This window comes from Varroa destructor, unplaced genomic scaffold, assembly GCF_002443255.2.
Source record: "Varroa destructor unplaced genomic scaffold, Vdes_3.0 BEIS01000004.1, whole genome shotgun sequence".
Lineage (NCBI taxonomy): Eukaryota > Metazoa > Arthropoda > Arachnida > Mesostigmata > Varroidae > Varroa > Varroa destructor.
The window spans coordinates 11,535,482-11,598,975 of record NW_019211457.1 but is presented as its reverse complement, the minus strand read 5'-3'; the positions used below and the strand labels follow the sequence as shown (position 1 = coordinate 11,598,975).

Here is a 63,494-nt window from a genome sequence, read left to right as displayed (position 1 = left end):
TATGGGATTTAGGACAGATGTCAACTATGCGAATATTTGCATGTACTTATGCATGCATCCATATGCGTGCGCGCGTGCATAATTCGTAGAAATAGTCAAGAAGACGCGTACATTTACGCAAATAAATGACAGGCGTTCGTTGGAGAAAAGAAAATAAAAACGTATTAAAATTCTATTTCTGTGTTCTTGTGTTCCTCTACTTTCGCGCCTGTTTGTAATCGCATTTTTAGTTAACTGAATCTTTTCAGGCCATTTCAGATTGGCCCTCTGCTCGGTAGTATTCTGCAGAACACGTCCTTTTTTAGAGCAGAACACCATCTCCATCCTCTCGGGAAAACTGCTCGACTTCAGTTCCAGGTTGGACCTCATACTCAACTGTACTGCATTGTAGAATTACGAAGTATCTATGTGAAGTAGAGATACTGCGGTAAAAACATATCAACTTCGCTAGCCCCGTACGATTTTCGAAGTTCAAAATTACCTGAAGTACGAAAGCAGTGGTAGCAACAGCTTTAAATCTATCTACTCGAATGCGGAAAAGATCGAGGACGGGTACGAGACAGATTTTGTTTGCCCTTTGCTTAAAAAAATATAGTTATGATTGTGTACTTTTTTGCTGGCTTATAAAAGTGTTAGAGAATACAGGAAAGTTCCGTAAACTTCCACGTTTTCTAAATATAAAATGTTACCCTCTGAAGGGTGGTGGCACGATCTTTTCGGAAATGCTCTACTATATATAAATATATATTTATTTACAATGGGAGAAGGCACACTATCATCGGAGCGTAAGCTGCGGCATGGAAACCCGAGAACAAATGTTTCTCAATGCTGGAATTCTTGCGAAACCCTCGGGACGGTTTCATTCGAAGTTCGACTCAGGAGCGACCCAAACACTACTGACACCGCCTACAACGAGAATACGAATCAAGGGACGACAAGGAAAAATACGACAGGCATTGGCCTAGTATAAAGGCCTTATTGCAAGCTACTACCTACAAAAAAAGTATTCTACTTCCAACAGTGAAGAAAAAGCAAGCCAGAAACCTCTTGCCATTGCTCCCCCTTCTCCCCAAATGCATACAATATCTGACCTCGTTGTGTAGTCAAAGAAAAGAGTGTATCACCAGCCCATAGGAATACAGGGGCATTAGGTGAGGCGTGTGCCACTTTATAGAGCCATGAACTCGCTGCCCGCCGACGATGCCATGACACGACATAACTTCTATCCTGGCAATCACATATAAAGTACAAACACGGCCAGCCAACAGTCCATACCGCGTAACCGATACAAGATTATCATTCGAAAGACCACCGGTTATTCGATGGTTTTTAGTTGCGTATCATTATACGTATGATTTACTCGTAACAGTTCGACGTAGTACTGGAATACTTACTTTTTGTACATTCGTTGCCGAATTTACTGTTGAATTACTACAAAAGTATCAACAACGGTAATAACAGAATGAACAAAAAGGAAAAGAACGCACGGTTAAGGTAGTAGGGAGCTAGTTTGACAATCGAATACAATTCTGCTCGCTAAAGCTTTAGATAGATAGAAAAGTGTGTGATTTTTCTCAGTGTTCAGCTAACCATTCGCCAGGTACGTTTGCTTTTTCCTTTAGGCGGCATTACACAATGCTGCGAGAAAAACTGGAACTCACTTGAAACTTCTTGACGCTTTGCCCGTTCTAATTTAATCAATAAAATATTTGGATTCGTCTCTTTTGACAGCTAAACGGATTTACTCAAGAACCGCCCCCAAAAAAATGGACGCCATTGTGGTACACGTATAAGCGCGACAGCAACGTAGAAGTCATACCTTGTAGGAGTCTGTTTTCGTCCACACCAGCTAAATGGACCCCGATGTTCCCGATCCGGATTTTTAAAAAACGACCGTGACTACTAACCTATGAAAAATATTTTTCTAAACTTTTCTTGGCTGCAAACGCGCTGTTTGGCATGGCTACTTACGATTTACCATTTTGTTAGCTGAACAAGTGAGAAATGTGAACAGTCTTTCAGAGCTTACCAGCTTCTATAGAGTTTTCGATGAGATGGAAAATACTTCGAGCTGGCGGCAGCGAAACTAAGATCCTCAAGAATTGGCCATCCTTCTTCTTTTTCTTCCCTCAGAGTGAGTTGGGTTTTTGTATTGATATCATTGTCGCCTCATCCGTCAAACTTGCTATAAACCACTCTAATGGGGATGGTGTAGTTCCGGCACTGTCAATTTGATACCATTATAAGCTCGGTCCTTATGAATCCTTTAAGAATATTTAAGGCCGCGTAACCTGTTAATATTATTAGCTGGCTTCCTCTACCTGATTGATTAATAATTTTATTTAATATGTTTCGTTCGTCTGCTACGCTGTATATCATTCCAAACAAAAATCATAGCCATTCCGCTACGCAACGAACTAGCGCGATAAAAAGCTTTGCAAGGCTTATCCATATCGCGCAGAGCAAAGCTAATCCGCAAATGAAAGTGATGATTGAAGAAATATGTCATAAATCGATAAAATAATGAGATAAGAAGAAAACATTCGAATAGAAAAACGATAATTAAAGTAAAAAATCGATTTTTTGGTCATATTAAAAAGACAGCCATTTTTCCGATAAGACTATTCCGAAGTTTGGACGCAGTAGTGAGTACAAACCGTTATCGGTCGCACCGATGAAGTAAAAACTCGTGTATCAACATGACACTTTTTTATTATGGTCCATCTGTCGTCTCGATCCACATACATTAAGTAGATGTCAGTCGATAGCTGGCTTATCTAATCAACCTTCAGAGACGTGTTGATTCCTTCGTAGAGTCATTCTTTGTCGCTGAAGTCGATTTAGCCAAATTAAATTACGGACGTTGCTGAGATTTTGGCTGGAAAAGTCATCGACCCAGATTCGCAGGAGAAGACGAGCGCTACACAAAATATACTCGGTCACTTCGTTATCGCGGAATCCGACCTATATTTTCTTATAGCTTCTACAGATAATTATCAGAGCTGATTTAATTTGAAAGGTTTGAAGTGATACGGGCATGGAAGCTGGTCTACTGAGATGGTTGCTAGAGGAGTGTATAATCAAGGAGCAACTGTCACGTTCCTTCATTCAAAATATAATGTAGTAACTTGCGTTACTTAAAATTCCAAATTACATGCTGGGCAGTAATTGTCCTTGTTTGATTCGTTGTTTTCCTTTGTAAAGTTTGTGACTCACCATGTAATACAAGGTAGCTTAAAAAAAACTCCGTCCATAGCTCTGATAGAGGCTTCACAGCAAAATAACAGCTTTTGCCTAACAAGTCATGACTTTTTAAACCTCAGATTGCGGTCAGAGTGTCGCTAGCTCTGGTGGTTCCTGTGCACCGTGTGTACAGTGACGAATCGCTCTATTCCTTTCGCAACACACACGGCAGGGGCCGAGTGTGAAGAGTTCGAAAAATTCTTCTGTAAACCTGAAGACTTTGAACAGTGCGTGCAAGCAATACACAGGTCATTACTAAGCAAAGTCTAGCAGGAACGAAACCCACTGCGGTCCGTTGGTAGAAGTTCCTCGAAGCCTTTATTCGCAGAATTTACATTCCCTTTCTGATAGTCACCTGGATGTAGGCTAATACCTAGTTCTAAGAAGCCAGCGTTCTGAACTATATTTAGGTGTCAAGGTAGCATGCTATTGAAGTTGAGCAGTTACAAAATGAACAAGTTACAAAGTTATTTATTCAGATTCTATCGAGATTCTTGTTTCTATCGGTGTCTACGACATATTATTATCAGTGAGCAGTCCAGCATTACTGCAAAGCGATATTATGATGTTGTCTGACCGATCTTTTCTGCTTTTTTGTGGTGCATTGGTTAACGTGTCATTACTGCATAGGGTATATTGATTTCACACTAATAACATGCCGAGATTTTTACGTAAATGGCTAGATTTATTTTCATGTCTATTAATTTTTTTTATAGTCACCATTTTCACAACTAATATGCACTTATGTACACTATGTTATTCTATTAAGTGATATCACAGCTGTCAGGATAGACTAATAATTTCGTGATTTGCTGCCCCTCCTCCCCCCCGCGGGGTTTTCAAATGATGCCTTCCTTGTTGTAATAATTAAAACAGTTTTAATTAGTACAAAACGTCAATTGGAATTCATTCTTTTGTCATCCCGATTTTTCTACACAGACGAAGAAAATTAAAGAGGCGATTAGGTCTTCCCAAAATCATTCGAATTTTTGAGAAAGTTATAACCTATTTGTTACTGGTTGGTGTAAACTTACGTTTTTATTTCCACGTGTTACAAACTTATTTGTAAAAGCCACTAATTAATGAGATTCATAAACCTGTGTTTTACCTGAAATTTCATGAACATCATTACTGAGTTCTAGAATTATGATTGAACTTTTGCGCTCTCTATTTTGACACCATTTAAAACCAACCCGGTGTTTCTTAAAGAGAAGCGTTGGCGTCTTCGAGATCTCTAACATTGTTCTGTTTCACTATTGATTTCTTTATGTAGTATAAACACATTTTAGCTTCTAGAAACTGGGTTGCCCTTTTCGCTTGTTAGCAATGTTTTCCTCGTTATAGGATTCCTCAAATATTTCATACGTTATCACGGCCTCCATGGGCTGTCTCCGCTGATCGGATTAATTATATTCTTCTATTCGTCTATACTTTTGTACACATACAAACTTTTCTTATGCTTTCTATTTATTTATATTATAGATATAGAGGTATTTTTGATATACATTTACATTCATATTCAATTACATTTTATATTCGTTTCAGCCCTTTGCGTCATGCAGAAAGAAGCCATCTCCACACCAACGATCACCACGTGCCTCGCCTAAAATGACGAACTACCACTGACTTTTTCTGACGAAAGATGGGACCATTTTGCGTGGGATTTTGAGCGTGTTACACGAAGTTGACATTGGCGTGCTGACCGTTACCACTCAATAGGGCACGTTCCCCATCCAACGCCAAGCTACAACCTGTGATCTGCAATTGAAGTGTACAACCGCCCGTGCGCCCCTCTGACTGAACCTGGAATATTCTTGCTTTCTGAACAACATCACCAATCTGAGAGGCGTTATTGCCTCGTGGGCTTCTTGCGTGTGGTCCTGAGCTTGTGAACAAGCTGTTTGCCTCAACCAAATCAAAATCAGACTCCGACGTGGACATCGGTGAGACAGCTGGCATCGCAGATTTTGTTGATTTGGTCGTTTCTATACTGCTTGTCTTCAATGGCTGTTGGCAAGTTCTGGCTTGACCATGCCTATCGGCCACCATCGAGGATGATTCCGATCCGCTCGACGGCTGCGAAAGGGCAGGAACGAACCAACAGCAAAACATACATTGGAAAAAACCTGACAGAATTAGCTGTTTTCAACAAAATCCTCGTCTAAGGTGTTAGCTGGTGGCTTGCACTGAAGAAAGTTCTCAACGACAGCGCCTGGTCAGTTGACGCCGGAAAAAAACGTCAGCCATTAACGTCGGCAATCCATGTGCTCGACTGCATGTTTTCTCTCTTCTTAAATAGCTTACCTGGCACGCCGAACGACAGAATAGCCTCGGGTTAAGGTGATGTCACGTGGCCCGGGCGACGACCAGCAAGAAGAACAGTTCGAGCGCAAGCAGTGGCAAACTTGTGTGCAAATATGAGAGCGCCCACGATTCTGGCCGGCTTACGCCTGTAACCACCGAATTTCCTGATGACGCTGATGATGTCGAGGAAGATGAAGGGGACTTGCGCGCCAGATGCTCCTCGGCTAAATTGTCAGACAAATTTCACAACGCCACATCAAAAAGCTGTTTGATGCGAAGTTCATCCTTTGCCTACCTAAGGCACAGTTGTGAAGAGTGCATCGTGGATTTCTTGATTTTTGCCAAACGTCTATGATGTCTATTCTAATCTCTAGTAAATATACGACTGGAACAATTGCTCACCGTGTAAGACGTGAACGTGCACAACGGCCGGCGTTGAATCAACTGGAGCACACGTGTATTTACCGGAGTGTTCCGCAGACGCCACCGGGATGAGCAACTTCGAAACCTGTATCCATGGGGACTCAGATCGCGAAGCAGAACCACCAAGTATAGCCCAGGAATTAAACATTGATTGTAGATCGTCGCCTAATCTTGAGCCAGGGCGTTCCATCGTAATATTTACATGTCTCTCATAGTTGACCACCTAAATTTCAATAATGGATAGGTTATAGGTGGAAAATACAAGCGGGTGTTCATAGGCGAACTGTTCGGTAACGCCAATTGACGAGAATCGCTAAGTGGGCAATAGTTTGATCGTATGTGAAACAGACTTGCGTATCTTACCTTATCTTGATGATACCAGAAAATGTGGGTAAGTGGTTGGGGGCAATCGTGAATAACGCAAGTCAACGCGATCGTACTTCCGCTGTTCACGTACAATTCGGGTGCCTCTACAATCGAAGCATGGGGAGCTGAAAATAGAACAGGCTTTTTAGAAATTCGCAGCATAACACGTAAAACCTTGACCCCGTTTGTGTTGCCGTTCGCGCTTTGCTGATTTATAATGTCTGTTTAATATCGTGATCATGCATAGCTTAGTAACTTCGTTGACCACTGCAAGAACTACACAGTGCATTGACAGCTATAGTCAAAGTCTGCCATAGCTTTGACATTTACAGGGGTAGAACTTCTCAAGAAGAAATACGTATTCTAAAAGCCACAACAGACACAGGGGCCGCTAGTTCAGCCTTAAACCAAAATGTAGCTCGAATCTACACATGCGGTGGGCGACCGACTACCAATACTTGCGCCTATGCCCAATGCTAGGCCTTTTCCATCTCCCTGCTGGACCCTCCATCCCCGTTCAAGCCCATCTATTTGAAAACGTCTGAGGATAAAGGGTTTTTGTCCTGCAACAACAATAGTGATAAAGGAAGCAGGCACGACCATAGTGAATTCATAGTTTCCTTGAAGCATGATCATGATTCTTGGGATTAGGTCCCTCCGGCTCGTCCTCGTTCTAGTAGAAGCAGCAGCAATAGATTGAATACGCACAGAGCATGTTGTCTTGGAATCTCGTCCCGACCACCATGATCCCAGCGCAACAAAGTGTTTCGTGCCTTAATCTGTATCTCGCGTCTAGACCTTATCCGCCTACTCCTCTGCGTGTGCGCCGACCTGCCTTGATAATAACGATTTGTTGCTGGGAAAACGGCAACAGATCGTAACGTCGACTCTAGTGTTCCCTTCTCCCTTAGACCTATCAGCAGCTGTGCAATACTTGTGGCGGTTTCTCGCCTGGTTCTCAGGGGCCAATTCACACACACGCCGACAGACACGAAGATATAAGCATAAACATATGTAAAATGAGCTGTGATTGGGCTGTTTACTGCTGGTGTCGGGATCATTGCCCGTTTATAAATATTACTCCAAGTCCTCGTCGCGTCCCGGCAGCTAGTATTGCCGCCATCGATGCGACGACGCTCTTCTATTCCCGAAAAAATAAAAACCGTACAATAAAGCACCGATAGTCTCTTCTGCCACAAAACTAAACTCCTATGTCATGTATATATGTTTTCGGGGTTCAGAAAGTATGAAGCGTGTATATATGGAGTCCGTTCTAGATCTGCTCTTTTTCTTGCTATTTCGACAAGACGACGTTTTATCTGGCCCACGCCCGCTGTGAATGTAGGAACCAACGTCTTCAAGTTTATACAAACCAACTGTACAATTTAGACGAATCTAGTTGTGAGGAGAAATTAGTTGAACAAATAGAAGAGTACTTTGACTCACTTATGTATGCAATGCGACAAAATTGTATCTTGATTCATAACCATCTTCAACAAACTGAACTACTGGCCTCTTCCTCTATCAAGAACTGCTCTACCTTTAGATAACAGTCCTGAAAAGTATTCTAGCACGGCATTCGAAATGTATCGGCATCAATTTTAACTCCTATATACGAGTCTTGGATAACTATCATAATTTGCAACAATATCTCGCATATATTTCCTTTTCTTCGCGTTTTTTTGGCATCCTGCTACCACACTTTGCACTGTAACGCGCCCTTTTTGCTTCATCTAAAGAACTGCCTGCAAAAATTACAGATAATTGACCAAATCGCTGTGCTACAGATAAGAGTCTTTCGCTCGAACTGTTTTCTCTGTTTTGTGCCTCGTCTCGGCCCTCTTCTACCATACGTTATACAGGAGTATGAGTGCTATTAGATATCCTCGAAACGCACCTCCCCATCCTTCGGCTCCTCTTTTTGTACGGGAAAATTCTGAAAAAAAAAACGCAGATCTCAGCTTTTCTCCTTGGCTTACGTCGCCTCTGTTTTCAAATAGAATCTCCAAATTGTCTTCTAGCTAGAACGGATGAAAAGAGAAAGAAGGAAGAACAAGAGCTCTGACATACTAGGGCCTGAACACGCCTTAAGTTTTCAGGATAGACTCGGAACAGGCCTCCGGCTGCTTTGTGAGCACATCTAACTAGCAGACTTGGCCGCACGGGTCGAACAACTCCATCATACACGAAGGAGAAAAACCAGCCGCCTTTTCATTGTTCTTCCCTTGTACACCCTTCCCCCCTCGTCCCGAGCCTGTTCTGCAATAGCTCTACGACCGGTCGGATTCCTATGATGATAACCGGACGGATACGACAAAGGCGCGAACAGTCGAACGAGCGAATATATTGCCACCATTTTAGCTATCAACCGCTAAATGTGCAGGCAGAGGCAGGTCTGTCTGGGCGCCAGTCTTGCTTTTTAGACCTAACTAATGCTTTGCCGTACGCTAGCGCCGAGAAGAAATGAGCGGAGCAGCCGATTATCTTTGCCACGGGCATCCCTACTACCGCCGCCGCTAGTGGAGAACGAAAGAGATTGGCGGGGGCGAAGAAAGAGTACTAGGGTTAGAAGGAAAGAGGCAATGGACTTTACTTTATTACGACTGAATGGGAAATGAACAATAGGGCGCGATCGAAAGAACGAAGAAAGGAGTGAGCGAGAGACGAGCGATCCAGAAGGAGAGAGGAGAGTCGAAAAAGAACAGGCTAGAAAGGAGCGAGTTGTCTGCTAGGTGCGCGTCTGTCCGAGGGCGCGTTTGCGGATACGCACGAATTAAGCAGAAAGCAATGCTAAATTATAGACCGCTCGACCAGAAGAAAACCGCCGACCATCCCTCTCTTCCCCTGCCCGTTTCTCTCTATCTTTATCGCTACTTTTCTCGCGTTTTCTGTCTCAGGGAAAGACAAACTCCGCCGACACCCGGCCCCAAATAGGGTGACGGAAGACGAAGACGGCGTATACGGGATTTTCAGACTTGATTGGAAACGCAGTGGCAACAGAAATCGTAGAAGTGGTAACGGACGTAATTCCTCCAAATATGACGCTGCTGCTACTGCTACTGCTCTTCGTCATCGTTGCCGTCGGCTTTCGGTTTTGAGTATTCGAAAAGTAAATAGTGCATTTGCACTATGAATAATATACCGGTGAGCGTATATACGTGTCCCAGATCAGTACTTTTTTTTTTATTAAAGAAGTATTGAATACAAGTTTTTCGGAGTGAGCATAGAACAAATTGTAACATTGGAGTGATAAAATGCAATAAACGAAAAAATCTCGCTAAATAGAAGCTTTTAGAAAGTTCATATGATACTATCTATATTCAAGTTTATACCGATTCATGTTTCAACTTCTAGAATATAAATATTAAACAAAAGCTGTTATTAACGAATACACTATAAATGGTCTTCGTTTTTCATACATACGCCTTTTTCTTTACCGTTTATAGCCACAAAAATGTTAACTTGAAATAATCTGCGCCACTACCCGTACCTTATTTTCTTTGCACATACATCTAACTTGCGTCTCGCCGCCGGCGAACTAGTATATAACCACATAATTATTTATTTCTAGAGCCCAACAAAAAAGCATCCGAGACGAAGACAAACTTTAACAAATCTAGTTCTTTTTAATCTACTCCTCCTTTGTATATAAATACGTGTGCGTATACGATGTAGATATTGCTTTGGGTTCGTACTGCCAGGTATGTTCTTCTGCTTCTCCCAACTGTTTTCCCGCATCGTTTTCTATTTGGAGACGTCGCGTAGAATTACTTTTGTCGTTTACCCCCATGAGCGTTCGTCTGTTTCTACTTCTTTGAACAACGACACCAATACGATGCACCGCCAACTCCTCTACTTACCAAGGACATTAAGAGTGATGTGAGCGCTAATGAGGGGGAGTTGTGTATTAATCTGGCATTCGTATTCGCCGGCGTCCGCCTTTGCCACCCCGCGTATCTGCAACATCCAGTCTTCCGGGTCGTCCGGCAGGCTCCGCTGTAAGCCGTCAGCGTTCAATGTCGCCGTTGGCATGCCAAGGGTTTCGTAGCCGGGCACCGTTCCGCGCAGGACTCGAGCCGAACTGGCCGAAAAGCGATTATCGGTTGTGTACGTGTGCAGGCCCACCGTGAGTATGTGGTAGTCCGATCGCCTAAGCCATGTGACCTGCAGTAGTATATGTAATTACCCGAATTCAAACAAAGAACAAAGGATTAACAAAAACGACATAGCTGAAGGGCCTGTGTTCGTGTTGACAAAATATCGATATCCGGTGTGATGCATAAATCACACGCACGTTATAACGATAAATTTCCTATGTGTCTCGGAGTGCATACTTATTGATATACAAGGAGCTTTGATTCTACTTGGTAATTCCCGCCTATGTCTAAACTGGGTGCATTTTTTGCTCCAGATTGCAACTGGACAATTTTATTCTATAGAACGCTACGGTTAGATGAATTTTCAAGGTTGTCGAATGCCCCAAGAGAAACAGCAGCAGCGAGAATGATCCATTTAATTATTCGCTCCTGTCACAGCGGCTTAAAAAGTAGGCGCTGTAACAAATCAGGCTCCTGGACAATAGCGCCGCCAATAGTCTTAGATTTCTGACTCATAGACTTCACTGTTGTTTTCGAGCGGCCACCGCGTGTCGCACCGCGTCAAGCACTCATAAAAGGACACAATATGCGTTCGACTTGCATGGAAACTTGCGCTATTTTGCCATACTACGCATGGCTGAAGGCATCGAGTGGCGCAAAAGCCACCCAATATAAAGACGCCACCCCCATAATGCTTACTAATATCGATATAGAAGTATATGGTTATTTTTCGAGAGGAAGGAAAACATATCGTAGACATGTAAGGCTGCGGGGAATCATCTGCCCGGGTTTCTCACTACCTATACATCTACATGTATATATAGTAACATTTCGTACTAACCGTTTTTTGCGCCCGACGATGCACGACGCAGTGAAGATAGACGGTTGCGCCGAGCTGTCCCGTAATATTAACCGGTGTTAGGGTACGATTTATCGACGGCTTCTCTTTGGGGTCGTTTTGGCGAAAACTACTGAAGTCATTGAATAAGTTGATATGGTCAACATCGATCGAGTCCACACTTTCGCCAGACATCAGCATTCGAGCAAGTCGATTACGATGTGTGGCATGTCTGCCTGTTACAAAATAGCCGCATAGTTATTATTATTAGAGTCTATAAGCCAATTTACAGCCCCACTATACGGGCAAGCGTTTAGAAATTTCGCTGACATAAATTCACCCGCTTAACTCTATCTCAAGAGTAAAATAAACAGCGAAAATATTAAATTTTCTTAAATAAGTAATAATAAGCATTTATGACATTTTTGTTTCAACTGGCACGGGAATTTTATCGCCTTAACTTTAAAACAGGATAGTGAACTAAGTTGACTAAATTATATAAACATAAAGAGCTCTAACGTGCCCACTTGCTCCGTGCGACTTCTTCAACTTTCGACGTAGGCAATGAAACGTAGAACGAAAACGCCGTGAAGGCACGGGCAACTTTTCGACACAACAAATAACAAAAATGGTGCGTGTTTTTAGTCATGCCAGCTTTGCCATTAAAGGCGTCCTCGGCATCCGCTTTGCGTCGATCCTCGTAGTCTGTAGCCAAATTCTGTATTCATACGCAGTGGCTCCGTTAGTTATTTCAATTCGGTGTCATTCGCATGTCTTCGCCGACAACAGCGCGCGCTGATGGGCTTTCTAACGATGCGTCCGGCCTGCCAATCTTGGGGACACGTGATGGCCTCGTACTGGGAGCCAGCTGTCTACCGAAATACCGCCCGACGGCGACGATATTGGACGTCGAGCTCGAAACACAGAAGCTTTGTAGCGGTCCGGGCGGCGGCGGCAGCAGCAGCACCCTTCATCCACAATGCTTCATTTCCTCATGTAATATTTGTTTCCATATATACACAGTGTTCAAGGGGTGGAATAATATATGAATGATCCGCAACACCTCGCAGTGATACCGCTCGGTAAATAGCTAACAATGATTACGAAACGGCAGGACAGATTGTCAAGGCGTAATCCGTCAGAACGAAAAGTACCTGTTTCCTTGGTTTAATATTGTCACTTAGAAAAAAGTAACGACTAAAAGGAACAGAAACGAAAACAGCGGTAGAGTCGCAAGGGGCTCCTGCTAAAGCAGACGACGTCCGAGTGAGCGACGACCGAATAGGTAGGTCGGCTAGTTGTGTTCCAGTTTCCTTTCGTCCTCAACTACCTGCGAATTTATGTGGCACTAGATGTTCATAGGCGGCCTACATGACCCTTACATTGTAAGTGTCCCAACTACACTATTGTGAGCTAGTTATCGTTTATTAATATTACATTATGATTATCGTTAGTGTTAATAGAACGCCCCAATTATTGTATGTACCATAAAATAATTACGCCTATGTGTGGTTACTAGGTTAAGTTAACCAATTGGGTCTTCTAAAACGATATGAGCGTATAGCGTCCGGTGGCCGGTAGACCTGTCGGTACATGCTACGTATAAGTATTATTAAACTTATTCTGTCCGACCGGCATAACCCACAAGACCACTAGTTACTATTATACTATAATACATGAACAGTTTTTAGCTCCATAAACCTAATTACCCAGCACGAGCACATTCACGTAAACAAACAAAAGCAAACTTTTCGATAAGATTTTTTTACAAGTTTCGTCGTCATAACTTACATCGAGTACACTTAATAGACCATTACAGCGATATAGCGTGGGAGTTAATGTGCTTAACACCTCTGCGTACACAAGGTTACTTTCGTACACAAGGTTTGGCCTCCTGCCTGCCTGCCTGCCTGCCTGGCCAAGGGTGCGGCGCGCCTGCGGCAACGGATGTTTATCGACCACAGATTACGATGAGAGTTTTTGGACGTGTGCTTTGTTCCGTTAACTGTCGCACCCCTACAGTCTACATAGACGACGTTCGCTGAGAGAGCCCCAGAGAAAAATTTTCGCTCATGTCCATTTTGTTTTGCTTCCGCAGTGGCGTTGTAGTGACCTTATCACCGTAACTGCATGACGCTTCCTGTTTGTCTAGGTCGATATTCGCAACGCGGTCTTCCCCTAAACACCCGATTAATTCTTCATCATAATCTTTGTGTCCGAGTTCTGCGTTTTTACGAAACTGTTTGTCTTAGCCAAATAACTTTAGGAACTAGAAAGGGGCTAAAATGTGTTGTAAATCGATGTTAGTTCGAAGAATTACAATCGGTCAACATACTAGGTCTGCTACTGTGAAGAATGAACGCCATCAGAAAAAGCCGTAAGTTTTCTGATATCTAATAATTAGCTGTGCGTGAATCAGTAACGGCCGAGCGAGTCGTGATTACTTAGCTTACCTCAAAATACCCGTTATACGTTTCATTACGTACACTAAATATTGTATTTCTAACGGTGTTTGAACGTTTGGAGTAGCGGCCAAACCTGGAGGTCAGAAAAGTTTACAGACCAACTTACCAAAAAGTGAGCAATTATAACGTCACATTATACGTTAAGTAGAACACATCGCTTGCTTATCCTATTATATGTATCTTTTTCTTTACAACTACAACTAGTATTTAATTGTTGAGGATGAGTGGCTGCCTTTGTCCGATTTGCGAACGCATCTACTTATGCAGAACCGGCGTTTTATCTAATCATACCTTGATTGCTAGCGTTTCATCTACAATTCCTTACGCTGTCATAGGATTCGGAATAAATTGACTAAACTCAACGCAAAAGAACCCCTGATCTTTTGGACCTAAAGAGCTCCGGGGTGCTAATGAGGCTTACAAGCCGGGGATGACTCGGCTGGGAATAGCTAAACTGAATGAATGTGATTATATGGAAGGAATATATGCATGATATTAAAGGACTGTTTTGAGTGGACTACAGATGCTATTAACCGTACCAATGATTTTTATTATTAAGTTTAAACTTAAAGAAACATCAGAAGTAACGCCCTTACCCCGCATTTATGAACATTCATCAATGCCGCCGCTCAAAAAAGATGTGTCAGTACCAAAATGTGTAATAGTCGCACAGCGTTACGCGCATTGTTATCAAACACAGTCAAAAATATTGAACATGTTAAAAACATTAATTTGGTTAATGGCTTCCATTGAACTTAGACACCTTTCTACTGGGTCGCACTCAGAACCCAGACGTGTTGACCCAGCCGAATATTGCAATCTAGGTTTTAGAAGTTGCTATTATAAACTTCCCAGAACGTTTACTCGATCAAATACGCATTATATTGGATCATTATAACCATCACAGTTAGAGTATAAGTGTACCAATTCTGATCGAGTTTCAAGGGTAGTTCTCTTAAGCACAAGAACGCTATAGCACACAGCATGTTACTTAGCCTCCATCGTAGCTTTCCAATCGGCTTCCCAAAGGCTATATATTACAATTGAAATATCTGTGAGACGCATATTATAGACGTAAACAACCCCTCCGCTCGTTTTTTCCTCCTCCTCCTCCTCCTCCTCTTCTTCATTCCTTCTCCATATCTTAAGTGTTTAGCAAAGCGTAATCTTCTTATGCTATAGTCGTCACCCTTGACAACTTCAGAGGATCGATAAGCTTCAAAGCCTACGGTTCTGAGGCTGGTTACTCCGCATTGTTTTGGCATGGCATCATTATCGCGGGTGATTTGATGTCAACCTTGACCTTTTTCCGGGAAGGCTTTATAGCCTCGCTACACCATTACCGCTTTTGGGCTGTTGCTCTTGCGCGTTTGTTCGTTCGGCCCTTATCGATGCCTCGTCTGTCCCTAACTGTTCGTTTGCCCCTGCACTAGAAAAACTTGCTATTACATATATAAGGATTTTTTTTTAAATTCCATTGTAGCAGAGTTGTTATTTGCAAAGTGACGCGAAGGGGTCTACGAATTAACGTGAAACAAGCCAGTGAAAAGACTAACGAATGAGTTTGGTTGAATATGCAGAGTCGTGAAGCCAAGATAGACGCCGACACGCACCTTCAATGAGGTGGAAGTTGTTAAATGCTATGTATTAATAATGGCAATGAATCATATTATGGAAAATCAAGTGCAAGGGTTTTAGTCGCTTTTATAAGATTACGCTCTTTATTGGTTCGTTATAGTATCTAGTAGTAGGATCTAATATTGATATAGCAAAGGGACACGTACGGCGAGCCTTTCCGAGGACCAACTCCGATAGTCGTCCGTTTTACCCAAGTCGATCTTTAGTGAACGATGGTAATTGACTAGGCCAAGGATTGCCCTAAGCGCTGACTATGTAACATTTATTTTATCGGATTCAAGTCTGGGCTTAGGATAGTCGAAAGGTCTTTCGACGAAGGGTTTAAATTTGTAAGTATCATGTAAAACAATCAAGTTTCTCGAACTAAAGTGATATTCCTAGGATACCGACTATTTTCTTGGCGCACGAAGTTGTTTAACATGGCTGGACCGATAGTACATTTACTATTTAACATGGGCCATTTTTTTGTTGGACACTATTGTTGCGTGCACACACGTAAACGAACGGCAGACGAACACAATATTCCTCATGTGACCTAAATACTTCGATGTACTGCAAATGGAACATCAAAATAGGTAACATATAATAGTAATAATGATGACTGGATCAAAGTACGCCAGGCACGATCGTTTTAAGCCAGAGAACACCAAACACAAGGTAACAGTACAGTTGTGATAGGTACGAAATATACGTTTGTGCTTTAGGCCAACGAATAGCTTTTTCCAAATCTCCAATTGATAGACTCTATCTATTTTTAGATTTGCCGGAACTTTGTTACTATTAGTAGTAATATTATCGTTGTCGTTTTGTTAATAATTATGACCACTGAGCAGTGGCTATGGCAGAGTTTGTAGCTATTGCCTAGTACAGTCCAAATGAAGAACCGAATACTCTAACACTATTCCAAGCTACGCGGTTACTGGTATATATGATCGCCGCCAGCAGGAGTAGGTACTTGTTGATGGTAGAGCAGATGCTTTCGATAATTACCTTCATTTGATTAAAAAAAAAAAATTCAAACTTTGATCGCTTCGAACGTTTGGTGGACCATTTGCGCATTGGCTGAGCGTTCTTAACTTCATTTAATTAATAGTATACGTAGCGCAAGAACCGTTATAATCAAGTGGTTTTAATATATATATATAATGTTTACGTATCCCTTTGGAGGGCAGCGTTATTTTACGCTGACTTACAAGCGAATGTAAGTTGGCAAGGTACTTCGAAATAGCTGCTTTACGGATTTTACGGCAGCGAAATGCAGAACAAAGCATTAATATATTTTTGCCCTTGGATATAGGCGGCTTCCAGTGAACATTTTTATGGGCCTTAGCCGAAATTGTTATTGCTAATGGGGCGTTAAATCAATCAAATAATGCTTTTCCGTAACAGTTTTTATTGGACGCTTCCAACACACACGTTTAAGCCAATGAGGTAGTTATTTGTCTTAACGGTATTATACAAAGATGGCGATAAACGATAATCGTCACAGATTGCCCACTAACATATCATGTGGCACAGGCAGGCACGTCTTCCGCCATTAAGTCGATTATACTAACGAGCGCATTGATACATAGTGATCCCCATCCCTTCTACTTGCGACTATGGAGAGGAAATGAAAAAGAATTCAACTAGGCTAGGAAAAAAACACCGCTTTTACCTTTTAAGTCGGAGCTCTACTCTTCTACGTTAAACTAGCGGCTGATGCGCTAAAAACAGAAGTGGTAAGCTACCGTACTAAACGAGAGCTAGACATCGTTGTTGTTGTTGTTATGATCTGCTGCGCTGAAGCTGCCCGTGCAACCATAGCGAAGGAAAACCTGCGACGAAAGGCCGCAGGGGCCGCAGAATGCCGCAACGGTCGCGAGGACTTAGCTATGCGATGGATTTAACCGACGGGTCGCGTCTCCTGTGCATCGACCAGTGAGTGTTCCCCCCTTAACCAGGTTAAGTGGGATTCATTAGTATGAGGCACTGTTGCGAGCCTTCCCGAGCGAGAAGGAAGGGTGGATGGTCCACTAATTGACAGGCGGTCCCTGTCGACCCATGACTGCACATCAGAACCCACTGCACGGAACCAACAGAATCCGGCACTAGTAATACTTAGAGGCAAAGGAGAAAAATATAGTATCGCAAATGCTCACTTATCTATACACATGCGCCAAAATACCAGCGATATTTCAATGGACCCGTTTGAAACTTAATCACTCGGCGCGTGCCACCACTGAGTCTCATAGTGAGAGACTGACGTGTAGATGTACAATAGTTTAGCTTCAATCGCGGCTCGTAGCGCTCCACGGAGACACCTTATTGCTTATTGTCTAAGCAGAGGCAATGAAAAAATCCGGTCAAACGCACTGTCGTCCGGAGTATAGATGGAATAAATTAAATAGCCAGACGTCCTATGTGATGCAGAGAGGAACCTTGCCAAAGGACCTTTGACTATTTCTCACACAACCTCTTCGCAATTGTTTCTGTTTTCTACCTAACTCCTCCTCAAATACTACATTTTTTTTTTTGTTGAATATATCTCAATAAATAATAGAATGATGTTTTATAATTTGTTCTAGCAGCAAGCAAAAGCATTGCGGTGCCTATCTATACAACTGAGTTTCAATAACGTTTCTAAATAGATAACTAACTCTTTTAGATAAAGATGTTTATCCATTGACTTAGACTTCTAACTTCGGATAGCGCGATGTTAGAACTGGTAATTTACTAACTACCCCAACTTAGTAGCACTCGTTATGAGACTTTCCGAGTATGAAACGTTAAGCTCTCTCATCAAAATGGCGCTATTCTCTAATAGTTCGCGTATACTTTTTCGGTTTGTTCTCAAGGTACACTTGTACTAATAGAAGCAGAAACGGATACGATTACTTAGGCTTCTGGCGAACGAGCTGCAGTAGGAGTACCCTGTACGCAGTGAATTATCTATCCATTACAAGAAATATGTAAAGCGAGAAAGAGTTGACTATTATTAGTTTGCCATTGATTTAGTGTATGTGAACGTACCGTGTCTGTTCACCTTGAAAAAGAGCTATTGATAAAGTTTGCCTTTTTCTGCTCTTTTCGTTTTCGCACCAAATTACCGCTTAATGGAAATGAATCTTCTGCAGTAATCGCAGATGACTACGACGGTGGACGGATCCCGCGAGACAAAGCAAACGTACACTTGAAATGGGTTGTTGATGATAAATTTTGGGACGTCAGTTGTCTGACCAGTCATAGGCGTGTAATGCATTAAATAGTAAAGATCGTTGCAGAGAAAGAGAGAGCTAAGCCACGATAGTGTTCAGCTTCAGATCGTGGGGATCACGGGCGCAATAATGTAGAATTTGCCATTCGAGACCCCATCACCGTTAGTTACCAGGCGTTACGTCCGACTTCTTAATAGGACAGCTGTGATAATCTTTACACGATGTCGAAAGTGCTTTCGGAAATGTAGGGTCTTGTAAGATTTTTACAGCAAATAAATTACCTCTTAAGTAAAATAATGTAATCGATAAAGACTGCATGTACTTCGATTAAAAATAAAAGGATTATAAAATTAGTAGTCCAGGCGATGCAATTAACCTGTAACCCAGCATAAATGCAAGTGAATGGAATGTTGCGGACTTTTATTGGTATGTTACTGTGCCATTATGAAGACTGGCTAACACATTTTTGAGTCACTTGAAATCACTTGAAGATGACCATCATTGGCAATTTTTGTCAAAAAAAAACGCTATCTAAATAGAAATGTATGCGTACTTCTACTATGTCTACGATGCTACCCTTTGTGAATTCGTTGCTGAAATTGCTCAAATAGAGTAAGTGGGCTTATATATTGACCAGGTTTAGTGGGAGGAGTTTGTAGGACGTTTGCCACTTTTTTGATATTGAACAGGTAACACCAACATGATGGGAAAGTCCTAGCGGAAATGCATGCAGCATCGGTTTCCTGTCAGTAACAATGGGACATTATCAAGCATTGCCCTTGTCTTGTATTACATAAAAATGTACAGATCTCCGCAATAACTTGGGTAATTGTCTTCATAGCCTTAAAGAGTAATAACCTACTAAAACAGGATATTATTGAATCAAGTCGCCTCTGTGCATGTACCAACTGCTATTGAAATCAACGATGTTAGGGGATATAATTTGCGAGATACTTTGCCAGAGCAAAAGCTTTATAACTGTTTGTTCTACAAACCGGAACTACAAACGTAGTTTCTTTCCATCGATTTCAACATCTCATCATTCATTCAAAATGGATTGAAGACCGAGCTAAAGCTGCTCCATAAAGCGGACGTATCGACACGACTATTCTATATATTTGCTGTCTGCTGATAAATCAGCGAAGGTCAATCTGTAACACTAGCAGAATATTGCACTATACCCTTCTGCGGAGCTACTCAGTCAATCAATGAATCCAACTTCTCGGTCAGCATCAATGCTTCAAATTTATCGGCCTTCGTTACGCACCTGCACTTTGTTCAAGGACCACATGGCTCATTAAAGCAGTTTTCTTCGCCATCGCGAGCATTTACGCGACACTGTATACTAGTTCACTCGAGATGGCTCTCCCTGCATTCCGTATGGTAGAATATAATCCTCGATATGTCTATGTAGCTGTTACATAGATGCCTACATTTTTGACTCAGTGGGGTGCAATGACACGAGTAACGATCACAACGATTACGTGTGAAACGAAAGAGAGGAACCGACCCCCCTCATCAAGGCCCAATGGCAATCCGTGTATCAAGCTCCGTATTGAGAAGCCATGGGCAAACGCTTTGTCAATATTGAGTTAGCTAGAACCGTGACTCTTGAAACAGCCAAGGCTATATAGTTGCGTCGTGATAAAAAGAGAGACACCGTAAGGTCGTCAGCGCACAACAATGTTCTGACAAGTAGCAACAGATACGCGAGGGAGTTATGGATAGGCTAAAGCGTTCGGGCAATCAGAGTTCCACGTCCTACTTCATGTACTGTCAAATCTACCAGCGGAAACAAGCCAATTCAAAAACGGTGACAGACAGCCATCAATTTTGCAGGTTCAGCTCAATGAAGGCTGAACAAAAAAAGTACTTTTCAAATAAAAATCGAATTATTTTTACAGTACGCAAATTAAACAAATAGGGCAACACAGCTGCAGCATGGTTAGTAGCTCAGTCACATGGCTTCCCAACATAAGAGGTAATATATAATATTCTTGCTTTTTGACGATGTGGTTAAAAAGAGGATAAGGAATTGAAATACAACGGAACAACTGATCGCTCGTTTTTCTTCTGATAAGCGGCGATATGTGTTAGCCAGGCACGCACAACATACGACGATGTGGCCATCCTGCAAAGGGCGCACATAGACGCGCAGCATAAGAGAACGTAAGAAAAAGCATTCGAAAAAACGATATTGGGGATTCTACAAAAAAAGAACAGCGGCCTTTTCTCACGTGGAAGGTAGAAGGCGAAAAGACCGGCCGATAACAAGAGAAACTCATCCGGACGTCTTTCTAAGAACCACACACGGAAGCTTTACATGGAAAAAGAAAAGGAGGCGGAAGTTGGACGAAAAAAGGCGGCGTGGGGGGTGTACCGGGGGTGAAGACACGGCGAATCAAAGGCTACTACGAAAAGCTCCTTACGATTCAATTCACCTTTCGTTGGTGGCTTTTATCTATGCCAGAAAAAGTCGTCGATGGTTTTGTATTTGTTGCGTTGTGATTGTGTAACTCGAATACAGCTTTTGCGGTTCGTATCACAGTGACCGTGTTCTTGTCATCAGTGTTCAATCGCCTTTGTCATAACCTTGGAGAGAGCAAAACGGCGAGCCATAAATGGGAGGGTCGGTCTGAACAAAGATTTATTAAAGATTAAGTGTTTAATTAAACTATTAGATTAGAACGAGTCTGTAAGTAAGACTGAAAGCCTTTTGTAACTTTCTACGTTATGACATGTGAAACAAATTATTGTATCCTATGCTGATTCCTTTTTGCTTGAAATAAGAAGTTCGGCATAAAGTAAAGTACAAAATTTTTAGCAAAAATGAATCTGTATATTCGACAAAAGGTATAAGTGGTAGTGATTTTTACGAATATGGTAGATATTTCGATCAAGAATCACGCTCTTATTGTTTGTCGGTTATGCCATAATCGTTTATGACACATTAATTTTGGTAGATGAGCCTAGCATTCGACGTTTACCTGTTTAGGTTTGCATGGGATGAAGCCGAAGCACAAGCAAAGTGTATCCTATGAGAGACATCAATAAGACAGAGCATAGATAGTGATCGATACGCACCCTTTACATAAAATTCAGAATAACGGCGCCCATGGGCAGGCTTGATCACTGTTTGTACCCAGCGCAACAGTTTGCGTTGCATAAACATCGGGAATACTTGCATTCCAAAACAGATTGTACTCATATCCTGTATTTCCTAATTCAGCTGCATTCGTATTACCTCCATCTGCAATGTTTCTTAAAAAAAAAAAACGCAGAAGAGGCGGCAGACATAATTCTCGTTCTATCCCAAGTGGTCTGTTAATGATGCACCAGCCACGTTTGCTTGTACATATGGAATCTACTCAGTTGCCATCCGTGTGATTCATAAGCAGTGTTGCCAAAAAACGTACGACTAACGGGGAACAAGGTCAGGGTAAAGCTAAAACAAAAGAGATCTCGTTAGTATAATAAAGAATGATGTTTGGTATCGTATGATAAGACCGAATGAGGTGATAAGGATAAGACTCCGTCTAGCGGTACATCCAAATAGTCACTGCTAGTAAGAGTATAGAAATACATATGGTTCTCGTTGAAGCTCACTGGGCCGAAAGGCCCACAAACGTTGGGCTTCATACTCAAACGGTCCAAGAGCTGTTCCGCGGGTCCCTTCACAGTGCCCAGCCAACACATCACCTCAGAATCGGTCATACACCCAGCCGGCCTAAAAACCACCATCGTTTAGAATCGTCTTAGAAATAGAGCTTTTTGCTAAAGACTTCTGATAGAAAAAATGATGAAACTGAGGGAAAAAAGCAACCATATAGACAGAGATTTGTAAAATTCGTTCTTAGTGTTCTCTTCCGTGACTCACTGATGAGGATTAGTTGACAATAGCTTGACTACGAAAGTCAAAAAAGACGAAGGTTGGAATTAGCAGCGACCGCACTGAAGAAACAGCATAGATAGGGCATGCTGTATAGGACTTGTAAGTCTGCCCCCTATTCTATGCACGACAGTTTTGACTGGGCACGCTGACTTTTCTACTGGCTGTCACTCGAGCGTCACCTTACCGACAAGTTTTTGTGACAGATCTCATTCCGCCCACGCGCAATGTACTAACCAGTTAGGTGGAATTAAAGCGGGTCTAAGCAATGATACCTGTGGAGATATGCGCATTTTCATTGTTGTTGTTTGTTTTGAATACAGACAATAAATGTGCTAGAGACGTGATTTAACGAATGAACGAGAAGCAGTCACAAAGGAAAAATCGGATGTATAAAAACGAAGGGCCTATAGCATTCTATGAACAATGGCTAATCAAACAAAGAACCTCAAGTGGAATATCAGATTTGCTGACTGATCGCTGCTGGGTATCGCCCGCATCACAGACCTACTTGTCATTCAATAGCTTACGGCAACAGCCGTAGGAAATATATATATATATGCTTAGTTGGTACCGAAGCCCTTAGATGCATTTAGATACGTTTAAAGACAGTTCCTTCGAGACGGTCAAAGCCAATCATTTTCGAAACAGATGCCGATGGGAATGTCCCTCATGTAACCTTGTACTTTCTTTGTTCGAGTAAGGTACGATTTTAATTTAAATCATTCATGGTACTCACGAATACACGTGTTTTGAAGGTCCATGCCAATGAAATATATAGATTACCCATTGTGTCTTCCCGCAAAAATATGGACCACTGTCAATAGTTACTCTTCGATATCAGATTTGACGCTCGTTCTGCTATTGCTGTCGCTGATCCCTCTGATCGGAGAATCGTGCGGATGGCGGAGAGGTATAAAGAGGCCATCAGTCGTGCATGATCACGTCGTGCATATATAAACTTCACGAGTGAATAGTTTGACTGTATTCGGAATTAAAAGCAGCACAATAGGATAATTTCGAAATTAATAGTTTAGCATTTAATAACCAATACTTAAGTGTATTTAAGTTAAAATCAACAATATTAGGTAACTCACATTTACTAGCCACTACGAGCACTACCAGTGCTTCTATAAACAGGAAATGTTAAATTGACAATTTTCATTATTTTATAAGTGCTGCCTTGAGCGTAGAATCCGAATCTGCTCTTAATATTGAAATAGGTGTAATTATTTGGAAATGCGCCTTTATTAATGGGTAAATATACGCTGAAGCAATGCCATCCCAGAAAACTCTAGCTGGCTATTCTAGGTCGGTTCATGGACGCGCCTGTTAGAATGCCACAGTAAGGTTATAGGTATATAGAGTCGACCAACAGTTCGCCTTGTACGCAACCGATTCATCCTGGACTAATTTATTCGAAGCACGTGAAGCTGATCAAACCATTAAAAAACTTACATCTAATTTACATTTTAAAAGCTTGCTCGAAACAAACAACGCAGGAAAAATAAACCTGCCCATCAAGAACCCAAGGTAGCCTTAATTTTGCACAGGGGGTGTCCTCGAGCATCAATGCCTAACAAGAACTCTAAACTCCACATGAAGAAAATACAGAGTATAGTCCAATCCTAAAAAGGGCTAGAATTTACGAGACTTCGGTGTCAACTGATTTGGCAACTGTGCTACGGGATCTTATATATGTATATTTAGTACAAGATGTCTGCGAGCATATAATTTTACTAATTTTTACTTGGATTTGCGAACTATTCGTTGATTCACCTGCTGCCTGACAAATATATCTCCCCATTCGGGCGAGCATGTTTTAAATATATTATGATACGAGGGGGCTCGAAATTGGCCGTGAATGTTCTGTCTAGAGAAGAAACCAGAGCGAGTTCAGGCCGAATGTATGTTACCCACTCATCTAGACCATATGTAGTGTCTAATCCGATTGTCTTCCGATCCTACTTCGATAATAGCGAAATTTTCTTTCCTAGCAAAATAGAGTCGAGTCACTGTACATCTTGTCAGGCGACTGCGAAGGAGCTGAATCATACGAGCGAACCACGAGATGGTCTGAAGCTAAGGCTAATTCGGAACACGTGTCCATAACCACGTGATTACCATGAATGAAAAGTCAAAGCCACTGAGACGTGTCAAGCGCCAGATATCGACCGTCAGACGGACGGACTCTTCTGACACGGTTGATAGCTTAGCTGCAAAAGGGGAGCGGATGAGCAACGAGATTAACTTCCATATATCTTCCGCGCCAGAGATGGAAGCGGTCGCAGCACTTGCTTACTGCTTATGCTATTGGCACATCACATGAGCCATACTGGCGCTCCCTAACGCAAAGCAGAGCTCCCAATGAGACCTTAGAAAGCCTAAGGCTAGTTAAGGGAAATGACCTGAAGAGAAAGGAAGAATTGAAAAGCATCCGCCAAGTCGAGCATAAATAGCTCCCGTGCGAATAGCTTGATTCATTGCCGGCTGACATGTGAAAGCTGCATGGAGGTCGTAAGTGACGGACTGGCAATTTTTTCCCTATTGTTGCCGCTTACTTTCGTTTAGCGCGAGTCGATCATAGGATTATAGGCTATATCCGAAAGACGCTTATGAAGCGTGGTGGAAAATATATTAAAAGTTATGATGATTTCCTACTTAGTTCGATTCAAAAAGTCTCATTTCGATAAGAAACAATATTTTACACAGTATAGATTGTTCGTGTAAAACACAAGTTACTCTATTTATCGGTTATTAACCCATGTGAGCACTGTGCTGGTCAAAACACAGATGCTGTCCCTTGTTTTACAATGCAAGACCTAGTGTGTAAGAGATGAATTAAATGTCCTAACGTGGTTTTTTCCAGATTAGTGACATGCATGTAAGGACATGTCATGATGTATTTCAGTAGGGCACTTTTTGTTTACGAGGAAAATTCTTTTTGCCGAGAAGCCTCGCTTTCATGTGTTCCTCAGCAAGCTTTGAATTCCTCCAATGCTATTAGTTTCTCAGGCAGCAGTTAACCTGTCAGGCACCGCCTCCGTCGTGGTGAATATTACACATAAATACACATTCTGCAATGCCTCTGATGTATTCGTAAACATCTTGTACGGATTGAGTGTTTCTGTCCGTTCTTGTTGCTATCCTTTTGGTTGTTGTCCGTTAATTGCCCCCCTTTTTCCACCATTTCCTGCCTTTTAGAGGCAAGGCTCCTCGCTCACACGTGAACACTGCGAATCATGTTTGGTGGGGCATCCTTCTGTGTTTGCCCAAGCAAAGCTCAGTTCTCTCCTTTCTGACCGCTTCCAATTAGCTTGAGTAGCGTCGTGCAGAAGTAGCGTACGACGACAGCAGTAACACAGTTAAATCAGCAGGACAGGCGCCGCAGCGCGAATGGTGGATACTTTTTTTGGAGAAGAAAGGCCAGTTGGAAAACCGCTTTACTTAGACACCAACAGCATAGATAGGCTGTTTAACTGAAATGACAAACCGTTCTGTCAACCTATGGTCTCGCGTACACTTAGACAATCCAGGGGGGCACAGGGACGCAAGGTGCAGTTGAAACGATGCTATTCTAATCCACTCTGAACGGTACCGGCCTTTGCTCGTTTCAGCTCTGCGTCCTTCCGATTTTTAGTAACTCCAGCAAAGGCCTTCCGTATGTAAAAAAAAATACAAACATCTTATCTGTATATATATAGTACTATATCTTCATTACAACAAAGCCATTATGAGCAATTAGAATATGGTAGATCGCTGAAAAAAGCAGAAACGAAATAGTACGCGTTGCTTTGTAGCAAGTTTAAGGTTGTGTGTGTCGTAGCAGAACGAAGGAAGCGATTGTGCCATGGGAAATTTAAATGCGGCAAAAACCGTCGCCCCCAACGTCGTATAATAATATAAAGCATATAAGCTTTAGATATTTTCCTAGAAGGACAGCTTTCTCTGATGGTAATCAAAAAAATTAAAAAAAAAAAAAGAAAATCTTGCATTCGAGTTAAACACTATCTCAAATCATATGAATTGTAATTCTATTAAGTACACTCATTGGTAGCTCGGGCCTTTTGTAAATATCAATTGAAAAGCATCTGATAGTAAAAGGAGGTATCCAAATTGAGCTGGAGTGTTCAGCAGGCCATTGTCTAATATGCTTAGATAGAGTTCGATGTAGCCGTATAACGCTTGCGAATATGCAAAAAGTGAACAGAGGTGCGAAGGCACAGTACGTGAAACTCCACTATCTGTTTTTGTATAGATAACGTTCGGTAAAACGTGCAGTATGATGAAAAAAATGAAGAGTCACGTTTTTCGAGGATTGTCAGATTGACAATTGGTGGATCGGTGTTCAGAATTCCTGTGTGTTTACAGACCACCGATTTGTTCTTAATCCGGAAAGGTTTATTTAGAAGCAGTCCCACGAGCCGTTATGCTACTGCATACGAGACGGATTCTTCGCTTAATCGACGTATCGCAAGGCAGCTACTGCGAAGCTTCATTGAGAAGTGTATTAGTATGACAATGGGTACTTTGTCCAGTAAATTTTCTATCAAATTTACCACTAACTGACTTTCAGTAATCCCAGAAGTGCAAACCTAACGGGGCCAATTTCTTAATTGTCAGTTTATTATCTATGGCTCATCTTCCTTCAACCTTAACGTTAATTCGAATGCTAACCATATCCTCAATAAGGATACTTGCTACACAAACGCACACAAGCAGCCCAGCTGTAAATCTTTATCAGATATGGGTAGTTATCTTCAGAATAATAAATTGAATGTTTGTGTTACAAAAGCAATGTAATGTTAGTAGCGTAACGAGCACCGTGTCGACCCCCCATCTTGCTCATTCGTTCTCTCGCCTAAATCGCGTTCCTTTTGAGTGCTTCTCATCTGCAGGTGCTCGTAGCAGCCCGCTTTAGCCGTACTCCTCATTAAAGTGAGTGCTTTGTTAACCTTCCCGTAGCCTTCTTGCGCCATAACTTTTAATTGTTCGCCTGCTTTTCCTGCACCAGTTGACTGGATTCATGCCCAGCATGTTATCTACGAAGCGCCCTAACAACGATATAACAGTAGTCACTATTATAGCCAGTATGGGCACCACAGCTGTAGCAGTGGCTCAACTTCGACTACCGCAGTCGCGTCTGGGTTTGGTGATGGCGGATGTGTGTGAGCTAGTAGTACATCTATTTCTGCCCACTAACTAGATAAATGTAAGTCCAAATACAAAACTGCTATGTCTGTTGAAAGTCATCTACTATCAATCCAACGCCATGATAAGGTTTACGTTGCGGCTGATCCTCGACCAGTACCACAGCAAGAAGTGGGGTCGTCCGCTAGTTGTCCCATGAAGTTGCTCTGACGCAGACTCTACTGGAACAGAAATTGAAAAAGAAGGAACGACGCATTCTAGAGCTTCCGGGTACGATTGGACATCGTCGAGGTCCCTTCGATGAGTTTGTCCTTTTCGTTCGCCTGGCATCAGAAGCGTGAGCGGACTACAGATTCGCGACGTATATTTATAGAGTTACATTTCCTGTATATACATTCTCATCTATAAGCAGAATCGTAAGATATGCACAAATTACTTATTCACGATAGCCGTAATGAGGAGAAAGACCGGCTGTGGGGCCACAGGAGAAGCCGCAGCAGAGAAGATCATAAGTAGTGTCCTAAAATACTAGCAGACCGAGAATCCGACCGGGCTGGGCCAGAGCACAGCAGTCGATTGTTTATAGGAGAAGGCTCTGAATGAGGATTTCATTTCAACGCTCCCTGCAACTAATTTGAGCGAAATCGAAATCGGCAAGCTACTTCGAAGTCGATAGAAATAACAAAAAAAGGTCTATAACAATTTAATAAATAAAATGGATATTCTGCTGTATGCTCTTCGTACCAGATAGCAATCGAGAAAAGAGTGAAGGCAGACGATAAATGAGCTATTAGAATTGAAGCTTCAGCAAAACAAGCGAAATTTTATTCTTGCACAAATAAGCAGCGGTCAGAGAAAATTAATAGCGAAGATAGTCATATTGAGTTGTGGGGAAAAGAAGCCCCACTGTAGGAAGCGATCAACCAAAAACGGTTTTCATTGGAGCCTACTTTTTTTCCTTTGAAGTTCTTGTCTAGTTACGGATACCGACCAGTAATACGGTAGGGGTAGGGGGCCAATAGCAAGGGGGTAGGCGTTGATGTGTAGTTACAGGTTTGGTTGGCCTGCGTGTAAGATAAAAGTATCAGACAAGTGAAACCTATAATGTGATCAGTGTGACGGGGACCGCTGTATAGTTACGCGACTGTTTCGAAATGGACGCAGTTCCTTGGTCGGGGAGTTCGTAAAATGCCTTAAAACCCAAACAAGATTTCATGCATACCTATGCACATTATCGCACCACCTCGGCGGTCTACTAGCGAATCCACCTTCCTTCGCAGCAAAAACATCCTCAGAATATGGTCGTTGCCGCCGATAGCGATCAATTTCGTACCGATGGTGTCACACAAAGGGGAAATCAACGTGATACCTTGATGACGGCACGTTTCCTTTCGAAACTTAGGCCGGACACTTGTGAAGTATGCCACACATACACATTTTAGATACCCCGAATAGACATAAGGCCCGTTATGCTGGAGGAAAGGCGGTGTGGCAGCTACCTGAAGTCATAATGGCGTAACATGGAGTTGGTAGAATTCATTATTATTAGATAAGTTAAAGGAACTGAAAAGCCTCATTTAATTTTCGCTTAATTAATCTATTTACTGTTAAGGTAGCTAGCCATAGCTCATACTATCGTAAAATGTTGCATAGGTACATTATACATAATGGAAATTATGTTATGTATTAATAAATTTAGCGAAGTTGTAGAAAACTATGCAATGTTTAGATGTTAGTAGAACAAGCTATACAAATAGGGTGATTATATATATATATATATATATATATATATATATATATATCAGGATTAACTAAGCATTTAGAAACAACAACGTTTCAACAAACTGTGAAGGCACTAAAAATAAGTTAAGAAATTAATTTGCCTAAGCCGTTCTGAGAAGCCTTTAGGACAAAATCTGCACGCAATCATTTGACGTGCATCTACTAGTAGCGATGGAACGGCTGCTTCGTGTGACGAGGTGACGTCATGGAAGTCTACTTGAAACGGTTTGTTTCATCATTCAGTATCGAAGAAATACAGACAACTAACTGTTACCAAAGAACCGTTTAGTACAATGTGAGCTTTGGGCATTAAATGGATCTAGGAGAGACCCAGCTTCACCACCTGTGTCAGTTTCTCGATAGCAACAACAGGCTCACTATAGAACACGTACCACCGTCGATATACAAAGACCAGAGCACTTCGACAATAATGCTAATAAGATCCATTAGCAACTTTTATTTTTATCAACTCGGATAGGCAGTGAAACGTTTATGTATTGAAACAGCCATTTTACCTTGCTCCTGTATGAAACAAAGTACGTAGGCGTACGTATAGGAAATTTGAATGAAATCTATACACAAATGAGAATAACTGATAGCAAACTAAATGAGATTACAGTTATTCTACATAAGTATAGGCCCTTTAGCAAGTTAGTCTCTTATTCCTTCAACACTAATCGAGATAAGCATATAATTATATCTAATCACGATATCAAGTCAAAGATCATGATCTCGATCCATCTATCTTACTACAATGTACAGTTCAAATACCGTATCAATAATTTTGTTACGAATACAACAGGGCAAAGAGCCGTGTATGTTAGTAACAGTATTTCCTTTAGGACGCCTTATCAGCAGGTTATCAAGGACCAAGGGGTTCTTTCCTCAGTGAGGAAGATGTTTCCTCTTTAGATATTGTAAACGAAAGCCCAGCCTCTATCGGTATATCGAGCTCTTTAATAGCTGTCGCTTACCGCGCAGTCACGCCAGCTGGCTTGACGATAACAACCGAACCAAAACATTCCTTGTTTTATTTGCTTGATCGGTACTAGGTAGAATGATCGATGTCCTCAATACCAACGATAACAGATTCGAATGACGAGCAGATCTTTATTTTTTTTTCTCAGTTTTTTCATCACATTATATGTTTGTCGTGTCTAAATCAGATTAGATATATATTGACATGGGTGAGTTACAATTAGATCGACATTTTGTAACTCAGCTTGCCCAGCGAGCACAGATTCAGACGTTGGTAAACCTAAGTAGAGAAATATTCCATTTTACTCCTATTTCGGTAGAAATATTAAGCATTTAATGTCATTATCTCTCGTAAGCCTGATAGGGCAATTCCCTGTGAGATACCCTGCGTGATGATACATGGCATCATATCGAAACATCGAAATGTTTATTATCGTAAAAAATGATCTTATGTCAGGGATGAAGTTATATAATGAATTTATTGTGTCTGCTTTAATCGTTTCAGACTATTATTGAGGTCTGCCTAAAGGGAGAATGAAGTCTTCGTAGATGGAAACAGATTTGAAATCCAGCATTTCAACGATATGCCAAAGAGTACGACATTCTAAATGAAGCTTTTCGTGAAGAAAAACACGTTTAAATGTTTAAGGCTTCGCCTTCCCGCTGGCTGATCTTTTTTTGGGGCTCGATCCGCACGCTGCTTCATGGGTGGTCAGTTTGCCCGACCGTAACAAATAGAATTGAAAGCGGAGTTCTTAAACTTGGAGGACACGTTTTGGCAGTCGAGTTCAATTGGGGCACTCTATGCAAAATGCCGTGTGGCGCTCAGTTTATCTGTATTGATCAGCAGTCGGAACTAATCGTTTCGTGCAAAATTTTTCTTCGGTAATTTTTGTACGTTATTAGTATTTTACCAGTTTCTGCGTGATGTCAATGTATTATGTATATTCTGTATAATGAAAAATTGTGGTTAGCGCTATAACCGTCATTTAAAGGGTATTGTTGAGCTATGGCATCTACGACCAATCTATCATCTAACGTCCATTAATCGTGAAAATCTTTTCGGGTAGTGCGCCGACGAAGCTGAAACCAAACATGAGAAATAAATCTTGCTTGACTGCTTCGGGATTTAAAAAAAAAAAAAAAGCCTATCTGATCTTGCAATCGACGCGTCGCTTCAATGATCAATGACCCGAAAAAAGATCGAACCTACTTTGTAAACGCTTTGAAATTGTTTATAATATAGAAATGCCTATGGGACAACAATGTCTATGGCAAGGGTTTCCGTTGCAGGCAATGTGCTGTGTTTGAATAAAATGAAGATATGCAGAGTTTCCGTATTTCGTCAATTGAAACGCTGGAATAGAACACAAAGGTGCAAACTCAGACTGTTACCAGCAGCTCTACTCTCTCGAAGTTTTTCGTTTGTCAGAATTCTGAGTTACGCGTTACAACATTTTCTGGATCAGGGATGGCCCTCGACGACCCAGCACCCGCTCGCGACGGTAAATTATTTCAGTAGTTAAATTCACAGATACGGAACAACCGTTTGGTTGGTAGGGGTCCGCGGAGAGATTATCGCCTGGGAAGTAGTACCTTATTTAAGATGAGTATCTTAGTAAATCATAAAATCAGCCTATCTGCCCCACTTACGCTCAACAAACATTCCAATTTCATTATTTGTAAATACTAGTTATTATTCAAATGTTACTTTATGTATTTTATACTGTGAGAATCTCATATCATCCTCCGTGGAATCTTGTGATCTGCTCGATGAAAAGCATATTATAAACAGTAGGACCGAATTCGTATTAGGCTTGACGCAACGGCGCGCTGCGGAAATATCAAGCATGCCCTAGAGAAGTTTGTTACAAATGTGTTTAGTAGCTACGCATCCTATGACAATGAAAATTTTACGAGTACGATGTCTATAGAGAACCTGTTAATCAAGTGAGATGCTTTACAAGAATAGTATATATTAAACAAAGTATCGTCATATTGGTGTATAGTCTACCACAAATCGAAGAAATATTGATTTTGTATATATATATATATATATATATATACTGTACTAAATACGTATCATTGCTACACATGTGATCGATAGGATTGATTTGCGATAAACATGCACACAGGCATTTTATGGTAGATTTCCCACATGGTTCCTATCAAGTATGTTGTATGTGCGTGCATTGTCGTTGCGTGTCATTGTCTGTAGTAAACTGATTACCCATAATTTCGTCGCCATATTATCTAGCGGGGAATAAAGTGTTCGTACTTTTGTGCTTGTATCATGCAAATGCATATAGCTACAAAATGGTAGAGCCTTAATTACCATAGCAACATGTGGCTGTTGCAAAAATGGCCGTCTGTTCTTTCTGAAATCTCGTTCACTTGGCTTAAATGATAACTGAATATTAACCTTTTAGTAAATTAGTCTCTATGGGCAGCTAGGATGAAACCTTGGTCTACTTTATTTCGTTCGCGAGTGTATGAAAAACTTTTCGTCTTGTAAAACGACGAAGGATTAGGCTTATATCGTAGAAAAATGATATCAAGCTCTTAGATAAGACTGCTACTTAAAACGTACATATATAATAGTGTGGAAGAGATAATATGGAAATCAGTGACGCATTACACATACCCTTACGTTTTATTCTTGCGTTATCTGTTCATATTCCCACAGTAGGACATTTGGTTTTCCCTATTACTCAACTATCAATATGCCTTCAGGTCACCTTTGCTCACTTTTAGCCCTCCATCAGTTGGATCAATTTAGCAGTACTTACGTTTATTTATACGATCGCACGCTGACATTTTTTCGGCGCGTCGTTCAGTCGGTCAGAAGAAGGCGAACACATCGCTACGCCCTATTACGTTACGGGTATACTGGGACAGAATTGAAGGAGCTGGTGTCGTTATGCCTATTTGCCCAGAGAAATCCGTATCCAACTTTAATCGGTCGATCACTCGAATAACGTCGGTGACAGCAGTAGCGTCATCGCCCTTCTACTGGGAAAGTTTCACATACTTGTTGACCTTTTCTCACTTTTCGTTCATCCGCTCTCATCTAGCGGCCTTTCCGGCTTCCTATGATTAACCCGACAGGATGCAGGCCTTCCTCCGACACTGAAGTACCGGTCACTGTTACTTTTTTAGTTCTCCGTTAATTCGTTTGTTTGCTTGTATAGTCGGCAATCTTGCGCCTGTTTCCCCTGTCGCCGTTGTCGAACAGACCGGACCCTACGAAGCTCTTGGGCAAATCTTTCGTTTGCTTCTCCAGCTAACTTGTTCCGTAGGTAGCTGCGGCTGGTGTCTGCGGGGACGTCAACGGCAGTAGGTAGCCTGCAAGTTTCGCGGCAAGGTCCGGCTACAGAGGACTTTGGATCTTTCAGGCCGAAATGGCGGAAAGCCGTCCGTTCTCCGCTCCGACCCTTTTCATTTCGCCTCGAACAGCCGCGAATAGCCGTTCAGGCCTAAGAGCGGCGAGAGCAGTGAGTGGCGTTTGCCAGGTCGTCGATTGAAAAGAAGCCCCAGGGGACAGAACTACAGCACAAGAAAAGGCCGGCGAAATCAGACGAAGCAACGAAGAGATTCACGCGAAGTCTTCAATGCAAGAAGACCAGACACTCAGGATGCCGTGTTGGCGAGATAGCATAACCCAGACCCACTCCCCTTGCTTATAAGGCCTGAATCCACCACTTGTTACCATTCAGCTTTAGCTCCTTTTCAGGCTAATCGAATTGTTGGCATTGACAGATCGAGATGAGCCGAGCGATGGGCTCCGGCCTCAGCCTAGAACGACTTTTCCGTTCTCCGCCATTACCCGAACTAGTCGCAAGCATCGGAACCATCAATTATGGAATACTAAATTCTTACATCGACGCGGCAGTCAGGGCTGTCTCTCGATGTCTGTAGTCAGCTCCCTAACTCGGGGAGCCTGTCCCCTGTTATCCTTTGCCTGTTTTCGTCTGCTTTGCCCCACTCTCGTGTCTCGTACCCGCTGCTGCTGGGCCCCAGATAAACGAAACGACGACAGACGTAATTCTAATATCGGTTGTCCTTGACATTACCCGTCTGCTGGCATCGCTGATGTTGTTATCGCTGGCTCTGATGAATGAATATCACTCGTCGTGCTTTCGGATCTCTGCCTATGAAATTCTGTCATCGAGCGCCGGTGAAAACGACTACGCAAATGAGATTACAGCCATTCTAACGATAGCAATCGCAGCTAGTAAATAGTCCAATAGAAGAGTTTAAATGGTCATTCAGCAGTATGTACCTAATATGATAGATAGGCTTAAAACATTCATCATCAAAGTTTCCATGCCATAATCATGCAGAATAAAAATCAAGTGAAACGTGCTGTAGATACTGTGACGCTGCACGTCTCCGGGACTTTACGCTACTGTAGAGGACAACCAAAAGTACATATAATAAGTCATAAGTTTCCTTTTCTTTAGATGATAGTAGTTCTTCGTTCGAACAGCTGTTCAGACCACACTGTGTTTTCTGTCAGGTGGATACGTCGCCTATTGGGTACGTAGCCGCTATATAAAGCCTTCCTTCGTTCAGCATCATTTTACAAATCCGTGTTTTTGATATTATTCTAATGGCCGTCTAAAGCCATGCGGACACATGTGTTATAACAACGATTAGCTCATATTGCGGAGAACGTGTTTCTTAGCAGTAAATTAGATGTACTATCCTCGAATAAATTGCCATTCGTATAGCAATGTTGATATATGTCTGATGACAGGAGGTTTGTCCTTTATACGTTGTTTTAACTCGTGTCATTGACAGATGTGTGACCTTCAGAATGCACGTAGCGTCGAAATACTTCAAGGATTAGGGGTGCACAGAGAACTCCGAAGATGTCGAAGGCATGCCATTTAGTACTACACATAGTATTCAATATCCTGTAATTAGCTTAAATGAAACCCTAGTCAAATACTATAATTATATGTACGCACTGAGTGCAGCTCGTAAATGATCACAACGACGGTAGCAATATTTCATCCTATAATAAATGGCTTCGCTAGTCACGGAACAGTGAGAACATGTGTGTATTGAAAAATGCCGTAAGGCACAAGTCGAAAAGAGAACGTTTGCGGGAAAAAAAAACACGTTGATGGCGCCGTTTGCAGCTCTGCTTCATGTCTGCGACTGAGTTCTCGTCCTATCCGCCTGAACCCCTCACGGACCAGCCCCCCCCCAAAGACCACCGTTTTCGGTACTGCTTTTACTATTCTGTTTCGTTACAAACGACATGCGTCTTTTAAGTCGAGGGTAAAAGGAACGATTCCATTCAAGGAACAAAGAGGACATTGCTGCCTCGAATGGAAAAGATTGGGAAGTATCAACGTGAAAAGGAAATTCTTTGCATTATACCACGAGCACCACCACACGTTTAGTATGGGACCCATCCACACAAATGTTCGCAAACATTTCGTATGCGTTTGCGCGTCTAAACCCGTGATGTTCTTTGGATGAACCAACCATCTGTAGCAGAAACAGCACTAGCGAGCTCTTTGTATTCCTTCCTGAATCTCGCCGGTGAAGGCAGCGACCTCGTTGACCAGCATTTTTCTCTTTGGCCCTATGTATTTTCTAGCACTGTTTAACCCAACCTCTCAACGCAAACGCAGATGGCGGTGGCCTGGCATAGTACACACGCACGGTCTAATGTATTCATTCATTCGACTCCTGGGGCTGCTCGTTCCTCACTAGCCTTCGAACCTTCGTTACTATCCTCTTTAACACGACGACGATGACAATGACGAAGCTTCATCTCCGAGGCTCCAGAATAATGATGGCGTAGATGGTGCTATATGCATGGTAGAGGTTGTAATACGCCGTGAGAGGCGAGCTTTTATGCATCCCGAAGCTAGAGGACGGGTGAAAGAGAGAAAAGCCGGAGGAGATCTATTTTGTTGAAAACTCGACCCCAGCTGGCGCGAGCGCGCACGCACGCACGCACGCACGCACGAATATCGGAAGAGAAGCAAATGTGTCGGCCATCGGTATCTCGCCGGCGACATTTCTAGCCGCGGCACGTTATCATCTGCGTTCTGGGCTGGCGTAGCTCCAAGTTTTGTCATGTATTGGCATTGACACCTGTTTCTTCGAATAAAAATCGAAAAATATATAAGCTACCTCATTGCCGTCGTGCAGTTGTCAAGCGTCCGAACAGTATTGCGCAGCTTTCTGCCTCTTAGCAAAGTATCGTGTCACATTCAACACCAGCCCCTATACCACCATACCGTCTTCATCTTGGTAGGGATGGCATGGTATACCATTGCAGGATACTAAAAAAAAAAACTGTGCTATTATGGTTATTTTTATCTGTTTGTATTGTCCCCTATTTGATAAAGCTGACATGAGATAGGACGATATCAAAGATTTCTTCATGCATACATAGAGATAGTATTACGGCACACTGTGAATTGCTCTTTTGCGTCCGAATTTGTTTCTTTCTCATTTCTTCTTTCTCGATGTTTTCGAACGTGTCCTTCCGTACCACGGTGGCTACCAGGATAATCTATAGTTGCTAGCAAAGAATAAAGGAATTAAAGAAAAATTTAATCTTAATGGTGTTGCTGGTTCCAGGCATGTACACGGAAGGCGATCCATGGGGGCTGCTGCGTCAACAACAAATTTCCCTTCACCACCATTCGCTAGAGAAACAGAAAAACTTCAATAAGAGCTAATGCAACGGTACAGCGACAGACCCATAAAGGAAAGCGGTCAAATTAAATCGTACTAAGCACCATTACTACAACCTTGAGCATGACACCTCCTATCTCAGGACGAATTGGATACGATGCAGCCAGTTTGCTAGCGTTCGATTCGCTGGCTAGCAAAATCCGAAAGCGTGGTTAGGCATAACTGGGCCATACTATGTTTACTTATTTTGTGTTGTTAATTCGTACTAGATTTTCATGCCCACTCTTCCATCATGGCGGCGGATATCTGCAACTTTACGGACAATGGCGATAAAAATAGCCAGGCGGTATTGGCAGCATTGTGAGTTCGAATCCTAAGAGAATCTTTTTCGAACGGTTTCAGTGGATGCTCTCGTGCTTTTTTCTTTGTTGTTAGTATTGCGTCTGATAGAGTTCTGTTAAAGAAGAGCGGACGTCTCATGCCGCTCGAACGCTACAGCTGTGATAGGGACAATTTGAAGGGCAATTGACTAAGGCGAACGTTGCCCGTCTCCAAATTCATAGCAATTTACGATGATTGTTGCTCTCGTGCGCGAAGAGGCTCCACGGAGCCAACATCCGAACGTAGAACCCCGGAAAGCATATTGAAAACACATTGGCAAAAAAAAGTTCCTATATATACTTTTTTTTTTAACGTTATCAAATCTCGATTCAGCCCGCGGTGTTTCTCTTGCCGTGTCGGTTTGCTGAGTCTAAGTCCAGTCTAAATAAACAACGTGCGAGTTATATGAAAGCAGGAACAGATGGATATGTTGGCTCGTCGCAAAAGAGCAGAGTAATGAAGCAAACTTTTCAAGATGAATCGAACTAGACAGAAGTTCACAACCGAATATTAAATAGCTACCAATAATGACGCGTTTCAATCGGATTACTTGAAAGAGACGAAAACATTAACTCGACAATTGACAAAAAACAAGTTACGTATAGCAAGATAACGTTACATCTATCTATTATAGAAATGTTTTATACTTTATTAGTTTCAGTAGTGCGAAATAAATCTGCAATAGGGTATTGCAATTTCTAATTGACCTCTGGCGATGGGCGCGTATCGGTGACTCAGAGGACGGTGACACGGCGGTGTACCTATTTTGATGGATGCGAACCCGGATTTCGAGGTAAATCCGTTTCGTTGAATTTATATTGAGCAGGTTCGAAATATGAACACCTAAATATAGTGCATACGAAACCTACATTCTTCCGCTACTGGGTTTTTGCAAATGTTTCAGAACGTCCTCACTCGTTAGTGACCCTTGATACATAAAGGTGAGATAGAATGATGTGCAGATGTACGATTATTTACATTATTGGTAGTTTTTATGCTGCTACCGTTGCTGTTATACATTTTATTCAGACACGAAGTGATTTACTCTTTGCCTTCAAGGCTGTTACATGTATTCCAAATCTTGCCTACGCCACGTATTTTCAGCACCGTCAGCGACGATAAGAGTAACAACGACAACAACAAGCAGACACCGCCTCGAATCTCATCGTTTCACGGTCATTGTCAGGGCTGGCTTGCCTATCCAAGTAGCAGTAGCTTATGGATGGACCTTGAACACAATAGCCTGGCGTTCCTCTCTCGGAAGCGGGGTCACCGGCCGAACCTCGCCCATCTGCTTCCCGCATGAGGGTATCCGATTTGTAACGTTTCTCTTTTTTGGGAATAGCTATAGTTTCTCTGATACAATAGGTTCGTCAGATTCGTTTAGAAAATTGTACTTTTTGCCATTCTATCTCCACTCAGCACCTCTACTTCATGATATTTAAGACTCTTGTAGTTAAACGTGTGATTTGTAAGTATGCTTTTCCTAGTATAGGACGATTTAACCCCGTTCACATTTTGCAGTAATTGCAGATGTATAATTGTCTGCCTTGTGGCCACCGTTGTTCGAAGTAACTTATGGCCTTAACTTGATACATGACCCTCTGTCCACACGCATACGGTCGGATAAATGCAAGCTTTGAATGTCCATAATGTCTGACCAGTTCAAAATGTTACCACTAAGCAGACTCGACTGAAATCTACTTCAGTTTGTTCCATTTTTCCCACGGACGAGTGACTGCCGAGTCGATCTTCTGTGGGAGACTCTGCGCTCTATTATGAACTGATACAATTACATGGCTTGTCACCGTGATAGGTAACCATTTTCCGTCTCTTCTAGTATTTTTTGTCAGCTGTCGAGCGTTCGATATGACTCTTTTATAAACGCAAGGGAAATGCCGAATAACAGTCCTCCCCTTCTTCTCTCGCTGTTCGCGACAGCAACAGCTATAGCCCACCCCAGACTGTGCTGCATCGAGTTGAACGCACCAATGAGATATTGTAACGCTGAGTTAGTTAGGTACATTGTACCCGTCGCCAAGCAGCCCCCTCAAGACCGCTTCTGCAGTCATCCTGACATTATATGGGGCGATCTGCCATTCGGTCGTCTGATCATCGTCGGCGCAGGGTGAGGTTGTGGTACTGTGTGTTTGGTGCTAGCTACTAGTAGCGACAAAGACGTCAGAAGCAGCCGTCAGGAAAATCGTATTCCATTGGTTTATAGATAAACTGTTCCATATACCTACCCCTACAGTAATATTTATAATAGCAACACAGTAATTGTCATTGCCGGCAATTGCTGGAGATACGTTGCCCGTACTATTTATACCATAAATATATACGCACTTAAAACAATGCCTGCCATGATTCAGGCTGCTGTGAAACATTTTCTGCGCCAAAAGCCATTGGCTCTAATGACACGTTCATTTCAATATACCGTCATTGTGTTTTGAACTAGCTTCCGTAGCTAGTGAAATCTTTTTGTGAATGAACCGTGACGAAAACAATAAAACGTCCAGAAAAACTAAGATAGCCGGTACCCACGAGTTACAGAGTTTACTTTGGGTAAGAAGCCGCAAACAACGAAGACACGTTATTATTGCCTAGATGATAGCAGCGTCACAAAGACGCCCGGAAGCTCGAACCTTTCAAGCATATAGCAAGCAAAACAATCGTGACAAGTATTGCCTATATCAATATGAGCAGCGTTCCAGTAATCAACGAGGGTCTATCTGTTCTCGTGTCGTCGTTATCGCTCAAGCTTCGAGCCGCAATGCGACAGTTCCATATGAATGAGTCCGAAAGTAAATGCGCTACATGTAGATAATTTACAAGTATATCGACGTAACAGCTTCCGCCAGTAACGAATTGGCGCTTAGAAACAACGGTACAAGTGATACTGATTAAATATGGATCCTGTGCGGGACGTCCAGCCGTTTCACGCCGTTCAGCGGAACTTACTACGTGATACGTTTTTCTTTGGTATATATTTGTGATAAGGTTTTATAAGTGTTTATCTATTACGAAACGGTTTTGTATACGACATAGCCGTGTGAATAGTAACCGTTAAGGTAATAGCTGTTCGCCAATGAATGACAACCGCTAGCGGCAGGTCGCACACACCTTGAACTGGCCTTTTCTCATCACACAGTACGACAATCACAGTGCTGGCTAAGTACTCAAATATATAGCTTTACGCGTTATTAATCAACAACAATGTACTTTACTAATTCGTTTCGTTAAGCCAACCGTGTTCAACGACTCAACAACAAACGCGTCGTAAAAATCCCTTGCGCTATCTTCAACGGTATCCGATGCTCCGTGGGTGAAGCTGCTCCAGAGATAATCGCACAGTTCTCTAGCCGTACGCTGATGGCGCTACGCTACTTTTTCACTTTTCCTTGTATGCACTCCCCTTCAGTAACAGCTGTCGTTACCAGTCGACCCAAATATAACCCTTTCTTTCTCTATTCCCCTGCAAAAATGAGCGTGGACAGGGGACACACAACGCGTAGCCTGCGCTGTCGTTTACCCTAACTCAGCCCAGCTCACCGCAGCTTCTTCGCCTCGACGTGCCGACGGGTAGCGTGCACTCGTGCGAGCGATATGCAAAATAGTGAATATTACATGTTAATATTTGCGAACTAGGGTAGGATCGACGAAATGAAGGTAGTGGTAGTGACGTCTGTGCAGGTTCGATGTTCGCTTGTACGGAAAAAGCGCCCGGCGTCAGCGGAACGCGGCGGCTACAGCGCGCATTGCTGCTTTTAAAGAGCACTAAGCATTTAGACAGCAGTATGTCTATGTGCTCGCGGTGGAAATCCGCAAGAGAGGGACTTAGGAGGATTAAGCCGTACATATATATATATATACGTGTGTACGCGTATAATATATATACGTACACATATAGCGGCCATAGGTAACCATAATGGAAACAAATGTGATGATATCAAAACGGTCAAAACCTCATCGGATACCACGCTAACGCCGTCCTGAAAGGAGAATTGGAAACAGAATTTCTTTCTAGCCATAGACAATTCCACCTCTTTTAATGGCATTGACCAACATTGGCTGCTCTGACTTTTCTGAACGAATCTAAGTTAGAGAACAAACAGCCGGAAAACTATTAACAAGAAGTTGTGCCGACGATTTATAAAGGAGAAACTTCCAGTAGTGATGTTTGTTCGCAGATTTGAACCCAGTGTCATCAGACTTAACAGGCATTCTCGCATCAATAACGTTGTCGATTATTAGAGCTACTTGTTGTTTCAATATGTTGATGTATTTTGTTTTCATTGTATAGCATGAATGTTGGTTAGGGCTGTACGAAGGCGTGCCAGCTCGGATCAGCTACCGCGTATGGTTATGGAATATTGGCTCTCGAGCGACCGGTCACGTGCATTTACTGCAATGCATGTTATCAGCCGCGCTCAAATCTACCGACTGTATTGTATCGTAACGTGGCCATGCGGTTACCATAATTACTAAGGGAAGGTCAAACTTAGACCCCTTCTTCCACGTTCACGTTCTCCTAGACTTACGAGTAACTTTCAAGGCTTAGATTACCGTTGTTCTCAGTTCCCGTTCATTAGTTAATAGTTAACGTTACAAATCAGCAATAGCTATCGTTAGTCACACCTACTAAGTAATTAGTTCGAACTTCAGATTACCTAAAATTTCAAGCTTCCTGGTAACAACGAACGAAGCAATGATGAGAAATACAATAATGGCTTTTCAACATACCTATGAATAATTACGGCGCCTTGAATATTCCTTGTCCCGAATAGGGTATATCTAATTTGTATGGCATTATAATCAAGAAACAGGTACTGGAGTCGATCCAAGAAGCGGCAAGGCTCAGTTTGAACGAAGACACAGTCCATTGCCAGATACACTGAAGTTTGACGCTATTGCGGTAAGAAAGAAATGCAATGGTGCAAATCCCCCTTCCGCGCAGAGCTAGCACATATTGCAGTAGGCAGGACTTTATCTGAGTCACAAAGAAAGTGGATCTCAGTGTGTACCTCTGGTCATCGATTGTATGAACTGATGAAAACGAGTTAAATGCTAAGATCTTAACAATAAGTAGTGCACTAGAGCTAGCACTTTCAACACTTCTGATATCATAATAATACCACTCCTAATAATAGCAGTTATCACGATTCCCTCGGCCGATAGTTATAGTAGTGTGATAGAACTAGGAGATCCTAAGCACAACCGCTAACAGAAGAACTATCATGAGAAAATAGTGACTTTTTTGTTACACGAAAGAGCTCCTGCTGTCTTGACTGATAATGATCGGCCATCACCTGGCGTAAAGCAGCTAGTTTTTTCCCTTTACTCAACTGCTTACGACTTAGTCGTTCAGCCGTCGACAGGCCCGCTTATCGCCGTCACGGCAGCAAACGTCAGCCATCTTTATGGCCGCCGACTTGCGGCGCACGTCGATGCACGCACGAGCTAGAAACCAACAGGAGACTTGCCATATAGCCGATGTGTTTAGCATTTACGCGAAAAAATGTGTTGCGTACACATACAAACAGCCACCCACTCACGAACGCACAACACAAACAGCGAATTTACAAACTAGCACTTCTCCCACCGGACATATCACTGGGCCTGTTTAGGAACTGTCTGTCAATCATCGCTATACCGTACAATTGCGTCCGTTGGAAAAAATCGACCGTAAAGCATCTCTGATGTTAGTTGTCAGTACGGAGACATTTTTCTCTGCGATAAACTACTACTACTTCTGCATCGACGTCTATTCGGTCTATTTCGAATACATTTACATGCACTATGTGGACGCTATATAGTTTATCTCTTGCCACCGCCTTCGAGCGAGATACGCATGTAGAATCGCAGAGAACAAAAGCTTCGGCCGATACATCGCCTCAAAATACAATACTTCGGTCCATCTACGCGGGGCTGCACCTATGCTACTTATCGATACGAGAGTTTGTTTTTTGCCCTGATGCTAAAACCGGAACCGAAGATATACGAGATCGCAGCGATACGCAAACATCGTTTGTCTATCCGTGATGCTATTATATACGATGAGCCTCAACGTAAACAGGTCTCCCTTTTTCGAGTCTTATTGGGAACACGAATTGTACAGGAGCTATTTTGTCTCGTTGTTTTTTTCCCATAATAAATTCGTCACGTTTGCGAACGACAATGCTATTGGTTGGGCTTTGACAAGAAAAAATTTCGCATGCGAGAAAAGATTCTGGACGGAGAAAAGAAAAACTCTTTTCAACAACAGTAGTACGCCAAGTGTCCACCTAGGTTGCATTTGATTTGTCTCTTTTGTTTGTTTGTTTTTTTTTTTTTTTTTCTATTCTTGTTTGCGGACAGCGAGATCAAGCCAAAAACACCAACGTTAAGCGAACATTTCGAAGGTTTTTAGCGGGTCATCCAAGTTTACGACAGTCGACAAACGCGTACCGCCACGAGGACGAAACTGGGTATATCCGACACTGTACTACGTGCAGTAGAAGGTCGATCTACTATAATACGTAACTATTTCAACGATAGAAAGTAGGTTCTCTCTATTGCCGTTCAAACGAAAGGCAGTACAACGTTGAAGAAGAGATGTACCTAACATCGCAAGACAAAAAAAGCACTGACTTCAATGCGGATGTTTAAGCTTAAGGCTCAGATCTAAAATGGCAACTCACTATAGCCTATTAACTAGCTCTTTAAATGTATATGCGAAACGCTTTACATAGTTATTATAACAGGATCCCTGTCAATTGGGAAAATTGAATAGAAAAACGACGTTAGTACTAGTAGGGGTGTACATCATGAATAGCATCAGGTTGATCTGAACATGGCACCCTGTTAGTGTCATCCTGTTTTTTGGCTTGACCCTCAATTGTTAGTTATAATTAAAACCGGCATATTACCGATGGAAATAGTTTCACAGGTATTTGCTGGATTCGCCTAACCCTCGCCAAAAGCACCAGTCCCTAACCAAGCATATGTCGTTTCCGCTGTTGCTACTACACTCCAGGTCATAGCATTGTATTAAACGATGTAAACATGTGTGTATCGTACTAACGCTTGTAGCTGACGAGCTCAGCGCTCCACTGATTCGCATTTTTTCCTTGGCGACTCATCGGCCAAACAGGACCATGTCAGCTTATTTGCAATCGACCTAACCTGCATTCGCTACATGTCACCTACCTGGCGTTTTGTGCTGCCTAAGCATCGACTCGTCCGTCTAGCGCTTACCTCGCTTCGCCTCAATCAAAGTTGACTTGAGCATCAGGATCTGCAGAAGGATTAACCAGACGTAGAGGACTTTCATGATCCAGCCTCTTAGTGCTTCTGTATCATTCTTATTAGATAGATGATGAGCAGCCATAGAGATTGTCGATGATAATGGCCGATATCGTGACGATCAAGGAGGGATTCGCGCACTGTTGTTGCTCTATTTTCCTTACTACTCAATACACAATAACAGCAACGGCTATAGGTCGCTGACGGCGGCAAGAACGTAGGTAAAGGGTGGTGTTAAGGCTAAATAAAGAAGGCCATATAATCATCATCATCATCATCATGATACTCTTGCGCAGGCTCTTCCGGTTGGCCCTTAGTGATCACAAATCAGATGGGATCAACATGAATCTGCCAATAGGGTCGCTGCGATGGTTGCCGTTATGCTTTCGGTTGAGAACGATAGGACAGTCTCCAATGTGATTACTACATTAGAATTCTATGTTAGCGGCAAACAATTTGCTACATTTCACTGCACCGACTCCCAATTGCTAAGTCCAATCACACTAACACTTGGAAAACTGGCACAACGTCTTTAGCAGACCACCTTGATGATAACTACGGTATATCCAATAAGCGTTTGCTACTGTTATTTCTTTAGTAATGACACGTGCACTTATTCCATGAGCTACTATGAGTTGAATCTATACTAGGACCGCGTCGTTTTGCAATCTGCTAGAGTTTCTATTCATTTAGCATAGAAAAATTACTCTACGAAGTACTCCCACGGGACTCACTCTGTGTATGGACCATACAGGTTGCCAGGCCGAGTCGAAGTCTTCAATCCGAACGTTAGAGTTATTAGAGTCGTTGTCACTCGGCCCTAAGCACCGATAGATAGCGGCACTGTTTCGTATGATTCGATAACAAATTGTCGAACTGTTTACTGGACCTTGGCATTGTGTTTTCCTCCATTGTTACAGCCATTTTCCGGGCAGTTACTATGATCGATGCATTTGCATAAAAAGCTCCTTTTAGCGCTACGGCGATTGACAGCAGTAGCTATATTTAATAATGTAACTAAATCAATATGTTCCCTCCGATCAAATTGAAGTTACGTAGGCTCTCTATTACGCAATCCATATATTAGCGCTCGCTTACTAGCGCTCTGAGCAGAAAGTTTCGTCTCAAATGCCGCAAGACATAATTATAGAGCACCAGCAGTCGCCGATAGTTACTCAACGGGTTCTAATACATTAAGTTTTTGTTGTCATTAACTGATGTAGAGTATAAGCAAAGAGCGTAACGACTAAATTCAGAATGCGTAATATGACGTTCCCTGACCGTAACACCAAATTTTTAAGTTTTCTTATACACTGCCGGGTGCTCATACACTCGGTGCTCCGAACGGCGCTCGTACGAAAACTGGCTCGTTGACTGACTGTAAATCCTGCTAGCTCGAACCGATGGGAGAAAGAGTCGTCCTGCTATGAACAGGAGGAGGCAACGGCCGCGGCGGCGGCGATAGGAACGATGGCACATGCCGGTATCCTCTGCCCTTGACAGTATGAGAGGGTATGTAGCGACCCTTTCCACTAAGCGCTGTTGTGGGGAAGAGAGAATGCCAACCATAGGCCACGGGTCTTGCTCGTCCCACTGTCTTTTTACCCCACAGCGCCAGACAGGCCAGACACTGTATGACAAACTGCATGTGCGAAATACCAGTATTTCAGTCTGTCTAACTGTACGGCAGCAACGCTCGATTTGAAATTTGCTTATAGTTCGTATTGAGCTTTTCACGTAACTAAGTGCCCAACCGGCTGCCAACCGGCTGCCAACCGAAAAATCACCCCAACTACAACAATAGCCTTCCTATATGATCTCTGCCTGTTTCGTTGACGCTCTTGCGTCCATACAGACAGACATAACCCATAGTAGATAAATGTGGATGGCTGCAAAGTTGTCATGGGATAGCTTAACAATGCCGTCCTGCAGGCTCCAGGACTAATGTCAGTACGAAACGAGGCCCGCCCGTGCTCTTCTCTGTCTGCCTAGGTCTGGCCATACGATCAGAACGACGGGAAACAAAGGGACGTCTAACATGAACATCAGAGCCTTTGGGGTTTGGGTGGACTAATATAGAAAACGAATAAGGAGAAGGGGAACAAGCGTAGCGTAGCTGATGGCATAGGTAACAGAGAAGTAACGACAGAGTGTTATCCTAAACAGGAGATGGCCGATAGAAGGAGAAAAACAGACTGACAGTGACAACGTAAAATAATCGTAGAAGCAGAAAGGCAGGATGATGCCTCATCGGTCAGGAGACGTCAGGCAAACAAGGAGACAGGTCGACAGCAGACCTCAGTCGGGAAAAATCCGAAGAACAACACTGATACCTTTACAGCTACTTTTACTATTCTTGCTGCTGCTGCTGCTGCTGTTGAGGACGAAAGTACGATAAATAGAGTTAAATACATATGTACAAATACATAAAGATATCTCTCGGAGGAAGGAATTGCTAGAGGTCCTATCGGATGAGCAACGTACGCGTTACGTGTCATATACATATATATGTATTTTTTCAAAACAAAAAACTTGTTTATCTAAATGTTCGCTTAGGAGTAAAACGCAAAGTTCGATTTGTTCCCGTGTCAGATCGGGATCTGTCATTGGTTATTTTTGGCTTACTATCAAGCCCCATTATCGGATGTGAGCTAAAATCATTTTGAACTAATCTGTTATTCGAAAGTCATAACTAGGTAAGGCAAACGGGTAGAAGTATTAGCATTAGTTACAGATCACCCCCCATTGTGGCGGTGTCGAGCTCAGCTTATCCGATACCTGCATTCAGCTGAAAGTTCTCTTAAGAACGCATTGATCATTCATACACAGATAGCTTTTTGGGTGACAAGTAAGATAAGTAGCACAACTGAATTAAAAACCAAGATAATCTTAATTTCGAACAGTGATTTCTACCTTATCGAAGGCCTGTCATCCCAAAACCGTTACAGACTTGGAGTCTGTGTCGATCAAGGAGGAGATGTTGCACTCTCGTTGCGTAAACATTGATCAACCAGATTTTGGCCAATAGGAGAAGTATTACAAATGATTTCGAACTCAGTTGTAATTATACAAACCCTTATAAGTGAAGTATGCAACGCTTGCGTTAAGGCGATCAGTTCGGAAATCGTGGAAACGAATAGCAGTGGCACTTGAAGACGACAAAAGCAATCGTCCCCTATGAACGTGTTTAACACCTAATGCAGGCCACGGAATCGTACCTTTTGACAAAATGAAGTATTTTCATTATCATGAAAAGCTCTGCATTGACCTTTATCAAGCTAATTACGTTTGCAGTCGAGTGTTACACCAACGACCGGACCCAAACAAACCAGTCTCGAAAACGAGAAGATTCATTATAGGAAAGCCGAGTTAGACAACGTAATCCGAGAGTCTAATGGCAAAAAGATCATGGGTCGTGGACTATTCTATAGCCTTTCACTCTGACAGAACATCTATTAGCTCGCTAGACGTATGCATATATGTACGTGTACGTTTGTATCTATGCTCAAAATTAACCTATTTCTAACATCGATTAACCAACACCTTACTGACTCTACTTCAGTATTACGCCTATAAATAAATGACAACGGTAAGATGGCTCAAGCAAATATTCTGTCAAAAGTGAAAACTAGACCTATAAAGCATGCACCTACACAGACTTCGATGAGTGTTGGCATCGTTTCAACCTTTAGGTATTTGAAGGACATCAGACCCAGCTGGCATTTTTATTATAGAAAAAAATCTCAAGTTAAACTTTTGAAAATTGTAGGTTGTACACTTGACAATGGCCTAGGCCATGTTTAGCTCTGAACAAATGTCAGTTATAAACCGTCTACGAAGTTTTTATGGGCTTAGTATTCTAATAGGTGGCTCGAGTATTTTTGCTTTGCGTCAGGTTCGGGTTCCACAGAGGGGTTATGTTGAGTGGAAAAAAGGAAGGACACTTCTCTATTTTTGCTTGCCGACATCAAAATACTGCCGTAACAACGTCGTATAAGATTGTCATCTGTCAGTCAAGCCCCAAGTTGGTTTACTGAGATCAAAGATGGCGCTTTAGACCTAAAGGACGCACGCCACTCGGCTCCTCGAATTCGGATAAAGTAGGTTAATCACTGGATAACCTTACGAACGTAAATATTGATGCTGCCTTCAACATAACCGTTTTTGAAGTCTGAATTTGTACCCAAGGTTGAATTTGTGCTATGAACAAAGTGGCAACAATAAAACAAGCGAAGAATCCTTATGTCTGAATATCAGCAAACGTAGACTTCGAAGAACCAACGGCAACCGTTAATATATGCTGAGCATCATCTGTCTAAACAGCGAATTTAAGAGATGTGTCTCTCTCAAACTAGCCGTTATCAGACGCTCGTTCTAATCTAAATGTTATTATTTTCATATTAGTAGGCTGGTAGAGACCTCACTAACCGATTACACGGTTGTAATTAAAGCAACGATTTGTCTAAAGACTATGAGCTGGTCTAGATAAACGGGTGGTTTCCCATAGTACTTGAATCCTATCGAACTCTTCGTGACCTCCACATCTCGAGCGTAACAGTCATGCGTGGAACTATAATAATTATTACCGTTATCACAATTATTTCTATTATCATGAGTCACCATCACCTCCACGCGTTAGTCGGCGCTCCTAAAGAGGTACAGATGGGTGGTGTAACCCAATCAGGCTTCAACGAGATCGAGGTGCACGATGCCATCTGACCCCCTGAATGCCTCCTACGTCTTCTTCCGTCTATCTATCCACACCCTTTAGTGACCCAGACAGCGCAGGTCTTCACTGAGTCATCGAATCGCAATAGAGAAGTTATACGATGGTGGTATGGTCAAGAGCACACAAAGTCTGCGTCCCTCGGTTGCTTTTATGCTCGTTACACATACAGATATACAATTACTTCGATAAGGCACCTTGACCTTTTTTGTCTTACGTTTTTATACCTACTTATGCAAGTGACTTGTTCGTGTAATTATTATTGTGTGGTTGATGCGGTGCAGAAGCCAAATAGATTATAAACACGCAGAGAACCACAATATCATAGAAGGGAATGATAAAATATGGAAAATAGATTTTTATATTCGAAGTAATTTCAAATATTATTCTTAAAATTTCTACCTAACCATTTTTGAGTGAAGCCACCAATGGCTATATAGGATGTGCCAAAATCGTTGACAGGTGTGCAGAAACAATTGGCTGATAAGGCTTACAAATAAAAGGTATATATATATATATGTATATATATATATATATATATATATATAGACTAAATAAAAAAAAAAAAAGGTTTTTTCGGAAAAATAAATTAGGAAGCAGGAAATGTGTTCTTTCCTTCGTAGATATTACCAAGTAAATATATACGTAATAAACCGCTTCGTCAATTTCTCCAATGCACCACTGCGGTCTGTACAGTCACATATATATACTATTACTATGCGTATATACTAGGTGTTTCGATCTGTATTATAGTTCAGTTTTTACACATTAGCATAAATGTTATTAACAAACAAGATTTCCATTACTCCTTTATAATTTACGTTCATTTATCGTAATTTACTTATTTCTATGGAGCAACGGTTCCACTATAAATATAAATAAATAAAGGCGACGTCGTCGCCATTCACACAACTGACTTCAAGCCGCGCAGACTGAACGCTACTGCGGTAAAATGATAGTAATTATTAGATAAAATAGCAATTAAATAATCTAAATGTGAACGTCTATGGTTCTTTTTTGCCTTTGGTTTAAGTTTAGATATCTGGGAAGGTTTGCGAAGGCTGGGAAGGAACAACATTCCGTGATGTTCTTGTCAAAAAGTGCCTGGTTGAGCCTGAGCGGTTCGGAGTTCTTCCTAGATGACTATACGTTACCGTATTCAATGCTGGGGTTATAAAAGAGGATCTGATATTGAATGAGCATAGCGTTTTTCTACTTGATGATAGCAGATGTTGGAGCGAGTCCGATGGAAATTGTCGAGTGGAGCCTTTCATATGTTGCTTAATGGCTTCAAAGATCTTTCATTAAATTTTTAGGGTTAAATATGTCTCACTAGCTGACGAAATCTTATCTTTGCGCCATGCCTAAATAGAAGATGAGAATCTCCGATCTAACAAGCAAATGTATTTGACTGTGAAATGTAAACATTTTGTGGATATGCAGCGTATGTCGTTTCTGATTAGTTAGCAAGTGAGAGAGAGAGGCCTCCCAAATAACACTTTCCGTATGTAACTAAGTTCGTGCATCGGAGACAGAAAACCTGGATAGTCCGGATGGCTGGCGCGCGTCTTTTTGAAAGGGTTGCTATGGTAACCATAGCTAATCAGCATTCTACCACGATGGTTGAAATCTTAGCATTAGTAAAAATTGTCGCCAGACACCAACGATTAGAGAAATAAAAAAAATTAAAGGAACACGGAATTGAGAAGAGTTAGATGTTACGACCGTATATTCCTCACGTATCAGGTTTTAAGATTTATAGTTACTTGTATGATTGTTATGGCGCTTCTTAGCTCTCCTGGAGAAACCCCAGCTGCCAGTACCATTAGGAGCTTAAGCGGCCTGTTCGACAAGAAAGGTCCCTAACGGTAGCAAGTCCTCGATAAAAATAGAGGACTTCGAGATTTTTTTTTATAGGCGATAAAAACGAGAAGCATTGAACACGACAAAACAAACATACAAAACTATTGGCAGATTTCATTTAGGACTCTACTAATATAAGTGCCCCAAATACCGTTCACATATAACCGTACAGCTTTTTTTTTTTTTTGAGCAAAGAAAGTTATAGGCAAATAAAAAAAAAAACAGTAAATTTATGGTGAACGTAGCCGAGTGCAGTGTTTTCTAAATTTTATGTCGTCTCGAGAATGATGAAACGAAATAACAAACATTGCATCACTTCAATATCGTCATTATTATTGGAGTGTGAACTATATGTATTCATCTTACCTGCGACTGCATATGCCGGATGTCAATGAAACTGGTTGGTAAAGCAAGCGGTTACGTTCCTTTTTGGGAGTGAGTGATCAATCACGTACGACGAGAAAGTCACGTTTTGGTATAACAGTTTAACCCCTATCACTGTTGTTCCCTCCTGCCGATAACAACGAGCGTAATTACAACGACTCTTGCGTTATTCAGCGCCATCGCTAGGGCGTATTATTCCTCGATGAGCGTTCTATGCTTGTTTTTGAACGTGTAATACGTTACATTTGTGTAGTATGACCTTAATGCGGTGAAGATTAGTGCTCTGGTGGAGAGGACCGCCAGATTCAATGGCATTGCGTCGACGATAACGGCAACAGGTTTGGCGACAATACCAATAATGACGACATCGATCGTGCGACAAGACAGGTAGTGAAGTATTGAGCGACTGCGTATGGGAAGGCTTTCGAAGTCTGCCGAATATCGCAGTGAGGCACGTTGAAGCTTGGAGCGTGCTGAGGCCCTTTACGATTACATTCGCATACTTCTAAGACGAGCATTCTAGCTGGCGGAATAGGTTCTGGCGCTAGTGTGAGTGGCTTTTGATAATAAGTAATAAAGAAAATGAGAAAACATGCATCGAGGTTATTGGGATCTGGCGATAGGTTAAGAAGGCACTCTGCTACATTACACTTTTTGCGCTAAATGACATTTGACTCAAGATCAAAGGAGAAAGATACCTCTCAAAGAAAGTGATGCATATATGTATATAGAAAAAGCAGGTTCGTGGCTTATGAACATAATCCCGTTAAAACGAAAAACATTTATAAGGGAACTTCTGTTCGCCTAAAACTCCAAAGGCTGTTTTTCAGCATTATGCCATACAATGACAATAGAAATCTCGCCTTTTTTTTTTGCTACTCAACAGTGAATTTATGTGCTAACGTATGAAATTAGGCTTCAAGAGGCGCTAGCATCGGTTCATCATTTTAGTTGTTTCCAGCGACAGCACGTTACCTAATGTTTATATGGATATATGCGCTTTGAGAGACGGCCTAAGCAATAAAACGATGTAATAGACCCTCACTTTTCAAAAAACACTTTTTGAGGTCAGACGTACCTGTTAAGGGCATTGTATTCGATTGACGATAACGAAGACAACGTATTAGGAGAGGAGCAGACAATAAAGCCTCGAACTTTCAACCCTCCCCCCCCCCGTCCCCCCGCAAATCGCATACCTGCTACCAACATACGAGCCGTACGTATAAATTTTAATGTATGTTAAATCAGTTTAAATATATAGTAGTAGTTCGGGCGTCTTTTGATTCAATCACGGTAGTGGCAGTTTTGTTCATAAGGGTTCAAACTCCTAGATTAACAGATCGGAACTGTGTAGCTTTGTGCTAGTTTCTGTTGGTTTTTCCAGTCGTCTTTGAAATTCATTTGTGCTTTTTGCCGGATAGTTAAGCTTGATTAGACAGTTAAGTTTGTTAAGTTAGATTTGACAAGCTATCTGAATGTTCTTACATCTAATAGTATTCCAGTAAGCATGCACGTGATTGCATTGCTTATGTATATCCAACACAGACGCTATATAGCTCAAGGCAAACATGTAGGTTAACAACCACTCATAGGCCATACAAATACACATAACAGTTGACTTATTTCGTTATACCTGTATGTTACATTGAATATGGCAAAATATGTAGAAATCTACTAAACTACTTATCAAAAACATCTTACTTTAGGAGCTGTAGCAGCATGCCTTTGTCTCAAATATTCAAACTTCTTCTCGACGATTCAGTGAGATCAGATGTTGTAATGATCCATACCGCTTCTTCCAGGTCGTACGTGGTTTTTCGCTATATTGGAATCAAGCTTGGTAAAGACTGTGCTCACTAGACCTCGTTCCTAGTGAAACTCGATTTCTACCTTAAGCTTCTCGGACGCCAAATTTCCTAAAAGAGACAAAAAGAAGATCCAGTTGTTGTTGCGCAGCTGTTACGATGATTCGTCGATTCCTGATATCAGTGACTGAGTCACATCCTAAAACTGGGAACTCTGGATTGTGGGGTTTAGAAGAATGCAAGGGAACTAGTAGATCGTTAAAATAAGCACTTTATAAGTGTAATGACCTGTAAGTGGAACCTGAGCGCGGCTGGTTCTTTTTGGTAGCAGTATTGTTCTGTTTCCACTGGCTGCAATGAAAAGCCTCATACGGTGCGACCGGCTTACTGAATACAAGGGGCAATACGGGACTTTATGTAACAGTACAGGAGAAAAGGAGACGAACCGTTCCTGGAGGAGCTTGAAAAGCAAGAAGATCCACGGCCACAAACACGTAGGGTCTATCTACTGAACCGGAAACACATAGGAGGAACACCTGATCTGTATCGGGCAGAGAGGACTGACTGGTTAATTTCGTGAGATAATTGCTCATCCCTTCTGAAAATTAGTTGCCAGTCATGAACTTAATTAAGTTATTGCGTGAATAACACTGCTCTCTTTGAGTGGGTTGCTATTGAAACCACAAGCATGCGGTCATCACTAGCTCAGAATTCAGCATTGGCACCTATTACCATGCCGTTCGTTGTTCTCTTAGAGAAAAATCCAATAGCGTCGTTTAAAGTAACGCTTAACGGCTATCAAATGTAAAAAAAGGTGTCGCTGTTCCATGGACCAAAGACAGGTTGAATTTGCTTACACAAAGGCCATCTATTCCCCTCTACCAAACACAAGCACACATCCTTGACACGATCAAATATTGCGTCAGCGAATAAGGAAAGACTTTTTCATAATATGGTAAGTACTGACACGGTGGTATACCATCTATGTCGACACTGTGTCTGCAACGTTATTATCCTGTCAAGATTTTTAACTAGTGTCCGGAGACAAAGAGCAAACGGTTGCTGTTTTGGCTGCTGCGACTGATTTTTTTTTTACCCAATCACATGTGACCCCTTTATTCGCGGATTTTTTTTTTTACTTTTAATGAACGGAACAACGTAAGTACCAAATTACATAGTTTAGTGTTAATTATAAAGTTTTCTCGTACTGAAATCAAAGCAGTAGATCTGGGCGGATTTTTTGAGGTCCTGATACCTAATTTGAAGAGGCTGTCGTACAACGGTGTAGAGAATGCTAATTATACATTTATAAGGAGAACCTAATTTAGCTTAGTATAGGTTAAATTGTGCGGAAGATCTTCCCGTAATATTGCTGTACGTATTAATACCGGGTGTTGGCCCTTGATACTAAAATAACAACCTCTTTAATTTGGACCAAGTATTTAACAGTTCTTGTGGCTCGGATTTTTAACTGTTCCGCAAGGAATCAGAAGTTGTGACCTTATCCAATCTGCTTGACCTGCTCAAAGAACAACATTAATAGACATTATGGTAGTTAAGTCCATTAAGTTCTTAGTTTTCAATTTGAAATGCGTTCTGAAATTTGGTAGCTCCAAAGTTTACGGAAACAAGACAGTAAAAAACCACATTCGCATGATACGAATATACTTGAAGTCTCACAATAATTTTTGGAGTACATCTGGAGTACATGTAGAGGCTACAGGCTGTGGTAGCTAGATTGTAATGAAAAAGGGCGCTGTGGTACGCCTCGCATGTATCAGTTAGTTAAGGGCTTTTACTCTGAGAGCCCTCGTACTTACACGCAAAGTCCTGTGTCATTGCGCTTTGAGTGGATGATCAAGACTTTGTGTTTCCTCATCAACCCTCTTAAAACTTGCGTCGAAAGATGCCCAAAAGTGTTCGCACTCACCATTTTTAAAAACATCTGCAATAAAACACCTTTTTAATATCGTAAGCTTCCGCAAATCAGAATAAAACCCAACTTTGAAAACTGGCAATGTATTCAACAATACTCACTATTGTAAAGACCAAAGAAAGTTCCTTTCCAAGTGGAGTTATATGTGTATGTATTATACATTTTGCAGAAATTCTTGCCCTATCGAAGGCAGACGCGGAGTCTCCTATTTCTCCATCGACGAATGCATATAGGGAAAAGACGTCAAAAGCTGAAGCACCAGAACAAAGGATCTTCTCGAAGTTAGAAAGGTACTTTCCTTGCAGGACAACTCTGCCGGGAAGCTGCTTCCATCAGCTTCATTCGCTGCCCGTCCCGTTGTTTTTCGCGCACTATTGGTAATAACAGCATTTGATAGAGATTAGGGCGCAACCATATAGAGCCCTTATATATTCGCACATCGATAGATGCTATGGTTATAACTAGAATTTCGAAGCTTTGGTTTTAGCACGAGTTAAATATATATCTACACGATCTTACGAATCTTACAAAACGTTATCTTCTTTTCATTTTCTTATCACTACAAAAACGTTTGTACGTGGTAAAAAGTTGTTCTAATGCGGGTTTATTGTTATACGGTCATTGTTACTGAACTAAAAATGTCGTTTTCCGTAATGTTTTGTTTTTTTTTTTCACCTTGAATGGAAATACAAAGAAATTAGTCAAATTTCAAGGTCTGTGAAAACTACGAACGCCCTGATTAGAATATTGGCGCGGCCTAATCAATACACTTACCGACGACTGGAGCCTATGGTATAAAAATGCAGGTAAAAATGCTGTGTAACAAACGCTCATAGGTCATCGCTGACTTCATATCAAGATCGTCAGGTTACATAGAACGATAGAGTTACGACACCGACTGCGAAGTTCGAGACGATCATTCCGAGCATTTGTGAGCGTTCACTGAATGTTTTCATTGCTAATAAGTCATATAACCTATCTCAATGCAACTATGTCAGTCAACTTAGCTGAATTCTATTGAATACATACGTACGTATTACGTAAAAAAAAAGTGCTAATTTTTTACGGGCGATCATAGTGCGGTGAGCAAGCCATTCGTTAAACTAAGGCCTTGAAACTTGTCAGCCCTTTGCAAATTCATCATTACGAAGCGAGCCTACTTTTTACGCTATATTAACATAAGTAATCTCTCAGTCGCGTCTGAAGAATACAATTAGTGGTTTAAAAACATCCCTCCAGAACATGTACGGAGGCAAGTCCGCAATATCGCTTCGTTTGCATCGCTTCGTAGAAATCTATTTATACAAACATTATCTATTTTACAGTACTGCTTCGACAATTTGAAAAATATATGTACCGAAGTGTGTTGTACATTACTAATGGCAGTATCTTTGCGCTTAGTAATAAGAATAACAAAGTAAATTACATATTTCCGTTTATGCGTGGACATGCCGCATAAAGGGAGTTGATTACTCTTCTGACTGAGGCAATACAGTGAGTGCGCTCTTACGAACGCAACCTTTAGAGTAAACCCGACGTAAAAGGAGAACTGTCAACGGCTGTTGTTAGACCCGTTTAGATGCCGTCTTTGTCTCGTGGTAGCTTTGTCCAGCTATTAGTGGATGTGGGCAGGCCTCTGAGTTAAAGCAAATGTAGAGAAATAATATTGAGATGAAAATTGGCGTACCGGTTGCATTCAGCTAAATATGTCACGAGAGGCTGAATGCGTTCTTTTTGGGGGGGAGGGGGGTCCTGTGAGGTGGTAAGGGGTATCTGATATAGCATCGACTGAAAAAGAAGAATACAGTGTAGTAAGGCGATGGGTTACCGCACGAATAGGGCTATTTTTTTACTCGGGTCATCCAGGCGACCGTTCGTAAACCTGGAGAAAGTTGGAACACAAGCAGTGTCCCTGACGTTAGCCTAGTAGGCCGGCTGAGTAGGTGAACACCAGCCGGCCACATGAACTCTAGAAACATCTCTTTCTATTTGCACTTTACCACTACTAAAACTAGACTTTCCCCAGTTAGGATTTGCGATTTTTCTACTCTTGGGAATTATCTCAATACAGCCTCAGCGGGGAGGGATGTAGTTTTCTCGTCGTTGTTTATCCTCAGCTTTTCGGTAAACAGTTTTTTGCTTCCGGAAAGAAAGCCATTTGCATCGTTTTCCTCTACATGCAATAACCAGTTTGTCTACTGTGCTCAGCCAATTTCGTTTAGAAGCTACGATGACGATAAAGACGATGAGAAAGGTGACGTTGATTCTATTCTCCAGTAGTAGCGGCCTTCAATAGTTTCGAAGACCCAACTCGTTGTCACAAACGAACGAGTTGAGCCCCTAGTGATAAAAAAAAATTGTGTATGACGTTTTTTGGCTCACCCTACATCCGCGATATCCATACACGCGATTCCGCAGTCTCTGGACGCCTCTGTGTTCTAGATACATTTATCTAGATAGTGTACGCTGCTGCTCGCAATTCATATTGCGTTCTGATAACGAGTGCGTGTACCAACACTCTATATGTAACACCGAGGACGCTTATAGTGCTGCTAACGATTTCAATTAATTTATAATATTTTTACATTTTAACGATTTCCAGATTCATGCGGGCCAATATGCTAAAGTGCCTTCTAAAACGCGTAAGCAAAAAAAGCTAGATCTTTGAGCTATACTGGAACAAATGTTTGATTTCTATGGAAATCTTTGATCTGAATAAATGTCTACAACGAAACCCGTTATTTATACCAGCTTTGCCTAATACTTGTTATGTATTTTTCAAAATAACACTTAGTCGTCCATGCTTTTGTATGTAACTTTAGTTTCCAAGCTCGCTGTAATTTTTGTCCTCTCGTTTCGTCGTCGCCGATTACCGGATTCGCTTTCCGTTAGGTTTCTTTTATCGGTGTTCCCCTTTTGCCCAATTTTCCAGAACGCTCATCGCCCATTCTTTGTATGCTTCCAGCTCCTATAGTCTTGTGCCCACAAAAAGTTTCAGCCCCGCGCTCGAGCCATGCCCGCGATGCAGAAAGCTGCCAAAGTGTTCCATCAAATTAAAAGCATAGGGGCAGCCGCCAAGGAACAAGATCGCGTGTGAAGTGGCCTACAGCGAGAACGTCCAACAGCGGTAACAAAAGCAGGAATAGGCAGAAGCATTGTTAGAAGAATCGAAAGCAGCGTTTGCGGGGGTAGCGGTGGTGGTGGCGGCGACTGAGGTACCCGCAGCGCAGGGGCAGACGACAATGAAAAAGAAATCCGTAGTTTAGTCCTTTCCTTCGGTGGGTTTTTGTTCTTTCTCATCCCGTTGGTTTGTTGACGTCACTGCGTCAACGATTCTTGTATCAGCAGTAACAGCGGCACGATAGCCGATCAACCAGCCGGTGAGTTCCCTCGCTAAGAAAGCACGGCAAGTCTGTTTGTCGCTTCCCATGTAACAGCACCGACGGCTGCTGCTGTTATTGTTACTGCTGTAGCAGTAATAGCCTGTGCGGGTCGGTTCGCTGCCGTCCCCACCAATGACCTACCAGCTCGCACAGGCGATCGCTCCCACCGTTGTCGGAATGCCTCGGCCCACGGCAAGCGAGCAAGATAACGCAATGTGATAAACGGAATAACAAGGTTGCGAGTGCAGGACAAAGGAAGAGAATGAAAGTTGAACACCGGACTTCGATCGTCTAAAGAATGAGGCGGAAGTGTGTAGCTCGAAACCGGCGTTTCTACTTAGTAGGGAATGGGCGATGAAATGAACGGTGAGTACGCATGCCGGTTGTGGTATATCCTGCGTAAGCCAACTACCAAACAATCGGGGCAAAATCGTGCCACTTCGTTGTGCGCTCAGAAGCTCCGGTATTAACGAAACTAATGGCGGCAGGTCAGCCAGACAGGATCCTACTCAATGGTATCAGGACGAGTCGTCCGATTCGCGGCCAAAGCTAGGTGCAAAAAAAGGAAGACTATGGTAATACAGCAGCGGCAGCAGCGTCAGAGCTTTTCTCCTGCAAAGCTTTCCTCATGCTGATAACAAGGCTGATCCCTCTCTGGCTCTCCTTTGCGTTGCTCTGTGAAATATTCACTGGCATCAACAGTACACATGCACGCTGCCGACGCTAGACGTGGCAGGCGACAACGATGCCATTAGCGATGGTAACAACAACAACATGTACGCTGTTGATGCCAGTGACCCTCGAGTATAAACAGTATGTGCAAAACACGATCAAATAAAGACAGCTTTTAACGAACAAAGACATGGCAGACAGTTAGGGAGCCTCCTTGATACAAGCAAACTCACCCGAACAGATCACTGCAATAGCAAACAACTAAAAGATTGTTTATACATCTATATTCTCAAACAGAAAGTTATATAACGTGGACAAGGGTAGTTAGGTGGGTTATATGATGTAGTCATTGCAAGGATAAATAAAGTACTTCAGGCGTAATTTTACGTTCACAGGTTCACGTAGCTTCAGACAGACGTTCGTGGCAGAAAAATTCAACCGCGTGTACGAGATTGCATTTCTGGCTCATGTCCTCGATTTTTCATTGACACAGAGCCGAAACAATGAAGAATCGAAGATTGCTATGTTTACAATAAGTGAACAATGCTGGCACAAATTAGAAGGGGTCGATACTCGATATTTTTGGGATAGATCGCTAGCTTACATCTGGGCAATCCACCTTCCCCTATCGAAAGAGAAATCGCCTGGCTTTTATATAGACTTTACCGTACAGCGTCTTCGTAACATACTTCTTGTCCAGCCTGTAACACATTAGCTCGACGTTAGGGCCATTAGTCACTAGTGAGCGGGGTCCGTGTGCTTTTCAAGCTAAAGTACGCGTGTTTGTAACAATGTTTTTTTGTTTGTTTTCTGTGCTCAACGATATTATTGGTTGTCCGCAATAATAGGGCCATCGTTTCTGGATCTAGTTGGCGTGTCTTTTACAAATGCGCTTACTAACTTCTATTTTGTGTAGAATCTTGCTTTATCTGTTAAAGAAGACCCCGGGACTCCAACCTGAATTCCAAATCATCCGATAATCCTGCGTATAAATTAATTGGGTTTTCGCGCAAATAAGCGTTTTCATACATATACCGGGTGTATATCGTATGTGTTTTTCTATCTGTCAAGATTCGTTCGAAAGTTAGCTGTCCAAAAGGCCAGTTGCACGTGTGTTATTCGAGTTCTATTAGGCATTATTTTATGGATCTCAAAAAGGGACATAGTATCTCGTTAACATTATCTAGTACGCGTCCTTTCTTCAATAGATCCTCATGAGTGCCTGAAGAAGCCCGTTAATTACTTTGTAAGTAATATGATGATAGAAGTATGCAGTTTGCGCCAATATAAATCACAAATGGCAAAGATAGACGAGAAGTGTTCTTATAGTTTACCTTAGCGGCTGCTGCTGTCGTTACCCGATTTTCATTTTTCATTGTCTCGACGTTTCTTTTAGGACCCGCTCCTGTACAATAATCTATTGTGCAAGTAGGACGCAAGGGTGGTATTATTATTGTGATCTGTCGCCAGAAGCTCCTGAATAAACGAACGGTCCGTAGAATCGACGAACGTCGCCAAAAGCTGAAAGAAAGGGATTTGACAGATAAAAGAAAGACACACGGCTGAATAAGCTTATGTTTGCAACGCCTCACCCGTAGCTGCATACGTCGGGTACTGCTGACAGCTCCGTACATCCTTAAAGAAGACACGAAAACACAGGTGAATAGGTTCAGATAATGTGGAAAGAGTATAGGCATGGTACATAAAAGGTCTTCTAGGCCGTAGAAAAAAGTGTCACTAAGTAAATTCAACAACAACTACCACGAGGCAAGAGGAAGGGGGAGGGGTAAACATAAAGTTGGGTGTATTTTTAAGTAATGATGATGATGATGATGATGATTTTTGAGATATTATTGCAGATACCAATGACTAATCGATGTATACTGTTATTAGGATTTGTGAGTTTTAAGCAGTTGTCCTTTCCGGCATGTCCTAAGCTCACCAGAGGCGCAAAGCCGAAATAAGCCCCTGTGTTGCCTGCTGGTGCGATAGACACGGCGTAACGGTCATTGCAACTACCGTCCGGTGCTAACCATAAAGCCACCTTGAGGATACGACATTCGTTACTCTAGTTTGGCTAGAAGTATAGCTTCAGGGAGGTCTGCGCACAGGAGACGCTAAGGCCCATAGTGTGTGTACAAATCTCATAGTGAACAAGAACTGTAATGTAGTATGCTCGCTGTAGATGCTCCCGTCGGTGGTCGCAAAGTCTGAGTGTGTAGAGCTTTCCGAAAAAAAAAAAGCACGTTGAATAGAATATTGGCGTAGGTAGCAGCCTGATTTCCCATACGATTCACGCGCTTCCCACCTTTGAGTGTTAATATCTCAGTTTCCAGTACGTTACTGAAGTAAAGAATTTGCACCCAACGTGTGGAGCCAGAGAACGTCACTGATTTGCTATCGTATTTACACAAGCGTATCCGCCTCTTCTGTTTACGTAACACTGAGAAAAGAGATGCGAAGTAAATCCTTACAAACACTGATGAACCTCCTGAATACCAGAGGGAGCATCTAATGCAATGGACGATGGTTCTGAGGTTAATGTTGGAGGGCATCAATATCAGTGCAAGGCAGTGAGTGAGCCAGGAATTTACACTGAGTGTTCGCTTGTGGAAAGTATTTATCTAATACTTTTTACTTAAAGTATGGATACCTTTTCTAACGAAAAGAAAAATATTACAGGGTCAACAGCTGTTTAATAAGCTTCAGTTGTGCCTATTTAATCAGAGAAAACAGAAAAAAAATCAGAAGAAGTAACTACAGTAACAGCCAAGCATGTTAATTTCGAGCTGAGAGCTCTGTCTTTATATATATATATATATATATATATATATATTTACTTCAGTGTAGTGTGCTAAATTTTAAGAATTACGAAGTTGCCCAGCTGTGTAGCGATCACATAAATATTTATAAAATATTATATCTACTTTTTGTCTGTTTTAAGCGGTTAATAGCGACAGGAGCACGACAGTCACGGAAACCAAAACTATATATAACCAACATGAAGCCCACATATGCCTTTATTATCTAGCTGTCCCTTTTATAGGATTGTATAACTTATTTTACGGATATACATAGTGGTAGTGATTGTACTAGTTACAAAAAAGACGCCATATGGACTTTATTTTTACAGATTCCAGACATAGCTGTGTCTATGTTGCTTACAAACGGCCAACAGTCTTAGTCATCGACTAGCTGCTAAGCAACAGCTATAATCCGACCATCCCCTTGATACTCACGCTAAACCCAAAAACTACTGGGTGAAGCCTTGCAAAAGAAGAAGTCTTCTAGAGAAACTGTGGTTACCTTTGGAAAGAGATGAGGGAAGGATATTAGCAAAAGGATTGTTGTACATCTTCTTTAAGACAAGATGCCTTGGGAGGGCACGCTCCTTTGTGTGCTTACTGTCATCGACACAACAGGCGGTTGTAAGCTTACTTGCTCGTGCCCCCTGCTAGAATCTTCCCTTCAGTGAATCTTTTCAAGTGATTAGCTAATGCAATAGCTGCTGGTCCCTAGGGGGCATTTTTCTACTGCTCGAATAGTTTCTACAGAAAAAAGAGGCAGACAGCTCTTTAGAGGTCTGTACCACGCCATTTTACACACACAAACAGTGTGCGTATCTATGCAATCAGGTAACAAGCATAACGTTATTCAATAAGCTAGGTTTCTCATTTCATCGAACGCTTCTGTGGAAACTAGGCTTGTTTGGTAAAGTTTATAACAAAACAAGAGACAATGATACGGTAATTTCACTAGTTTAATAGAAATCTGGGGATTAGATAATGCATCTTTTAGACATAGCCATATTCCACATGTATCTAGAACTGGTGTGATGTTTAGCGAGCTCTACAAATACTGCACGTTTCCAAAGCATACAAGGGACTAAAAACTACGAATAATTGAAAAATGGAATATTAAGTTCCGGAGAAGGTTCGCATAGTTCCAATATCGCATATTTCTATATTTAGTATCTTCTATATACATAAAAAATAAGAACTTTTATCGGCTCCTTTTAATTCT

General features: G+C 42.0%; 1 protein-coding gene across 1 annotated transcript; it reads right to left on the bottom strand.

Moving 5' to 3' along the window:
* Positions 1 to 3,686: 3,686 nt before the first annotated feature.
* On the bottom strand, positions 3,687 to 46,172 carry LOC111249795 (uncharacterized). Its single transcript, XM_022804114.2, has 7 exons — positions 44,655 to 46,172; positions 11,275 to 11,507; positions 10,197 to 10,500; positions 6,334 to 6,461; positions 5,950 to 6,193; positions 5,548 to 5,771; positions 3,687 to 5,319 (listed from the first exon to the last, which is right to left on the bottom strand). Exons 1-6 carry the CDS (start codon positions 44,785 to 44,787, stop codon positions 5,590 to 5,592), a joined length of 1,224 nt encoding a protein of 407 aa, XP_022659849.1. The 5' UTR covers positions 44,788 to 46,172; the 3' UTR covers positions 3,687 to 5,319; positions 5,548 to 5,589.
* Between the last annotated feature and the right edge of the window lie 17,322 nt (positions 46,173 to 63,494).

Coding starts and splice junctions, on each gene's coding strand:
- LOC111249795 (XM_022804114.2), bottom strand. CDS start 44,787: ATGGCTGCTCATCATCTATCTAATAAGAATGATACAGAAGCACTAAGA. Junction 10,501..11,274: donor ATCGTCGGGCGCAAAAAACG/GTTAGTACGAAA, acceptor ATACTACTGCAG/GTCACATGGCTTAGGCGATC. Junction 5,772..5,949: donor GCACGTTCACGTCTTACACG/GTGAGCAATTGT, acceptor CTGACAATTTAG/CCGAGGAGCATCTGGCGCGC.